Raw genomic sequence first — 72,089 nt, forward strand, 5'->3', positions numbered from 1 at the left:
TCATATACAGAGTGTCCTAAAAGTTGCCCCTAAAATTGCCATACATATGGGAAAATGAGAAATTGTTGCTAAATGTGCCTTCATTTACAAAATATTCATTATAAGATTTTATAAAATATCCTCTGAAAGTTGTCCACTGCTTTGTAAAGATTTGCAATGAATATTTTATAATTAAAGGTAAATTTAGCTACAATTTCTAGTTTGTCTATGTATGGTGATCTTAGGGACAACTTTGCCCCTGAAGTCTCTCTGGAGAACCCTGACTAAAACCGATTCCTGGAAATAAAACAACTAAGTCAGATAACTAGTCTGAAGGCTACTGAGACACACTGGCAAGCTGATTTCTTGAAAAGTTGGATCATTTTATAATTCTGCAAACCACAAGTAAGAATGCCACAACCTGGCAAGCATTGCAAATTATTTTATATGTTGAATTAAGAAGCTGTAGAGTCTCCAGGTTTTAATTACATTTCTTTTGTAATGAGTAATTTTATTTTCAAATACATTTCTTGGTCAGGTAAATTTCTTCTCTGGTGAATTTATTTCTTGATTTATCTTCCCCCTTTTTTCTATAAAGAATTATGGCTTGTTTTCTTCTTGATTACTGAGATACTGTTAAGGACATTTTTCCTGTCATGTTTGCAGTTAATGCTTTTTTAAAACGAATTTTCCATTTCTTTCAAGTTTGATCTTGATGCTCAAAAATATGAAATATATGTACAAATATTTTATTACTGCATTGCTTTTTTGATTTTTAAATTCCTTGTTAATGCTAAGATTCATTAAATATTTTGTCAGTGGTGAAGGTATCTCATCTTAGCCTTTAATCTACCCTAGATTTGGCTAGACTCTCAAATACCAAAACAGCAAGGAATCATTCACCCAAACCCGAGAACAGTATAGTGGAGTCCAGCACCAGGAGGGGTGCAAAAAGCTTCTCCTGAACTTGAGTTCCTTTCTTCCCAGGACTGACTTCCACAGATAGGAGCTCCACTTCCCTTATCAGCCCCTGACCTGACTCTGACTTCTAAGCATCACTTGATCTATAGTCCATAAGCATATTTGGCGGAAGGGCAGCAGCACATGCATTGTGGTTTGACCCAAAATTCTCCAACTTGAATTTGCAACTGAAGCTTGTGATAATACACAGCTCTTCTCTAAGCTCCATCATCCAAATATTTGACAAAGTACCTTCACCTGATTTCGTTAGGGATAAGTATTTCATTTGATTTGCTATTTCATTAATTAATGGGAACTCCAGGGACTTTCACTTCATACTCACTCTCTTGTATGTACTAACATGTTACTCTGAATGTCAGAGAAACAGAGATAGGGATTCTGCCAGATGCTGAAAAAAATATATTCCTACCACACATGAGGGAAGTGTCGAAACAAGACACAGAATAGCTTTATACCTTAGCTCCATCAACCTCCCTATGAGATACACCTGAATTCCGTAAGCCTGCACTCTAAAGGACACGGCACAGGTAGCTTTCTAAGTTCACAGCAAATAGCTCCAAACCAGTGCTCCATAATCCCGCAATATTCTGGGTATTTCCTCGTCCGGTACTAACCCTAGTACATTCTGATCCTGGAAGTGGTTGCAGATCCTGTTTGGAAAAACCAGGTGGAGGATTTACTCAAATATGTCAGTTGACAGAGGTCGAGAGATATAATTCAAGTTATAGCAACCCAAGTCAGGCCTTGGTTCATCAGACTTGGACTTCTTTTGGTTATGCATACTAATTTAGACCGTGAAAGGCCATCCATCTATTTCAGGCTTGATGATCACTTATCCACAAAAAAAAAAAAACGAAAAAAAACAAACAAGCAAACACACACAAAAAAAACCCCTCAAGCCTGCCGTCTAGTGGAGCAACCATGTCCACCTTGACTCCAGGGTTAAGTGTTAATTCCTGGCTTCTGCTCCCCCCATCCCATCATTTCTGCCGGAGACAAGGACCGTATTTCCATGGCAGCATTTCCCTTCATTCTAACCTCAGAAAACACTGCTATAACTCCTGTCTAATCTAAGGCACCTGTCCGTAGCTTATGGAAGGATTGTCTTCTAAGGCTTCTCAAGATTGGAGGGCAAACTGGTTATATATGATAAATCCACACCATCATCTTTATTCTTAAAATTTCTAAACATTTTCATTTTGTCCTTTGTATTAAGGCAAATAATATCTGGTATCTCAAGTATATTCAGCTTAAGCCACTGATGAGTCCAGTTTTGGTTTACCAACCACACAAACCAATGAAAACAATTTTCATCCCCTCAAACTAAAACACTAAATCCAAATTCTTAAGAAGGACAACCATACTAATAAAGTCTAAAATTATGTTTCACCCTGTCTGGTATAGAATCTTCAGAAGCCATTCACCCATGCTCCTGAGGCCTTCTCTAAAATAAGTTAGAAAAGTATTAGAATCTTTTGGACTGTAAGCCGCTTCCTCCCAGATTTGTTTACATGTGGCCCTTTGGAATATGTCACAATCTAGCACTCACTGTTGAACTGAAGATACCAAGGCCAATAAAGTTATGCGGAAACTTGGGATCCTTTTCCAAGCTACCTGTCTTGACTGATATCATAGCAGAGCTCTAAGCAAGACAAAACCAGCCTCCCAAACAGAGGCTGCCTTTAATGATGTAAAAATCACAGCAGGGTTTAGGGATGCTGGAGTACTCTGTGTTATCTAAATGCTTTAAATTTGGCCATTTGAAATCTCAGTATTTCATTTTTTCAACCAAATCCTTTATTTTTTATATGAGACACAACAAGGCTATCACACATAGACCAACCTTGTAATTTCATCGACCATAGGACTAGACTCTGATTTACAGTTATATCAGCTCTGTTGCTAAAAGAAGGAACAGTCAGGCCAAGTACCATGTCTCATGTCTGTAACCCCAGCAATTGGGAGGCCGAAGTGGGTGGGTTGCCTGAGCTGCAGGTTCGAGACCAGCTTAAGCTAGAGCGAGACCCTGTCTCTAAAAATAGCTGGGTGTTGTGGTAGGTGCCTGTAGTCCCAGCTGCTTGGGAGCCTGAGGCAAGAGAATTGCTTGAATCCAAGAGTTTGAGGTTACTGTGAGCTAACACGCCAAGCACTCTCTCTACCAAGGGTGATCAAGTGAGACTCTGTCTTAAATAAAAATAAATGAATAAATAAAAGATACAATCTTATTTAGGGTTAATGTAAAAAGTCCCTAGTATTTTTTTTTAACTTTATCTTTTGTTCAGAATTTAAAGCCCTCAATCATTCTTTTTTCCTGAAGAACTCCAGTGCAATTATAAGTGAATTTAAAAGATAATTGTAGTTACAATTATGCTCTTGCACCAAAATTTCAGTATGATATTCTATTGTTCTATAGGATTTTTTTTCTTTTGGTCCGAGTAGTTTATTTTTTTCTTTTTCCCTTCATTCTTTGATTATGCAAATAAGGGAAAATCTATCTAGACTTGGAATTTGTCTGCAGATAGAGCATATGAATTTACCCTTAGTGTTTAGTTGATGAACTCCACTTCTCAGATTTATAGTTGAAGCAAATGAAAAGGATAACTCCCAGTTTACTTCCCATCGAATAGAGCTCTTCGCGCAGCCAGTGCTTATCCCGTCACCCCGCCTTGTTCCATAACATGTTGCAGTGACGCTGTGAACGACAAACCGCCCTTTTATCATATTCACTGCTGTTAGCACTCTTCCCTTGCTACCCCCCTGCTATGGACTTCCCGATGCGGCAAGCCGTTACGGGTTCATCACCACCCACCCCTATTCCTCACCCAGTTTCTGTGTATTTTCTGAGACCAAGTCACTACATGGGTAAATAAAGGTAGGCAGGAGGAAAAAACAGTACCCTGGCCACATCAAACAGAAATTCCACCAAGCTGGTCAGTCTTACTACTAGCACAGGCTGTGGCTCTACGACTCACGACCTACACCAGCACTGTGGAGTCACACATGCAAGCCACATAGGTAACTTGAAATTTTTTAGTAGCCACATTTAAAAAGTGCCGAAGAGTCACCTATAACCAGTGGCTACAATGTTAGACAGTGCAGGTCCCTACAGTCAAGGAGTGCTAAGAAAGTCTCCACACGCGTGTTTATCTACAGGTAATTCTTTCTGAGGGTTGAAGGGTAGGTAAGCTGCCACCTGTTTTCCCTAATCTTGTGCCTTTTCCCCTATGATTATTAACATTTCTGCTCATCTGATGGAATGGGTTTATTATTAATTTTATTTTTCAGTGGTGATACAATGTTTTATCTTTTTCTCTAGATAGTCATAAGCGTTTTGTTGAAAATTGGGAGATTTCTACCTAGACATCAGTTTAAACTCTTAAGTCAGGTTAAGTTAATTTTTAACTTTTAAAATTTGTATATCAAACGCTGACATTGCTGAGCAAAATCTACTTTGTAAAATAAATTCTAAGTCTCATGAATGATAATGATTCAGAGTAATAAGAAATATCTTTCATAATTTTTGTGCTTATAACAAATATGCTTGCGCACATTTTAAAGTAGTTGCTCTCATTTATATTTTCTGTTTGTAGAGAGGAGGTGCAGTCATGCATCTAAAGGTTTTGCAGGAAGCTGGAACAATGTTCCCATTCTCTGCATGTGTTTACCAAACATGCGGCTTCACAGAAAACTAAACAATCCTGAAGTTTCTGTTTCAAAAGTGGCTACTTACCAAGAATGTGACTAGCTTAGAAAGACAATCCTATTCTTCTGAATGTTCAAGACTACTTACCCCTTTTCTACATCCCTTTTCTACATAAAGTGGACAAAATTCATCCTCAAAATTTCTATTTTACTTGAAACTGACATCTTCCTTTTAAAGGGACAATCTCAAAAATTTTTCTCCTGCTATAAAAATTTCTATTAAAAGGACTAAATTCTCAAAATGCAGAGGACTTGTAAATATAATAGAAATGTGAAAACCTGATATGCTTGCAATGTAAAAAATTTATTAATTTCTAACATTGTAATTATTATAACAAATCCAAACTACAGAATTCTTATAGTTTAAATAATAGTCTTACTATGAATCAACTAAAAATTATTACCAACCAAATGCATATTTGATATTTTAATAACTGAGTTCAGTGTTCTTTTGAAGAATAGATTTAATTGATTAAACATGGTTAACTGAATCTGACTACATTTTGGTAGCATATGTATTAATTGACATAGATCTTATATATATAAAATGCTAATAGTGATTTTTAAAATCAAAAAACATAAATGCTTTAAAATTACAGTAATTTTGTATGCTTGGTTTATCCATGATATAGAGCCAAAAGGATCTTAAACATTTAAACATTTTGGGGGAAAGAAAAGTTTGGAAAAATTTATTTGTCTTATAGGTTCTTAGTATCACCACTCTAAATCTTCAGATGGGACACAGATGCAGAATTCAGTATGTCTTTTATTAATTCAGTGATACTAGAATCTAATTTTGTAGAAAATTAGACATGTAAACAAAAAAAAAATGTTACCTACAATTTAAAATCTTCTAGGACTAGCCAGCATTTACTGAGGACGTGTGAGTTACAAGGAAGCATTCCAGATGGTTTACTTACATGTATTGATTTCTCAATAACTCTATTTTAGGCATACTTATTATTCCCATTTTACAGAGGAGAAAACTGAGAGTTTATATAATAAAAAAAAACCTAGGTGAAATGAAATCTTCTGCATTGAATGAAACTATCTTCTCTGTTAAATAATATTTAATCGAAAATGATTATTGTAAATAACCCATAACTAGAGAGAAAAATATAGGCTCTCATGAGTAGATAGAGATATAGTTAAATGGAGACTGCAGTTAATTCTGGTAAGTCCATCCAGCAATGATAAACCAGGTGAATCTTAGGGTAGACCTATGGATAGATTTGCAGGAGAGCACAGTTCTGTCTTTAATTCTGGAGAGTTGAAAGTCAATGGGAAATATCTGGAACCAAATGGAAGATCTAATCCTGGCTGATGCTGATCTTCATGTGGAAGATCTGTTGTGTATAGAGGTAGCCAGGAAGAACTTAAGATTTTCCCACTGAAGAAATAGTCCATGGTTTTCTTTTATTCTTTTCCCTTTATACCTACACTACACGAGTATTTGGAGAAATAAACTTAAGTTACAGGTATAGGTGCATTTGTTATAGTTATTATAATACACTTGTCTGCATGTCACTGTAGTAAAAATTATATATATTTTTTACTTAGTATGTTTTGAGTACCCTTTGAATGAATGAATTAACCAACTTAATGAAAGTAAATGACAGAACAATCTTTATTTTCACCTTTTAAAGCTATATAAGGATGAGAAGAATGGGAAGAAATCAACGCCTTTCCTAAGTGTTCCTTCAGCACTTGACTTTGTTGTGAATGTGGGCATGTCTAGTCTATCATATTGTTTGTTTTAAATTGCTCCAATTGTTGTATATTGTTTACTTTGAACTTCTTGGAATTCCAAATATGTAAATTGCATTTCAACCAAACAACAATATATCATTCATGGAGTCAAATCCCTACATGAAGAATGAGATTAACTCATTTTAGTGAGAGATAAGTTCATTAGGATCCTTTGAAGGTTGGTAGAATGTCTGGAGTTGAAGTTCTTCTCAAATACTTTGAGTTTAATAATTTAATTTAAATTAAGGCCATGCACATTTAGTGAATGCCTCTCAGGAACAAGACACTCTGGGGATACATAGAGATACATGTTGCTGCCATGAAGAAACTCATAACTCTATAAAGTAGATGTTTCCATGATTGACTATAACAGAAGGAAGACTGTAGTTAGCTCTCCCAGGGGACTGGGAAGAATTCATGCCTGTAACCACAGCAGTTATTTTGTGACTAAAGAGACATTACTGACACATGGCGCATACAGAGCAGAAAGGTGGCAAGAGCCTATGGATAGTTGATGACATTACTGAGCTGCTAACTGACCCAGCAACTGCCTAACTCTGGACTTCTTGATTAGGAAGATAAAAATTTAATTAAGATAATGCGACTTTCAGCCTATCATTCAGTTCTCACAGCTGAAGTCTCCCTACCCTTGGTGTTAGAGACCAGCAACTCAGAGCTTTGAGCTCTAAGAAGGGGTTGAGCAGAGCATAAAGGTTGCACTGAAAATAGAAAGGTGGGATCAAATGCAAAAGGGTAAGATAGAGAGGACTCTGCATTTCTGGACATGATGGTTGGAGAGGAGGAGCCAAAGATGTTTGAGCTTTACGATCTGATTGATTGCATGCGTGACTGCTATCAATCTCAACAGAATATGAGAGAAGGAATGGTTTGGGGGAGCAGAAAAAAAGATTTAATTTTGATGTTGAGATAAAGAACACAGGAAAAAAATCTAATGTTAATCTTGCTGAATACTTTTTAAACAACTTTTACCCTGGTTTATGAAGAAATAAGCGTGACAATATTCCCAATGAGATTGAGCATGCCTTGTTCACTCCACACTGAATGACATTTATCCAAAGTTGAGTTTAATATTGCAAAGAAAACACTGGCCTACTTACACTTTGAAAAAACATATTAATCTCTGTCTTCTTCAGAAACATGATTAAATTGAGGACCAAGAGAATGGATGACCTTTCTCAAAAGGATACTGGAGCATGTTTACCACTATAGTGAGGGCATTGCTCAAGAGGATGCCATAGGATTCTGGAGTCAGGGCAACTGGCACGGGGAAGACGGGAAGGAAATTCTGAGGATGATGATGTTGTCTTAAGGAGCAACAGCTGGCACTGCCCAAGGGTGGCAAGCAGGAGGAATATCTCCGGGGGCAAAAAGTCTCTTAAAAAGTGCAGCTTTATCTGCTCTCTCACGTTTTCTGCTTGCATAAATAAGTCTGTCTTGGTCCTACTCTAACTCCCAAGAAGGATGGGGGTCTCCTCCTTCTCTTGTACCCAGGAGGAAGAAAAGTAACATGGTGAGGACCAGCAGCCTCTGCTGGTTTCCAAAGCCAAATAATAACATCATAGCCTTAGAAACTTAAGTGGGAATATGGAAGTAGCTAGTAGGAAAATAAACCAGGAGTTGAAGGTGATTGGCCTGGGGTGCTGGAATAAGCAGCAGGGAAAAGGGGACCAGGAATGGCTGTACAATTCATTGTACTAGCCTTCCAGAGTGGTTTAATATTTTAAACTAAATTTATATATATTTACATGCTTTATATATTTACACACTTATAAAACTTCGATGAAAATAAAAATTTAAAGAAAATAAAATGTAAAAGTAAAGAACCCATTCAGAGAACTAGCTCAGATTAATTAGTTACCTTCCCCTGCTAAAACCTTTATTCTATAAAGTTTATCTCTCCACTCACCTGCTGGTTGGTTTAGTGATTTAGTTTAAATGCTGATCTCCCCTTCCTAGGCTAAATTTTACTAGAGCAGATTAACAATGGAGAACACCAACTGCAGGGATACAGGAAGGATTCGCTTTCTGAAAACTGCTCAGCCACAGTTTCCTATGCTGTGGGAGACCAAAAACAAAAACCGCAAGCACTTTAAATCTCTATTCAAACTTATCACTTGCACATTCTATCAAAGTATTCAGCTGATGTAAATAATTCTGAAAGCAAATGTGAGCTAGTTTGAGCTGGATGAGACTCTCCTAAGTCACTGCTAAATTCTTAGAAATATATGAAAACCCAATTGTACACAATTAAATGTTAAATTCCACATAAAAAGAGTCTGTTTGACTTTTTTTTTTTTTATTGTTGGGGATTCATTGAGGGTACAATAAGCCAGGTTACACTGATTGCAATTGTTAGGTAAAGTTGTTTGACTTTTTAAAAGAATAAAATAACGCTTGGAAAGTTATCTTTCTTCCAGGAAGCGATGTCAAGGAAAAAGGAAAGATTTCAAACATAAACATTGCCCACTGATAACTATTTTTCCAAATAGAAATTTAAAGTGACAGGGGAGGAATGGACTTTAATAGTCTCTCAGTCCAGCCCTCTTGATTTATACATATAGAAGCAAAAGCCCGGTGAGGAAAAGTGACTTGCTTGGAACACAAAACTATGGAAAAGCAGGGAATGGAACCCAAGGTACCTGACTATTGTCCGTCCACATTAAGAGCTGGCTTCAATTGCCACAACCTGCATGCTCTTGCTGAGCTGGAGAATAAGGCTCCTGGCAAAAAGGGCTCCCAAGGATGGAAATTTCAACCATGCAGAGGGTAAGTGCAGGACAAGCACTGAGTTAATGCACCAGACACAATGCGACTCAGACTTGTGTGTCAGGAGAAACTTCACAGCATTTTTGAAAGAGAGTAAAGTGCTTGGGAGCTTGTTTTAAAGGGTCAGAAAGCTTCTGCCTCTTTTCTGTTCCTTTCATGCACACAGTAAAACAGCAGAGGTATTCTATTTCCACTGTAGGTTTTTGAGTGTGAGAGTTTTTGAGTGTGAGACCAAGAAAGCTTTTGATGCAAAACTGTTATTTAGTGACAGAACTTCAACAAGGCATCCCCAGTGCAACCCAGGACTGTGGCCATTTGCTCCTCCTTTATAAGTATCTGACATCAGCTTCAAGAAAGGCTCTCCCAAGACGTTGAGTTTCAAATGTTGGGTGTAAACATGTTCCAATGAAGGAAATCAACAGGTGTGATTTACCCATTATTTCACACTCCTTTCTCAACACCCTCTTCAGCCCTAACTCTAGAAAATCCTGTCTTTCCCCCACCCTCTGGGTCCCAAAGTTCATTGCCCCCATTTACCAATTTGTCTTTCATTCAATAAATTCATGTTCTGATATTGCTGTAAATTCCTTGGTTCTTGAGAATATTTTACTGTTAAGGGTTTTCTTTCACCTCCAACGTAAATGAGCTTACCATAGTCCATTAAGATTGTCATTTTGTCTGAGGATCATGGGCAAAGTCTGACAGCTAGTGTTTCACTCTTATCTCTGTCTGATCAGAAGAGGAAGTCTTGCTAAGTCTCTCTTTAGTTTGAAGCTGATTATTGGCCTTACAATTACACAAAAGGAGACGCAGTTCTTTCCACACCTGAAGGCATTTGAGGTGCAATTTGCCTGGTACTTACAGACCCTGCTAAAAGGAATGGCTGATTATTTTCCTAATCTATCTGTTTGCATTTGTAGGCATTAAGAATGCACAGTAAACAAGCTAAAGTGCAGAAGCTTTCACAGGTTTACGTTGGGAAAAAACAACTATGGTAACAAAGAGGAGAAAACTCTGTTCACAAATCTGTACTTCAGGGGCCCATACAGGCTCAAGGATATTTTGGGATAGACTTCCTAAAACAGTCAGAGCTTGCCATTTCCGCAAGCTGAAATGAAAGTATCTGGAAACTTACTTTTTCCATCTTCCAATTTCAAATATTGTTTGCTCATTTGAAAACATATAATGTAGTAAACAAATATAAGGTGCTAATCCTAAAGTGACTGATGGACAGTGAGGGAGATTGTATAATAGGCTTCTGGATTTCTAAAAGGGAGTTTTACCTCTGTGCTGGCTTAGTTGGTTATTTTACTTGAGATAAATTACAATTGATTGAAGCTCCCCTCAGCACTAAGATTTTATTATTGTTCACATTTTTGTTTTAGATGAATGCTTTAAATATAAAAATTTGTGGAATCTTTACTTAGAATCTCATCAGATAAGGCCAGACAATCAATGCATAGTGACTGTGATGCATAGCTTCTGAACACGCCAGAGTCCATGAGTGGTATGTGCCATGCCCTTGACCAGGCGTCCTCAAACTTTTTAAACAGGGGGCCAATTCACTGTCCCTCAGACCGTTGGAGGGCTGGACTATAGTTTAAACAAAAAAACTATGAACAAATTCCTATGCACACTGCACATATCTTATTTTGAAGTAAAAAACAAAACGGGAGCAAATACAATTCACACTGCTTCATGTGGCCCACGGGCCGCAGTTTGAGGATGCCTGCCCTTGACAGTTTGAGGACGCCTGCCCAGAGATGGTTAAGTGCTTGCAAGAAAAGTGTTCTGCTGTTCACTGAGTATATATCAACAGCTTTTGGATTCTAGGGGAAAAGAAGGCCTTAATTAAGACTAGAAGCAAGTCCTGAGTTGGCTCTATCCTCGATTAGAGTAAGGTAATTTACACCTACATTAACTGTCTGCCATTAATTAAACAAAATTCTTTATGGAGGAAAATAATAATCAGTAATTCTAGAATTTTATATGTACAATGTCTGGGGTTTAATAAAAAAATTACCAGGCAAACCAAGAAGCCGGAGCAAAATAAGAAAGAAAAAAAAAGACAATAGAAATAGATTCACAGCTGATTCAAATACGAGAAAATGTTTTATCTATGATCAGTATGTTCAAAAGAATAAGAGAGATTGGTGTGAAAAATAGTAAGCCAAAATCTTTCTACACATAGTGAAAGTCATAAATTAGGGAAGTTCAGTGAACTCCAAGTAGGATAAATATAAAGAAAACCACAAGTAGCAACTAGGGCGATTATAGTCAAACTGTCAAAGATAAAGACATAATTCTTGAAAGTAACTAAGAGAAAAACCACATTACATGTAGGAGAACTACAATTTAAATTGCTGCTATCTTCAGAAGCTATGGAGAACAGAAGAGAGGAGACATCTTCTAAGTGAAGAAAAATAGAGACTTGGAACCAAGAATTTTATATGCAGTAAAAATATCCTTTGAGAATAAGGGCAAAATAAATAAATAAATAAGTAAGAAAACTCATTGCCAGAAGACCTGTCATATAATAAAGTATGTTCTTTACTTTGAGGGGAGTTACCAGATCATTTCTTCAGGTAGGAGTGAAACATTAAAGAGAAACATTAAGGGAATTTAAAAATGCCGTTTTCTTTTCATTTCTTTAAAAAACATAGGACTGTTTAAAATAAAAATTAAAACATTTTCTCATGGATTTATAATGTATGTAAACTTAAATACATGACACCTAGAGCGTAAAAGTTAAGAGTAGATAAATGAACCTATATTGTTGCAGGTTCTACATTTTAAGTAAAATAGTACATGTTAACTGTAAGTAGACTGAGAAGAGTTAAGAATATATGAGGCCTGACAAATGAGTTCACTAACTCATCCTAGTAAAAGTCCTACATACCTCATTGCTGAATATCACAACCTCACCTTGAAATACTCCCCTTGGGAAGCTATGCACCATTGCCAGTGCCAATTCCACCCTAGAAAGCAATTTGGGAACTCTTTTTCTGGAATGGCCATCAGAGCTGTGGTTGTGGGCACACAAAACATGCAACAACAGTAATGAGTGCCACTCAGCAAGACACTGCCACACTTCAATGTGAACATAGCCATGAGACACGGATATACAAATGTTATGAAACCTGAGTTGTTTGTTTAGTGTTGCCAACATAAGCACACAGTGACCAGTTTGCACTTAATTATCGAACTTCACATGATGGTCATTCCAGAAAAAGAGCTCCAAAATTGCTTTCAAGGTTGGAGTAGGCACTGGCATGAGTGCCTGGCTTCGAATACTTCAAAGGTGATCATAGTGATACTCAGCAACAAGGTTGTAGCACTTTTGCTATTGTGAATTCACAAACTTAAATGTCAGACCTCATGTATTCTAATCCCTAGAGCAACCAATAAAATAATGCAAACAGCTTAAAAGTCAATACATAAATTGAAGTGAAATTCTAAAACTTCTTCAAATAATTCAAAAGAAGGATAGAAAGAAGAAATTGGAATAGTCTCCCCAAAAAACCAACCAGGAAATCAAATATAAATAATACAGTGATAGACCTAAATCCAGTCATACCACCAATTGTAATAAATGTAAGTGGACTTAATGCCCCAATTAAAAGGCAGAGATTATCAGAATAGACTTTTAAAAAAAGAAACCACTATATGCTATCTACATGAGAAAGACTTTAAATATAATAACACAGATAGATTGAAAGCTTATAGACAGAAAAAGATATGCACTAGAAAGCTAGAGTAACCATATTAATATTGGGTAAAATAGACCTCAAACAAAGAGTATTACCAACAACAAAAAGGGATATTTCACAGTAATTGAAGCCTCAACTTATCAGGAAGCTATAATAATAATAAATATGTAGGTGTTCAAAAACAAAATTCAAAATACATGAAGCAAAGTGATGGAATTAAAGGGTGAAATAAATAAATAAATAATTCCACAATCATAAGTTGGAGACTTTAATATTCCCTGTATTGGCAATTGATGAATAACTAAGATTGAAAAAAAAAACAGGTCATACATAGTCTGATCAATAGTATTAAATAACTTAGCCTGAGTAATATTTATAGATTACAATACCCAATCACCTAAAGTGCTAGTAATGATTTATTTCCTGATTTTAGTATTGATAAGTGTGTTCGCTTTGCTAAAAATCATTGAGTCGTACAGTTATCATTTGCACTTGCATACGTGTTATAATTTGATTTTTTAAAACTCTGTACATTGGCAGCAATGCACAGAACTAATTAGTAGAAAATAACACAGAGGGCAGGAAGACCAGGAGGAATTTTATTCCAGCAAGTCATGTGAAGGATGAGGGAGTCAGATCTGCGCAGATACCCGAAGGGGTAAGGACTGACGATATGTTTTAACTCATTAAATGTGGGCGGTATGAGCAAGTACAGAACCAAAGATGGCCTTGGATAGTCGAGGGAGCTGTGCAAGATTTAATTCAGCGGATGCAAGAGGAAGAGCAGAATAAGCAGTGATATGGGTTGCTTATAAAAGTCATTTTATAATAAGAATAAAAAATAAGCAACGAAATAAAATTTAAAAAAAAGCCAAAAATAAAAAAAATAATAAAATAAAATAAAAAAGTCATTTATTAACTCTATTCACGCTTTAGTTTCATTGTCATCAGGCCCACTCTGCTATTTATAACACTTTTCTGCCAAGTTTTTAGACATTGAATACAGAATAAAAGATTAAAATGCATTTCGGGGTTGAATGACAATGTGTGAGAGAATCTGACTATCAGATTCTTATAGAATTCTTACTATCATTTATTAATTAATACTTGTCCATGTCTTTCACGATACTTTAATATAACTTATTTCTACTAGTCATGCAACAATTAAAGATTTACTTATGAGCAATATGGATACAAAGAAAGTGAGAAGAAAATGTAAATGCAAAAAAAAAATTTTATATCTTTAGATTCTTTCCTAAATCATAGAACTAAAAATGCATTCAAAGGATGATTTCTTGGATATGGCTAGTAGAGTGAATAATTTATTTTTTTAAATATAAGTAGAAAAACAACAACAAATGGAGCTTAAGAATAAAATTTATAGTTTTAAGTCACTTTCTGGTTCTTAAATTCCATCTTTCTAATAGAAAATGTATGGAAAGATTATCATCCCATAAGCATGAATCATCTGAAATATGTAAAATAATAAATAAGTAGAAACTATTATAGTAATGAAAGCCTTGGGTTTAGGGTTGTTCTTCATTCTATAAAATAGTTTAAGAATCTTTTCTCCCAGTAGTGAGTGCCATGTTTGTTTGAATGTAATGATTTTAATAAATTATTGGTAATCTATTTTTTAGAACACTTACCATCTTATCCCAAAGACATAATTTCTTAAACTCTGAAAATAGCTTATAACAATTCACATAAACGTAGACCCCTGGGACAAAGTGTAAAAATATATTAGCGAGAACTACAAGGACATTCCCAGCAGATAGTGCTTTTGAATAGAGAAACAGAAGCTTTCTTCACAAAGAACTAAGGGGATCTATTTGTGGTTTCATATACACATTTTGAAAGCCCCCAATTGTGGTTTCAGTATCAAAATAATGAAGTGTCAATGGCATTTCTCCTCACAGTAAAGAATTAATTAAACAAGCTCTATAGTGATCTGGCTTTTAATAGTGCTATTTCTGACATGAGACCCTTTTACCTTGGTTCTGAATTACATGAATCCTTATGAATGCTTTGTTACAAATACTCATCTTGCTTCCTCATGTGTGATATGAGTTTCTGCGTTCATAGGATTACAATTATCATCTTTTCTCCTTTCAGAGAATTTGTATAGCCTCTTTGATAAGGGAAGCTCAAAGCATTTTGCAAATACACCATTTACCCCAGCCAATATGAATCACTGCCCTTATTTTAGATTAGAAGAATAGCAATACCACCTTTCAAACAAATTGTCAGGCAGAGGAAACTATTAAATCATACATAAGGACAAGCTACAAGGACATCAAGAGGGCTAAATTCTTCTAATCAAATAATCAACACGAGTAATTTTTCCATTATCAAATATACCTTGCTTTATACAATGAATGAGTTACTTTAAAGATTCTTATGAGTAAGTTGTTTTCGAGTCTAATCAAACGTTAATGCATTCTAAAGGCTGAGTTCATAGCAATGAATCCTTTTGATTACAGCCATTGAATTTTCAAAAAGTAGAATAAAATATTTGCTACATGTTTCAGGGAAAATAACTTTGAATATGCCAGAGAAGACCTGCATTTGTAATTTATCTGAAATGTTGAGCAAGAGTCACCATATCTACCATGTTTCCCCAAACATAAAACATCCTTCGAAAATAAGACCTACTTACAGGTTTCCTTCTGGGTGAAATATAAGGCATCCCCCCGAAAATAAGCCTCTCCCCCAACCTCTCTGTCTCGGAATGAAAATTAATTTACCATAAACTGGTTGCTAGGGCCGCCCCGACTGGCGTCTAGCAACCAATGACGTAGGCGGAGTCCTGACGTCACTGCTGTGTGGAGGCAGAGCGGAGGTCAGAGTGAGTGGTGAGCACGGGGTGGGAGAGAGGAGGAGACTTTCGCAGATGCATGTAGAAGAGCAGGAGGATCAGAGCGGATGGGATGCGGCGAAGGTGGTGAGTGCTGGTCTGTCTCTGGTGACACTGCCTGATGCTCGTGGCCACCCTCATGATGACTGAAGGTAGGATTCACAGTTTGTCTGGTTTGTGTTGACAACTACCATACTACCGTACCGTATACAGGTAATAAATTTCCTTTATTTTCATTTAACAATAAATGTGTACTGTATTCTTCTTCATGGAAAAATAAGACATCCCCTGAAAATAAGACCTAGTGCATCTTTGGGAACAAAAATTAATATAAGACACTGTCTTATTTTCGGGGAAACAGGGTAATAGTTATAGGGCCAGGCAGGAAACATAGAATGAGGCTGGGTGTAGGACAATAAAAGCAATGGGGGGCTGTGGGGACAAACATGGAAAGGCTTGTCCCAACTAAAAGGACAACTAACTGCTGCTCAGCTCTCAAACAGTCTGTACATAATATTTGAGAAGACAAGCCCATTTCCCCATATCTTCTGAGTTTTCAAGGCATGATGGAAACCCACTAGTTTATGTAAAATTTCTTGATATTGTAATTAAAAATCTTCTAAAATCACTGCACAGACCAAATAGGCAAAGCATGCTGACAAGATTTAAACTGTAGGACATCAAATTTTGATCTCCATATACTAACATAGTCTGAAAAAATGCAGCCACTCAGGTCACCCTTAAGATCATGACGCTAACAGGAAATTCCAAGATATTATTGGCCCCAATCTTCTATTCAAGAAGGTCTACATCAAAACTTACTTGTTCAATGAACATTTACTGTAATAATCAATGTATGCCAGACATGATGATAGATGTTAGTGGTATGACACTCAAAAGGATTCAATTCTTTTGAGGAAATTCGAGAACAGGAATCATCCTATCCCACAGCTTTTGTTTCCAAGTGGAATGGTGGGGGCTCTCTTAGCATAATACTTTTAGTTTCTCCTTCATTCCCTCACACTTCCCTCTTGGGGGAATAGGAGTGACTTCCTTGGTTGGAGAGTTTTGTAGATACATGACTTGGAAGTGTGTAAGTTAGTGCTATGACCTGAATGTTTATGTCCCCCCAAAATTCATGTGTTGAAACCTAATCCCCAATATGATCATATGTGGACATGAGGTCTAGGAAAGTGATTAGGCCGCGAGTGTGGAGACCTCATGAAGGGGATTTGTGCTGTAATAAGAGAGGCTCCAAGAGAAGCCTTGCCCCTTCCTCTATAAAAAGACAATGGGAGATGGTGCTATCAATGAATCAGGAAGCAAATCTGCTGGAGCCTTGATCTTGGGATTCCCAACCTCCAGAACTGTGAAAAATAAATTTCTGTTGTGAGCCACCAGTCCATGGTATTTTGTTTTAGCAGCCCATGCAGGTTTAGAAAGTGAGTTCCTCCTCCTTCTCCATATGTGGGGCTTCAACTGCTCTGTCATCATCTGCTCTTGGATAAATCATCCATGACATTTTGAAAGATAATTTCAATTCTAGGAAGAGTTTGTTCTATTCGTCCTCACCTAAGCCATACCCTTCAATGTAGCTTTAAGGATTAAAAATTGAGAACAGAAAAGTTTAACTCCATTGTCTTCTCTTCTCTGTGGTTCTTAGCTGAGGTGAAATAGAAGGATGTTAGTTTCTGAGTTTTATCAGAATCTCAACAATTTTTCTAGAATATAAATGATAGTGGCAATGCTGATTATTGTGGTAAGGGAAGTATATTATGTTACAAGCACACACAGGAGAGGGATTTTAACTAGAACTCAGAGAGTCAGAAAAGGGTTGTTGCAAGAACCAGCAAGTTCTAAAGAGTCCTGTAAACCATATGAAAGCATCTGGCTTTGTGAAGAAGATAAAAGACATTTCTGAAGAGTTTTAGTTGAAAAGTCACATGATCTAATTTGTAGTTTGTCTTGTCTGTTTGAGTTGTTATAACAAAATTGCTGTAAACCAAGTGGCTCATAAGTTCATCCTCACACAGTGGAAGGGGCAAACAAGATCCCTCAGGCTTTACTTATTTTCTTTTGGAGTAATATAAGGACACATATGATTAGGTTACATTGTTTACATCTGTTAGGTAAAGTCTGAATTGTAGTTGAGCCCTTCCCCCAGGAGGTGTGCCATATACTCCTACATGGTGCCTGTTAGGTGAGAGTTTACCCAATCCTTTGTCCCCCCACCTTTGAATTTACTTGGTTTTTTGCCTATATGGGCCCATAGTTGTTCATCTACTAGTTTTGTGTTAGTATGGAGTACATTAGATACTTGCTTTTCCATTCTTGTGATACTTTATATGGAGAATATTCTCCAAATCCATCCCTCGGGTTTCTTTTATGGGAAATGAATCCTATTCACAGGGACTTTGGCTCATAACTTAATCACCTCCTGAAGGCTGCAGGCCTTCATTCTTTTGCACCGAGGAGTGGATTTCAATATGTGATTTGGGGGGCAGGTCACAAGCGTTCAGATCATAGCATATTTTTAAAGATTAGTCTAAGGGAAAGGAATGCTCACTCTGTCCACTGTGTTATTATATGTATAAGTAGGTTGCAAGCAGCAAGCCTGGAGTGGACTAATTATTGTTATAGGAATGCGGGCGTTAAGTGAAGGCTCCTATTCCAGGCATAAAGAAGAGAGATTCGAGAGATAAGTAGAAGAAATAATTGTCAGGTCTTAGGCAAACTTACAACTTCAGAATGAAAGGGGCCTCAAATCCAGGCAATGTCCCCACGCTCCCTAAACTCCCTGCAGCCAGCGTTCCATTGGCCTCTATTGCTGAGGCCAGCAGCTAGTATAAGTCAAAATCTGACCCCTCTCACTTTGGTCAGAGCTGGTAACACACCTGGATTGACAGCTTTCCTCAGAGTTCTCAGAGCCTCCAGCAGGCCCTCCTCAGGCATCTGAGACTGGCAGTCCACGCCAGCCTCTGCTGTGGGTCTGATTAGCTTCACCTTGAAAAACCAAGTGGCTCCCAACTTAACTCCTCCTCAGTCCAGGGACAGAGTGTGGGCTGTAGTGGCAGAAAGTTTTAGGTCCCACCCACACCACCCAAGAAGCCACAGTGGCCAAAAAGTGAGGTTCACAGCCTCATTCTCCATCTTACTTACCTAACACTTCTTCAGTTTGGAAATCTGAACACACCTCCCACTGCATCAGTATTCTTCTTTGATAGGACTGGGATTCTTTCTCTTCTTCTTCCTGGCCTCCTTTATATATAAACTCTGGGATCTGGTTCACCAAATCTGGTTTTCAAAGTAAAAGTGTCAAGCACCTAATCTCAATGGCCAGGATTTCAGAAAGACCGCAGGGGGAACAAGTTTTAAGGGGGAAAATCAATTATTCAATCATAATAATAGCTATCATCTATAGAATACCTCCCCTAAGCCTGGTGAATACTATTCTAAGTGCTTTTAGACTAAATATCTTTAATCACCACAATAATGCTAACATATTCCTCATGGAAGAAGAAATTGAAGGGCTAAAGGTTTATAAAATTTGCCTACAACTACATAGCTTCTAAAGCAGGGATTTAAAGCCAGGAATTCTAGATCCAAGGCTGATGGTCTTGGCAGAAAAAAAAAAATCCTTTTAGTGAGATATAATTTAAGCTAAGGGAAAAATTATTTTGATAATGTTAGATGGATGGTTTCTGTTTCAAATGCTGCTAATTGGTCAAACTAAATAAAGACTGTAAAGGGCCATTTGATGTGGCAGAAAAAAGTCACCACTGACCTTGGTGTTTGCAAGTATGGAGGAGAATGAGACCAGTTACAGGTCAAAGATAAGCGAGAACTGAGAAATGAAAGCAGAGGCTCCGTTATTCCTCATGGGGAGTAGTTATAGGTATACACAGGGTGGGTTTTGTTTTTTTTTTTACTTGGAAGAAACTTGGGCACACAAATACTGAGAGGAAGAGAAGCAGTATAGAGGAAGGTGACCCAAAGTTAGAAGGAATGACAAGAAACCTCTCCGTACCTCATTAGATACAGCCCCATTGATCTCAAGAGAGGCTCTCTTTGTTAGTGTTGGGCCTGAGATGAGCAAACAGTAGGACATGAACATGAAGATACGAAGGTCAATCCCAACTTTAATGGTGGCCTCTTTTCAAACTGGTTAGCTGAGAGCCAGTAGTACATCATGAGAACTGTACAACGTGAGTTGTTTTTAAAGAAAATAATAACAAAAAACCCCATGTGTTTAGCAGACCAGCATCCTCTTTTTTCCTTCAAGACATAGAAGCTAAGAGGATTCAGAAATACACATAAGAGTTTCCATTTGGTAAAATACTAAGTTCAAGGCAGCCTGTGCTTTGAAAAGTTGTTTTCATGCTATAAAAGATCTAAGGCTATTAAACCTGGTGGCAATAGGCAAGAGGAAGGAAACCACTTAAATACTGCTATGATTCTACTAATGGAAGCATTGTTCAAAGCAAGTGCAATGATAGTGCTCCTTGATTTTTCTCCCAAAGTGGCATTTACTAGAGGAAAAAAAATATGATCTTTTTCTCATGTTGGGCAAATGTTAGGTTGCATTTTAGCAAGACCTTATTTAAAATTTCTCTAGTTTTCTCATGACATGTTGTTTGTCACTATTTGTCTATTTTAACTGTATGGTGATTTTAAAACACTATCAATGTATTATAATGACACACTACAGGCATAATATTACGTTTAGCATGGATGGTCTTGGTAGCTAGATACTTATATAGTTTTCTGAAAAGTATTTCTTTGTATGTCCTACCCCATCCACATTTTACGTTTAGTAGAAGTGTAACTATGTTAGTGAATAAATTACCGATTTTTAAAAAAATCCTTGCTTTTTAGAAATTACTAATAAAATTAGTTTTTTCCCCCTTTAATTTATAATGTCAAGGGAAAAGTATTAACCAGGAAGGAAAAGAGTTTTCTAGTAGATTCCACAAAATTTCACAATTTTCTCTGCCAAATACTACTCTTATTCTAAGATTGTGTCCATGTGTGCCTATTCATATAATTGTAATTTTGCCGTGTCTTTCCCAACTTGTAGTCTTTGAATTTAGTATCAGGTATATTCCTAGGTATTTCATCTTCTTTGAAGATGCTGTGAAGGAAATTATGACTTTTATTAGTTTCTCAACTTGGCTGTTATTAGCACAAAGGCTGCTGATTTGTGGAGATTGATTTTATACCCTGAGACATTACTCTATTTCTCGATCACTTCCAGTAGTCTTGTGGTTGAGTCTCTGGGGTTCTCTAAGTATAAGATCAAATCTTTGGCTAACAGCAAGATTTTGACCTCCTCTGTACTCATTTGGATGCCCTTTATATCCTTCTCTTGCCTGACTGCATTGGCTAGAACTTCCAGCACTAAGCTCTCTTAGTAGTGGTGATAGAGGACATCTTTATCTGTTACCAGTTCTAAGTGGAAAATCTTTCAATTTTACTCCATTCAGTATGATATTAGCTCTACAAAGAGAATTATGAAACCCTAAGAAAAGAAATAGCAGAAGATATTAACAAAAGGAAGACCTCCTGGCTGGGAAGAATAAACATCATTAAAATGTCGAGGTGGGTAGGGCCTTGGTGTGTGTCACACTTTATGGGGGCAAGACATGATTGTAAGAGGGACTTTACCTAACAATTGCAATCAGTGTAACCTGGCTTATTGTACCCTCAATGAATCCCCAACAATAAAAAAAAAAAAAATGTCTATACTACTAAAAGCAATCTACAGATGCAATGCAATCCCCATTAAAACACCAATATCATACTTTGAAGAATTGGAAAAAACAGTTCTTCATTTTGTATGGAACCAAAAAACAAAAACAAAAAAAACTGTATAGCCAAGGCAATTGATAGTGATAAAAACAAAGCTGGAGGCATCACTACCAGACTTTAGGCTATATGACAAGTCCACAGTGATCAAAACAGCATGGTATTGGCACCAAAAATAAAGCCATGGACATTTGGAACTGAATAGAAAACCAAAAAATGAAACCAATATCATACATCCATCTTATCTTTGATAGACGAAACAAAAGCATACACTGGGGAAAAGAGTCCCTATTCAATAAATGGTACTGGGAAAACTAGACAAGCACATGTAAAAGACTGAAACTGGACCTATCACCACTTACAAAAATTGACACAAGATGGTAAAAGACTTAAATCTAAGATATGAAATGATAAAAATCCTAGAAGTGCGGGAAAAAATCTTGAGGATGTCAGTCTGGGAAAAGATTTTATGAAAAAGACTTCTGTGGCAACTGCAGCAACAACAAAAGTAAACACATGGGACTTACTTAAACTTAAAATCTTCTACACAGCCAAGGACACAACGATCAAAGCAAATAGACAACCTAGTGCATGAAATGGGTGGTTGGAAAACTCTCAGCTTTGGGAGGTCCCAGAACAAACAAAAGAAGTATCTCCAAAACAGTCCCAGAACAAACAAAAGAAGTATCTCCAAAACAGTCCAACATGATGGAAGCAGCCTCTCTGTGTCTTGACCTTTATAACTCATTTTGTCTAATTTTGCTCTAATGGGGCAAACCATGATGATATATAGTGCTAGTGACAAGACCTAGACTTTATTTTTTTTTTATTGTTAAATCATAGCTGTGTACATTAGTGCAATCAAGGGGTACAATGTGCTGATTTCATATACAATCTGAAATATTCTCATCAAACTGTTCAACGTAGCCTTCATGGCATTTTCTTAGTTATTGCATGTAGATATTTGTATTCTGCCTTTAGTAAGTTTCGCCTGTACCCATTCTAAGATGCACCCCAGACTTTAAAGCAAAGCTATACACCTCCTAAAAAAAATGTGTGTGTGTTCTTTGGCTCTGTGTTGGACCAATCACTCATCATGGATACATCAAAGAAACAAACAATAACTAAGAAAATGCCAGGAAGGCTATGTTAACCAGTGTGATGAAAATGTGTCAAACGGTCTATGAAACTAGTGTATGGTGCCCCATGATCACATTAATGTACACAGCTATGATTTAATAAAAAAAAAAAAGAAAGAAACAAAGCCACCAGAAACTCAGATGTGCCCAGAAACAATTTATCATCAAGTAGAAGTAGCAAATAAAAGGCCAGGTAAAAGATCTGCCAACCCCCACAAATTGCCTATTCCTACTATATTACCACTCTTTTCTCAAGCTATAGCTTTGGCCTTTTAGGACAGTTTTTTATGTCCAGTAAATTAAAGAGGGGCCGGGCATGGTCCCTCATGCCTATAATCCTAGCACTCTGGGAGGCTGAAGCAAGAGGATCACTTGAGCTTGGGAGTTTGAGAAAATTGAAGAAGATTAAGATGTCTAGAGATGTCTTTACATGCATCTGAGTAAAATATGCTCAATTCAGCCAAACTGGACTTCTACGACATTAAAGCCCTCCTTCAGGAAAGAAGTGAAGGTGTTGAAGGACAGAAAAGAAGGAAAGTTATCTTTTAGGCAGAACTTCAAGAATAAACCTCTTATCTATATTAACAGGCAAGAAATGTGGCCAGAAATAAGAATCTACATTCAATTTATCAACCCAAGATAGTGGTTTGGCCAGATGGTTACAGAACTAAAAGAAAAGCAACATGGAGACTTGAATAAAATATATGTGCATCGATCTTTTGGAACAGGTCCAAGATGTGAGGATATATTTGACCCCTGTAAATACTCACTAAAGAAATTTTCTGTTAAGGAGGAATTTAATGAGCATCAGTTTAGCATGTCAGGTCGAATGACTTTCTCTGTACATGTGAATTAGCATCTTCCATTTTCCATCTTCCATTTTGATGCTTGCTCAATAGGCTCATACATATACTGGCCATGAGCCCAATCATATGGACTTACCTGTCCCAAGGATAATCTTGGTATTACCCTGTTGATTGCTCAGTTTCCAGCAGTAAGCCTTCCCATTGTAACGTCAGACTAAAGAAGAACATTGAGCTCCCTGGTAGAAATTTGAGTACATTTTACTATCGACAATCACTGCTTGTGTTTTATTTTCTACCCCTACCTGACTCTTCTCAAAGGTATCAGATTGTTCTTAATGGAATATACATGTACTCAGAATCTGGATTTTCATTCCCAACTCATCATTTTCTGTTAGTGATACCATCTGTTTACTTCCAGAATGCCTATATATATCAACATGGCAACCCATCCTATAATGCTTTCATAGTGAAAGCAGTGTAGATGTAGTGTGACATCTGTGGGATTTACTTACCTTATTATCTACCATGTCACTCAGAAGCAGCTACTTCTACAAAAAGAAGTAATGATTTATTAGTTATTTTGCCTGATGGAAGATAGCATCTTGTGAGACGGTGGGTGTCCTATATGATACAGGATTGGCTAAGAATTGTATTGGCTATTCAGGGGTTTTTCTGGTTCCCTGAAAAATGAAAAGTACTATTTTTTCAAGTTTCACATTTCATCTTCCCTGAGGTGGCCCCAGGCAAAAATACCCTCCTCAGATGGTTTATGCTACAGCAAAATGTATGAGTCTGTTTCTTTCATAATCAGAATACATCATTCCAAGTATCAAGGTTAGAGGTAGAAATAACTTCCAGGATTAGACCTAATGATCAACCTCCCCAAAATCCATGCTAACCTATCTCCATATCCACAGCCTTTGGTAGTTTAAAGAAATAAAGGCTTCCACCAAGATATCAAAAAAAAAAAAAAAAAAAAAACTAATAATGCCACTGAACTAGACGATTAGATTTCCAGCTAGTTTTTTTTTTTTTTCTATCTCCTCATGGCACTGGGCAAACAGGCAAAACAAACAAAAAATGGGAGGAGGAGGTTTTAATGTAGACAAGTGATTACACCAAGAAATAAGGTTGCTCTTTTCTGAATGGAACCTAGTAATGGTGGGTTACAAACTCACATGAAGAGAATCCAGGGTTCAGATGCTTTAGTTATTATTCCACAGATAATCAACTCCAACTGTCTGAAACTTAAGCTGAAGGAAAAAAATCTGAGTGGTAATAGATAAAGTTTAGTTTTAAGCCTATGTTCTTACTAGTACTACAGCTTATACCTACGTGTCTTTGCTGTGCATTTATGTATTTTTATTTATATAATGTAATGAATTTCTCTTTCCATTCTTTATTTCTCCTTTCTTGTTTTTGGAAGTTTTTGCAGGTTGTTGGGTTTACATTTTATTTTCTGATTCGCATAATATTAATACATGATAAACTGTGTTCATGACTGAGAAGAATTAACATCATTAAAATGTCCATACTACCCAAAGCAACCTGCAGATTTAATGCAATCCCCATCAAAGCACCAATGTCATACTTTGAAGAACTTGAAAAAATAGTACGTCTTTTCATATGGAACCAGAAAAACTCCTGAATAGCCAATACAAGTCTTAGAAATAAGAATAAATCTGGAAGCATCACATTACCAGATTTCAGGTTATACAACAAGTCTATACTGATCAAAACAGCATGGTACTGGCACAAAAATAGAGACATAGATATATGGAATAGAATAGAGAATCTAGAGATGAATTCAGCCACATATGACCATTTGATCTTTGATAAACCTAACAACATCATGCAGTAGGGAAAGGAATCCCTATTTAATAATTGGTGCTGGGAGAACTGGTTAGCCACATGTAGAAAACTGAAACTGGACCCACACCTCTCACCATTGACAAAAATTGATTCTTGCTGATAAAAGATTTAAGACACAAAACAATAAAAGTTCTAGAAGAGAGTGTGTGTAAAACACTTGAAAATTAGCCTGGGAAAAGATTTTCTGAGGAAGACCCCTGTGGCAGTTGCAGCAACACCAAAAATAAATAAATGGGAGTTGATCAAGCTAAAAAGCTGCTCTACTAAGGGTACCACAAACAAAGCAAACAGACAGCCTTTGGAATGGGAGATTTTTGTCTGTCACAAATATGGCAAAGGCCTGATAACTAGAAACTACAGAGAATTCAAATTAATCAACAAGAAGAAAGGGGAAAAAAACCCTCTATAAGTGGGAAAGAGACTGAGAAAGAAACTTCTCTGAAGATGACAGATGAATGGCCAACAAACACATGAAAAAATTCTCATCTTCTTTAATCATCAGAGAAATGCAAATCAAAAGCTCTCTGAGATATCACCTAATTCCAGTAAGATTAGCCCACATCACAAACTACCAAATCTGCAGATGCTGGGGAGGATGTGGAGAAACGGAAACATATCTACACTGTTGGTAGGATTGCAAACTGATACAATCACTATAAAAAGAAGTATGAAAAATTCTTAAAAAACTAAAAGTCGACCTTCCATTTGAGCCCTCAGTTGCATACTGTTATCTACTCAAAAGAACAAAAATCATTTTAACACAAGGACATTGGCACAAGAATGTTTAATGGAGCTCAATTCATAATTGCCAAGTCGTGGAAGAAACCCAAATGCCTATCAACCCAAGAACGGATTAACAAACTATGGCCCATGTACACCATGTAGTATTATTCAACCATAAGAAAAGATGGAGACTTTACATCTTTTGTGTTTACCTGGATAGAGTTGAAACACATTCTGCTTAGTAAAGTATCTCAAGAATAGAAAAAAAAAAAATCCAATGTACTCAATACAGATAAGAAACCAGTATGTAAACAATTACATGCCCACATGAATGATAAAACACAAATATAGCCTAACAAAGGAAAGGGAGAGGAGGGAAATAGGAGGTGTAGGGGGAGGGCAACTGGCAGAAGGAGGGAGAGCAATTGATGGGATCTCACCTAATGTGCACAATGTGAGAGTGTTCAGCACACAGACTGGATGAAGGGCAAGACTACAACTTGAACTTTACCTTGGAAGTGAGAACAATGTAAGCTAAAAATTTGTACCCTCACATTAATTTGAAATTTAAAAAAGTAAAACAGGATGAAATAAAACTCAAAAAGTGGACATCACCCCAAGATCTTGAATTTGCAGTAAAGCATGTACTTTGGGGTTATAATACTTCAGGGAGGAAGTACATTTCAGTGGACTATTCCACTACTAGACCATGGGAGACCATTTAGTAGAGAATTTTATTTATGGAAATAAAAATATAGTCAGGAGAACAAATGTGTATTTCATATCATCATGGTAGTGATCTTTTGTGATTTTATTTTTTTTTACTTGCCACACATTCAAACTACTTTCTTATCTGGAGGAATCTCTCACTGTATGAGTCGTCATGGACAGTGAAGGACAAAGAGGTAGATTTGCTTCTTTTCTGTTCTCTGACAGTCACGTAGTAGGCACAAAATCGAGACTTGACCAATCAGACACTTGTGCATTAGACTTTGAATTTTCAGGGAGCTGGCTGACCCTGGTGTCAGAGCTGTGGGATGTGGCATGGCAGCTGGGCACAGCACATGCACGGACTGTGTGGCTGCTGGAACACCCCTGGTAGGTGCCCCACTTGCATCTCCTCCTTCGGTTCTGACTTGAGTGTCCCTGTAAGCTTGTTAAATTTCTTTCTTTACAAAGGATGGAAAGAATTTCTTCTGCAGGTTATCAGGAAACCAGCTCTACCTTCAAAATGCAAACTTCAAAAACAGAAGACTGATTGTTTAATGACACCCACATTGCCATGCTTTTTTTTTTTTTACAAAAATCAGGTTGTTCTAATTGACATTTATGGACATTTATTTTGTTATCCAACAAAAGCAGAATACCCAATTGTCTCAAGCTCCCATGGCATATCCGTGAAGATAGCCCATCAAATACACAGTAATAAATTTATTTATTTATTTATTGAGAGAGTCTCAAGCTGTCACCCTGGGTAGAGTGCTGTGGTGTCATAGCTCACAGCAACCTCAAACTCATGGGCTTACGCAATTCTCTTGCCTCAGCCTCTTAAATATCTGGGAATACAGGCGCCCACGGCAACGCCCGGCTATAATATTAATATATTTAAAAGAATACCTCATACAAATACATTATAAGATAATAATAGAATTTAACTAGAACTCAGTAACAGAAAGATAGCTGGAAAATTCCAAAGCACTAGGAGATTAAACAACACACTTCTAATAGCCAAAGATGAAAAAATTCCCAAGAAATTAAAAAATATTTTTATATCAATAAAAATAGAAATACAGTTTATTGAGTTTTTGAGAAGCAGTGCAGAGGTGGGATTTTTCTTGATTCTTTTCTGTGAGAACCTGGTGGGATCCCTGAATTAACCCCCCCAGCCCCCTGTGTAAGTGTGTGATCCCCTAAGACTTCAGCTGCCACAACTGAAGAATTCTCTTCCTGAGAATTAGCTCTGATACTTTATTCCTGATTATTTTCTTTGTCTTGAAGTCTCTTATTCTGAAATTAATACAGCTTTCTTATCACACAGTTTCACACTCAGCCTCTAGCAAGTCATCAATATCTCCATTTAAAGTCTTTCTACTCATTTTGGCCCCGTCATCTTGTGCCCCAGGTAAGGTAACTACGGCTGTGATTTACTTGTCTCTCCAGATTTGGAGATGACACAGTTTACCCTGAGATACTAATTTTCTGTTGATCTGAGGGAAGTAAAATACTTTTGGTTTGTTCATCTTCTTCTTTCTTAGAATTACAGTAGGAGTGATGACTACCAGGCTCTTATGTCACAGCTGAACTAAGAATAATTTTTGAATAAGTAGTTTTCTTACATGGCTTAAAATTCACAAGTTAGACAAGAGCATCCAGAGATAAATGGGTCTTCTCTATTTTGTCCTTAGTTACCAGTTTTCCTCCCTGAAGTCTTACCAGTCTAGTTTCTATCTGTGTACCTTTTCAGAGATGTTCTAAACACATAAACAAATAGCTTCCCCCATACACAAATTATAGCAAATTCTACATACTTTGTTCTTTGTTTTTTTAAATTAATACATTTCAGAGGCAATTTCATATCAATCCCAAGCCAATAATATTTTAAAGAATGTGTGGTATCCCATTACATTCGCCTAAATGAGGGATACTTAGGTTATATCTAATATTGGCTATTCCAAAAAATGTTGTAAAGGTGACTACTCTTAATACGTCTTTGTATGATTCATGAGGCTATCTGAAGTACACATTCTGAAAAGTGGACTTGCTGAGTCAATATTATGTTACACTGTTAATTCTGATATGTGCCACTGAATTATTCTCTGTAAAAAATTGCACCCATTTATAAGAGCATTAGAAACATACATCACTAGGTAAAACATTCTTGTTGTCTAATACTTGCCAACACTAGGTAAAAAATGGAATCTATGGTTGTCATTTGCATTTCTCTTATGAATCAGATTGGACTTCCTTTCATATACTAATGAATCATTTTCTATTTCAGTCCTTTGCTCATTTTCCTATTAGTTTGTGTCATTTCTTATTGACAGAGTTTGTATGTTTGCCCCCACAAGTCTCATATTGAAATTCATTCTCTGATGTTGAAGGTGGGGCTGAGCGGGAGTTGTTTGGGTCATGAGGGAAAATCCCCATGGTAATGACTGAGTTCTCACTTTATTAGTTCACCTGAGAGCTGATTGTTTGTCGCAGTCCCTGTGGCCCTGGTCTTGATCGCCGCAGGCATGATGCAGATTAGAAGTACAAGCTTGCAGGAGGCGGGCTAACCTTGATTGCAGGGTAGCCCCAGCAACCTCCGCAGTAGCCTTTTATTGAGACAGCACAAGACAGGTGAGGGGAGTATTAGATAATGACTGCATACCTAAGGATCACCTGCGGACGAATCACCCGCGGGTCCAACCCCCAGCTGTAAATCATCTTGCTCAGCGGTCACCTGGCTCTTGGCTTCCTCTACAGTTCCCCTCTCTAGTGTATTAAAGGCATTTCTGGATAGGCAAGGGAGAAACTCTGTCATTGGTTATTTCAGCTATTCTCCTCACTGAGGAGCTTTCCTTCCTGCTAAGTAAAAGAAACAAAAGGGCATGTAAGTATAACACAATTATACTAACAGAACTAATCCCAGTATAAGGGAAACTATTTTAGCCAAACTAGGCATAGGGGAAAACATGTCCCCTTTGTGCTAATCACCATCCAACTACATGCTACGGGCTGACCCATAGAGCCCATGACGCTTCCATGGGAAGTATTAACCACCACCCAAAGTTATGTTAGGTGGGGAAAGGGCTGTACTAAACTCAGACCCTTTCCAAAGAGCAGTATAGCTCTTTGGAAGGTGCCCAATTGAAACAGATACAAATCCAAAAAGTGAAATTCTCTTACCTTAGCCCATACCAGTATAACGGTTACCTTGAAGCCTGCTGTTTGAGGTCTTTGTTGTCATAACCTTCAAAGGTCTAGAAGATGCATACTAAGCTTGCCTGGGTCTTATTATTCAGCCCCAAATAATAAAATCCTGTATCAATCTTCCTACTCTGCATAGAAGCTCCAACTGCCTCTTAAGTAAATAGGACGCTGACCACTCTTAACTGCTTCCTGCTGAAGAAGGACGGTGATATGGGAGAAGCAGCGAGAGTTCCCATAGAGGAGATTGATCTAGGGTTTCTCTATTATGAAATTATCTAGGCTCTAAAAATCAGGGTCCTGTGAATAAAAGAAAAGTTAGGGAAAACTAACTTGTTAAGGTGCTGGCAAGGTTTTTTTTTTTTTTTCTTAATTTTTTTATTAAATCATAACTGTATACAATGATATGATTATGGGGCATCATACACTCACTTCATAAACCATTTGACACATTTTTATCACAGTGGTTAACATAGCCTTTCCGGCGTTATCTCAGTTACTGTGCCAAAACATTTACATTCTACATTTACCAAGTTTCCCAAATACCCCTGTAATATGCACCACAGGTGTGATCCCACCGATTCCCCTCCCTCTACCCACCCCCCCCTTTCCCACTTCCCCCTATTGTTAAGTTGTAGCTGGGTTATAGCTTTCATGTGAGAGTCCCAAATTAGTTTCATAGTAGGGCTGTGTACATTGGGTATTTTTTCTTCCATTCTTGGGATACTTTACTAAGAAGAATATGTTCCAGCTCCATCCATGTAAACATGAAAGAGGTAAAGTCTCCATCTTTCTTTAAGGCTGCATAGTATTCCATGGTATACATATACCACAATTTATTAATCCATTCGTGGATCGATGGGCACTTGGGCTTTTTCCATGACTTAGCTATTATGAATTGGGCTGCAATAAACATTCTGGTACAAATATCTTTGTTATGTTGTGATTTTTGGTCTTCTGGGTATATGCCCAGCAGAGGAATTGCAGGATTGAATGGCAGATCCATTTTTAGATCTCTGAGTGTTCTCCATATATCTTTCCAAAAGGAATGTATTAATTTGCATTCCCACCAGCAGTGCAGAAGTGTTCCCTTTTCTCCGCATCCACGCCAACATCTCTGGTCTTGAGATTTTGTGATATAGGCTAGTCTCATTGGAGTTAGATGATATCTCAAAGTAGTTTTGATTTGCATTTCTCTGATGATTAAAGATGATGAGCATTTTTTCATATGTCTGAAGGCCGTGCGCCTGTCTTCTTCAGAGAAGTTTCTCTTCAAATCCCTTGCCCAGCCTGCGATGGGATCCCTTGTTTTTTTCTTGCTGATGCGTTTGAGTTCTCTGTGGATTCTGGTTATTAAACCTTTGTCAGAGTTATACCCTGCAAATATCTTCTCCCATTCTGAGGGCTGTCTGCTTGCTCTGCTTACTGTGTTCTTAGCTGTGCAGAAGCTTTTTAGTTTGATCAAGTCCCAGTAGTGTATTTTTGAAGCTGCTTCAATTGCCCGGGGGGTTCTCCTCATGAAATACTCACCCAGACCAATTTCTTCAAGGGTTTTCCCTGCATTCTCCTCTAGTATTTTTATAGTTTCATGTCTTAAGTTTAAATCTTTAATCCAATGAGAGTCTATCTTAGTTAATGGTGAAAGGTGTGGGTCCAATTTCAGTCTTCTGCAGGTTGCCAGCCAGTTCACCCAGCACCATTTGTTAAATAGGGAATCTTTTCCCCACTGAATGTTTTTAATTGGCTTGTCAAAAATCAAATAGCGGTAAGTAGCTGGATTCATCTCTTGGTTCTCTATTCTGTTCCAGATATCTACTTCTCTGTTTTTGTGCCAATACCATGCTGTTTTGATCACTATCGATTTGTAGTAAAGTCTGAGGTCTGGTAGTGTGATTCCTCCTGTTTTGTTTTTATTTCTGAGTAATGTCTTGGCTATTCGAGGTTTTTTCTGATTCCATATAAAACGAAGTAATGTTTTTTCAAGATCTTTAAAATATGACAGTGGAGCTTTAATAGGGAGTGCGTTGAAATTATATATTGCTTTGGGTAGTATGGACATTTTGATAATGTTGATTCTTCCTAGCCATGAGCATGGTATGTTTTTCCATTTGTTAACATTTTCAGCTATTTCTTTTCTTACAGTTTCATAGTTCTCTTTATAGAGATCTTTCACGTCTTTTGTTAGGTAAATTCCCAAATATTTCATCTTCTTTGGCACTACTGTGAATGGGATAGAGTCCTTAACTGCTTTTTCAATTTGACTGTTGTTGGTGTATATAAAGGCTACCGATTTATGAATGTTGATTTTGTAACCTGAGACGTTGCTGTATTCCTTGATCACTTCTAGGAGTTTTGTAGTAGAGTCCCTAGTGTTTTCCAGATACACAATCATATCATCTGCGAAGAGCGAGAGTTTGATCTCTTCTGACCCTATATGGATACCCTTGATCGCCTTTTCTTCCCTAATTGCGGTGGCTAAAACTTCCATTACAATGTTGAAAAGCAATGGAGACAATGGGCAGCCTTGTCTGGTTCCTGATCTGAGTGGAAATGATTCCAATTTAACTCCATTCAATATGATATTGGCTGTGGGTTTGCTGTAGATATCCTCTATCAGTTTAAGAAAAGTCCCTTCTAGACCAATTTTCTTGAGTGTTCTGATCATGAAGGGATGCTGGATATTATCAAAAGCTTTTTCTGCATCAATTGAGAGAATCATATGGTCTTTGTTTTTTAATTTGTTTATGTGCTGAATTACATTTATAGATTTACGTATATTGAACCAGCCTTGAGACCCTGGGATAAAACCAACTTGGTCATGATGTATAATTTGTTTGATGTGTTGTTGGATTCTGTTTGTTAGGATCTTGTTGAATATTTTTGCATCTATATTCATTAGTGATATTGGTCTATAATTTTCTTTTCTTGTTGGGTCTTTTCCTGGTTTGGGGATCAGGGTGATATTTGCTTCATAGAACGTGTTGGGTAGTCTTCCTTCTTTTTCTACCTTTTGGAACAGGTTGAGTAATATAGGTACTAATTCCTCTTTAAAGGTTTGGTAGAATTCTGACGTGAAACCATCTGGTCCCGGGCTTTTCTTTTTAGGGAGGTTTTGTATAGTTGATGCTATTTCTGAACTTGATATGGGTCTGTTCAACATTTCCACTTGATTCTGGTTAAGTCTTGGAAGGTGGCGTGCTTCCAAGTATTGGTCTATTTCCTTCAGATTTTCATATTTCTGAGAATAAAGTTTCTTGTAATATTCATTAAGGATTTTTTGGATTTCTGATGAGTCTGTGGTTATTTCGTCTTTGTTGTTTCTGATTGATGATATTAGAGATTTTACTCTTTTTTTCCTGATTAGGTTGGCCAGAGGTTTATCTATTTTATTGACCTTTTCAAAAAACCAGCTTTTTGATTTATTGATCTGTTGTATTATTCTTTTGTTTTCAATTTCATTTCATTCTGCTCTAATTTTGGTTATTTCTTTTCTTCTACTGGGTTTGGGGTTGGAATGTTCTTCCTTTTCCAGTTGCGTGAGATGTCTCATTAAGTTGTTAACTTCCTCTCTTTCCGTTCTCTTGAGGAAGGCTTGCAGTGCTATAAATTTCCCTCTTAGAACTGCCTTTGCAGTGTCCCAGAGGTTCTGATAGCTTGTGTCTTCATTGTCATTTTGTTCCAAAAAATTGGTGATTTCTCTCTTAATCTCATCTCTGACCCAGCTATCATTCAGCATAAGGTTATTTAACTTCCATGTTTTTGTATGGGTATGCAGATTCCTGTTGTTACTCAATTCAAGTTTTATTCCATGATGGTCCGAGAAGATGCATGGAATAATTTCTATTCCTTTAAATTTACTGAGGTTAGACTTGTGACCTAAAATGTGATCAATTTTGGAGTAAGTTCCGTGGGCTGATGAGAAGTATGTGTATTCAGTTTTGTTGGGATGAAATGTTCTGTAGATGTCTGCTAAATCTAAATATTGGATGGTTAGGTTTAAATCTAAGATTTCTTTGCTCAGCTTCTTTCTGGAGGATCGATCCAACACTGCCAAGGGAGTGTTGAAATCTCCAACGATTATGGAGCTGGAGGAAATCAAGTTACTCATGTCTGTTAGAGTTTCTCTTATAAATTGAGGTGCATTCTGGTTGGGTGCATAGATATTAATAATTGAGATCTCGTCATATTGAGTATTACCCTTAACAAATATGAAGTGACCATTCTTGTCCTTCCTTACTTTTGATGGTTTAAAGCCTACTGTATCTGCAAATAAAATTGCAACACCTGCTTTTTTCTGATTACCATTTGCCTGAAATATGGATGACCATCCTTTCACCCTGAGTCTGTATTTGTCTTTTAAGTTGAGATGTGACTCTTGTATTCAACAAATATCTGGCTTGAGTTTTTGTATCCAGTCAGCTAACCTATGCCTCTTTAGAGGACAGTTTAAGCCATTCGCATTGATGGAGAGTATTGATAAGTCTGGTGGAATTTTGGGTATCGAGTTTTTCAAAGGTCCAGTGGACATTTTTAATCCTTTCGCCAGTGTGGAAGTTGGAGTTTGATCCGAAGTTTCTGAGTGAGTTTACTTTTGTGGTATAGGATTGGGTTGGTCATTGTGGAGGATAGGTCTGAGAACATCCTGAAGAGCTGGTTTACTTATGGCAAATTTTTTCAACATATGAATGTCATTGAAGTATTTAATTTCTCCATCATAGATGAAACTCAGTTTAGCTGGATACAAGATCCTGGGTTGAAAGTTTTTTTGCTTTAGGAGATTAAAAGTTGATGACCAGCCTCTTCTGGCTTGAAAAGTTTCAGCAGAGAGATCTGCAGTTATTCTAATATTCTTACCTTTGTACGTTATAGTTTTCTTTCGCTGGGCTGCTTTGAGAATCTTCTCTTTCATGTTAACTTTAGTGAAGCTAATTATGATATGTCTGGGAGATGGCTTATTGGGGTTGAATCGTGCTGGGGTTCTGAAGCTGTCTGCTATCTGAATTTCAGATTCTCTAGGCATGTCTGGAAAATTTTCTTTCATAATTTCATGTAGAAGGGCCTCTGTGTCCTTGGCAGCCGCTTCATCATTCTCCGAAATTCCTATAACCGTTATGTTGTTTTTTTTCGAATTATCTGAGAGCTCTCTGAGTGAGTGATCCGTTTTTGCTCTCCATTTCTCTTCCTCTTTGAGAGATTGGGAGCGTTCGAAGACTTTATCTTCAATGTCAGAAATCCTTTCTTCTGCTTGCTCCATTCTGTTACTGAGGGATTCTACTGTATTTTTCATATCTTTGAGGGCTGTAAGTTCTTGTTTCAGTGTGTCTAAGTCTTTGGTGGTTTTGTCTTTAAATTCGTTAAATTCTTGAGACAATTTTTGAATTTCTCCTCGAATTCCTAATTCCATTTTATTAATCTTGTCTGCAAACCAAATTCTGAATTCGACTTCTGAATTCTCAGCCAGTTGTTTATGAATGGGATCTTCAATCACATCTGCCGTATCTTTTCTTGGGGGGTTGATCTATTCTGGTTATTCATGTTACCAGAGTTTTTCCGCTGATTCCGCCCCATGGTTTACTCCCTTTGGTTTTTCCCCTGGGGTTTTATCGAGGGCCCGTACAGTGTTGTGGCCTGAGAAACTGGAGCCCTGTCTGGTGTGGTGGAGCAAAGTGGTTCTGTCTTGTTTTCAGCTGGTTTCTGTTCGATCCTATTGCAACTTCTACTCTGGCTTGAAGTCTCAGCTGTGTTGAAAAATCAGCAATTAAGTCACCCCGCCTGCCCACCTCTGGCCCCAGTTGGAAAAGGAGAATCAAATCTTCCTACAATCGCACACCCAGGGCACTGCCTGAAGAGTCCTCAGTCTATTAGCCCAGTTCAAAAGGTCCGAATCAACTGTCTCAATCGGCACTTGTCTCGGGTGGAAGGGTTCAAGAGGTCTCTCGGAACTGGATCACAGGGGCCTGGTGACTCCTCTGAGACAGCTCACCCCAGTGCAGCGTGGAGTCAGGAGGAGCCACCCAGCAAGCAGAGCAGTCTGGGAAGGTTGACGTCTCCTTCCCCACTTTGCCCCTCCGTCGGACCCAGTCACTGGTATCTCTGCAGATGGCTAACCCAGTTGCCTGCAGTGAACAGACACTCCAGGGGTTTGCACCTGCCTGAATCGCAAGGAAGTCTGCCAGGCCCCCGCAGACTGCCGGTATCTAGCAGGAGGAGATGGGGCCTGACATCTTTGAGTGTTTGATGCAGGTAATGGGAAGGAGGTGTTCACTCAGGCTTAGCCCCGTCTCTGATGGATGCTGCTAACAGAACAGAACAGAACAGACAACTTTGTGAGGTTCTGTCTCTGTTCCTGTCGTCGCCTACAGGAGACGGGCTGTTTTGAGTTCAAACGTCTTTGCTGCTGGAGAATTGCGTCTGAACACCTCTCTGGGTCGGCCCCGCCCTGGAGGCTTCCGGGTTTGTGAGCCGTGTCACAGGTGGCCTCCTCTGGTTGCCCAGGGAGACAGGGGGTGTGGCCTCAGAATATCCAGAAGTGAGCGTTCTGCCGTTAAAGAAAAAACGACTGTTGATCTACCTCCAGGGAACTGCTGCTCTGGTGTGGGCACTCAGGCGACCCTTTTCTCCTCTGTCCCGTGCCTCAGAGTCAGCACTGAGCGGCCGCAGTTTGTGCTGGGTCCACACCCCTTAAGAGATCCCCCAAGAATCAGAACTCTTGGGGGATAGGCCCCCAGACCCCGATTGGGAGTGGGGCGGGGGGAAGCTAGAGTTTCATTCAGTTTCACGCAATACTACGGTTTGGGAGGGCTCCTGCACTGCACCGCAGGGAAGTGCCGCCAAGGCTTGATTTCCCCTCAGCAGAGTGCCCTCTCCTCGCTCACGTGTCCCAGAGTCAGCGCTGACCTAACGCAGCTCAGGCACTGTGCACTCCCCTTGAGAAATCACCCAAGGAGCCGAACTCCTGGGGGATAGGCCCTCAGACCCCGAGTGAGAGTAGGGGTTCTCAGCTCTCAGCGGGGAGGCCAGAGTCTGATTCAGTCTTGGGCCCCGTATGCCTGGGGAGGGTTGCTGCACTGCACCGCAGGGAAGTGCCGCGAGGCGTGACTCCCCCTCAGCCTGGTGCCCTCTCTTCGCTCGGTGTGCCTCAGAGTCAATGCTGACCAGTCGCAACTCGGGGACTGTCCACTCCCCTTGAGAAATCACCCAAGGATCCGAAGTCCTGGGGGACATGCCTCCAGACCTCAGTGGGCGGGAGTGGAGCGCCGGGGATTCAGGGTTGCCGGCAAAGGATTCCCAAAGTTTTATTCAGCCCTGTGTCCGGCAGGAGAATGCCACGGCACCCCAGTAGGGGAGGTAGGTCCAGTTTTTAGAAGGTCTCTCCCGTGGAGTGTAGTGGGAGGGCCTTTAATTTCTGCCCGCTTGTTCAATTGTGGGGCTCTAGAGCCGGTCTCATGGGGGAGGGGGACTCCCGTCTGCTTGGTGGTGGATTTTGTACCTTTTGTTTGCGTCCACAACTTGCCTCAGCGGTGTTGATGTGCGTTCTTCAGCCTTCTCTCTTGGTGAGGCTCAAGTCCACCAGGATACTTACTAAATTCCTGTCCCTTAACTCTCCTTCTGGACGGGAGCCTTTGTTGAAAGCTGGCTTCAGTCCGCCATCTTGTCTCCCCCCCCGGCAAGGTTTTTTGCTCGTGTCGAGGCTTAATCCAGTGGGCTGGTAATGACTGCTTCTCTTGATATTCTGTAATAATATGGGCAAAACTCAACCCCCAATGCAGTACATAACCAGGCTTCCACTCTGACAGGTCAGGTTTTCTATAAAAAATAGGTTGATGTATTGGAGAGGATGGTGGATGAATGAGAGATACCCAGTGGCGTTCTGCAGCTGTCTTTCCGTTGTTGCTGAGATTCAGAAAATTAAGAGTGAAAAGAGCTCTAGTGAGCATATGCTTAGGACTATTATTCAAGGGGAGGATATCCTCTCCCCCTCTGTTTGTCTAACATATCTTTCAATGTTTTATAATGTCGCTCAATAATGGCTTGTCCTTGAGAATTGTAAGGAATGCCATGAGATAAGTGAATATTCCAAAAAGATAGGAAGGTATTTGTTAGTAGAATAAGAAGGTGGATTATCAGTTTTTTTAATCATTACTATATTTTATTTTATTTTTTATTTATCTTTTTGCAGTTTTTGGCCAGGGCTGGGTTTGAACCCACCACCTCTGGCATATGGGGCCGGCGCCCCACCCCTTTGAGCCACAGGTGCTGCCCACGCATTATCAGTTTTAATAGATGTAAAAGATTTAGAGATATCTCCGGGAGCCTGAACCCTTTCCCAGGTCCTAAGACAACAGAGCCTTGTCTGGACTATGGCTGTATCATTGTACTGAAGTTGATTGGAAATCCCCAGCCACTGGCCAGAACCAGTGAGCTGTTCTGATGTTATAGGGACTCCTCTCTGCTGGTTCGGCTACTAATCAGGTCAGCCTCCTTCTTCCACCACATTTTCAACTGTAAATACTGTCCAGACTCAAGAACAGTTCTGGCTATCATGTCCCAGTCATAAGGAATGAGCCGCTGCTCTCGTGCAAGCCCCTGTAACAGACCTCTAGAAAACGGGGATTGCATACCATACTGTGCTAGGGCCCATTTAAAATCTTTCATAATCGCAAGTTAGATCATATGGTGATCAAAACATTGACCCCTTTGAGTGTGTTGCAGATCGGGAGGAATATCAGTGACCGTAACCAGAAAAAGCCCCAAAGTGTCTTCCCACTTAAGAGTCAACAGTTTTACACCCTTACAGAAGTCACAGGTGGTTCATCTAATAGGGAGGTGCTGAGGGCAATATTGGGTGCTCTAAGTAAGCATTTCTGACCATTAGACTATTTACCCGGTCTTCCAGTTGTCTGATCTGAGCAGCCATAATGGCCATAGAGGTAATTCCTCGTTTATTTGTGTCTGTATCATATGCTCTTCATTCCCAGTTCTCCTTAGGCCCAGCTTCCCTCTGAACCTCACTATTCTCCTCACTTTCAAATTCTTTTGGAACATCACTTTCTTCCTCAGTTTCTAATTCTCATGACTCCCCAAATAGGAAGCTACCCATTGTTTTCTCTAAAGGTCTTTGCTTATTTACCAAAAACCTCACTTATTCCAAGCGAGTTTCCCTAGATTCTAGATTGGCCAAGGGTCCCACCAGTGGAGTTTCCCTTTGGACTTCCTCCCACTGACTGCCAAAGGCCTCACTTACTTCTGAGTGTCACTTTCCCCTTTGGTCCATGTCTCTGGTGTCCTTTTGTGTCCTGCTGAATCCTGCCTACTATGCCAGATGTCACAGCCCCTGTGGCCCTGGTCTCCATCCCTGCAGGAAGGAACCAGGTGTGATGTGGATTAGAAGTACAAGCTTGCAGGAGGTGGGCTAACCTTGATTGCAAGATAGCTCCAAGCAACCTCCACAGCAGCCTTTTATTGAGACAGTACAAGACAGGTAGACAATGACTGCATGCCTAAGGATTGCCATGGGCTCGGGCTCTTTCTGTGTAAGGAGCACCTACAGATGAATCACCTGAGGGTCTGCCTCCCAGCTGCAAATCATCTTGCTCAGAGGTCACCTGGCTCCTGGGTCCTCTACAGTTGTTTAAAAGAGCTTGAACACCTCCTCATCTCTCTTGCTTTGTCTTTCGCAATGTGACATACCTGCTCCCCCTTCACCTTCTGTCATGAGTAGAGGGTTCCTGAGGCCCTCATCAGATGCACATGCTGGTGCTGTGCTTCGCATACAGCCTGCAGAACTGGGAGCCACATAAACTTTTCTTCATAGATTACCCAGCCTCACATGTTCCTTTATTGTAGCACAAAACAGATTAATACACTTATTTATATAATGAAGCTCTTTCAATATTAAGAAAACATGATAAACATCACACGTTAGCCCTTGGCACTTTCATGTTGATAGTATATTATACCCTCCATATGATGCAATGATAATGGTATTTTACCTCCCATAAACCAGAGCCCTAGTTTAATCAAGAGAAAAAAAAAATCAGGAAAATTCCAATAGAGGTGCATCCTACACAACACCCAGCTGGTACTCCTCGAAACTGTAAAGATCGTAAAAACGAGAAAGGTCGGAGAAACTACCAAAGCCAAAAATAGCCTAGGAAACATGACTACAAAACATAATGTATCTTGGATGAGATCCTGGAACAGACAAAAAGACAATTGGAAAAAATCTAAGGAAAATCAAATTGAGTATGAAGTTTAGTTCACAGTAAGGCGTCAGTACTGTTACAGTAATTGTAACAAATGTATCATACTTATGTAAGATGGAAAATGTTTAAAATAATTTAAAATGCATGCCATCACTGGGCGGTGCCTTTGGCTCAAAGGAGTAGGGCGCCAGCCCCATATGCCAAAACCCAGCCCCAGCCCAAAACTGCAAAAATTAATTAATTAATTAATTAATTAAAATAAACGCTGGGCATTATTATAAAATGTATGCCATCAGAATTTGACTACTTTGTTGTCATACTCAGTTACTCTCCCTTATTTAATTTGACTGAAATATCCGACTTAGTGACTTCCATTATCAGTGACTTCTACATCCAGGTGGATAATCCCTGCAACATTCTGCTCTAGGTCTTTTGTCCTGCATAGATACTTCCTTCCCTCTACTGCAGCCATCCACTCTCGAGTCATACCTTTACTTCACTATCACCAATGACAGCACAGTCTCCAAAAGGTCCATTTCAAATGTCCCATTTGATATAGTCCCCCAGCTTGTCCTTCTCTCTCATCTATTTTAGAATGCCTACTCAAACAATGCTTTGCTCTCATGTGGACCTCCAATCCTCTAAATCTACTATTCTTTCAGTAGGCATTACCACTTTATGGCCCTCTTACCCGGCTTAGATTCTATCTCTCCCATGACAAAACCCTTAATTCTCTCACATGCTCCTCTTCCATCAGGGTAATGCGCCAAAAGGCTCAGCACATGTAACCCTATCCACCCATCTCTTGCCTGCATCAATGGCTGAGCATTGCTGGCAAAAAAAATACTCAATTCTTTTCACTTACTTTAAATCCATGAGCTCTATATTAAATGAGCTCTCAATGCTACCTATATTAATTCTACCACATTTGACCAGAATTTTTAAATTTTCTACTCACAAAATTATCTCTCCCTCAAAAACCTTCCACATTTCCTATTCCTGTGTACCTCTGAATATCATATTCTATATTCTTTGTCACTTCCATTAAGGTCTAGACACACTAGCCTTTTTTCTGCTGTTTGAACATACTAAATCCATTTCAGCCTTAAGGCTTTATATGAGCTACTCTCTCTGCCTAGAACAATTTTGTCTTTATCTCCAGTTGGCTGAGTCCTGGATATGCAGGTCTCAGCTTTGATGGTACTTCTTAGAGAGGGCTTTGAAAGTAGCCATTCAATCACTGTCACATCGTACCATTTTAAATTCCCTACAACGATCACATGATGGTCCTTTTATTCTTTATCAGTTTATTTGCTAGTTTTCTATCTCTTGCTCTTTAGAATACAAGCACCATGAAAGCTGTGATTTGTTTCCCAGTATGAACCTAAAACAGAACTGGGATGTATTAGGCACTCAGTAAATATTTTTGAATGAATGAATGAATGCAGTCACCATGTATATTTGGAATGACATGTTATAGATCAGATTCCTCAAGAAGCAGATGATGAGATGGCAATTAACATTTTATTCAAGTGTTCTTTTAGAATTAAGATCTGTGAAGGAAAAGAAGGAATCAGGACTTACCAGAGGTAAAAGTTGGTTGTAATGTAGCCACAACAGAGATGTTGTTCAGAACCACAGAGAGCTCTGAACCTCAATGACCCTTTAGAGTTGTCACAAATTGAGCCAGAGGAACCAGGGTTTTGTATCCCTTCTCCCTCCTGGATCAACAAATTACTGGATGCAGTCCCCAGGAAGAGGATGTAACGTGAGCCAAATGGCTCTTTTGAGTCAAGGCAGTTTCCAGGGAAGGCTAATGGAAATGGGTTAGAAAGCATTCTTTGGAAGCTGTAAGGGGTAGGTTCTTCATTCCTGTGTGGGAGCTTATACCCCTTATTTCTGTTTATTCCCATAAGTCCTGAGAGCAGCTCCTCCAGAATTCTGGAGAGCTCTTTTACCAAAGGAAACTTACAAGAGAAAGGTTAGTAGGGCAATATAACTTATTCTGAGGCAGTTGTTCACAGGGCTCATTATTTTCTTGGCCTAATATCCATTCTAGATCCTCACTGTCAGTAGTACCTCTTGACATTGTTGGCTTATCTAGAGTAATTAATCAAACCTTCAGATTTCAGGTATCTGAGTCCCTGGTCCCCATCTTGTACTCAAAGGTTGTTGCATTTGTCCATTTACTGTCAAAATTTGGCAAAGAGTACCCAAAGACACCCATGTGGGTCCCAGGAAGCAACTACAATATTTCCTGCCATCATAGTGCAGCAGCAGCAGCCTTAACCTCTGATAAATTACCAGGGTAAATTATGCCTACCAGGATGGTGACTCCTCTTCTTGTTCTGCTGGGCATTGGCAATAGGAACCCAAAATGCCTAGGAAGCAGCCACAGCTTAAAATTCAATGGGATTTTTGCCAAGTACTCTGTTGGGTGATCTCCCACTTTGTAAACAGGGATCCTAAATCCACAGAATCCAGAGATGTGGGAGCACAAATCTACAAGGCTTTGGGAATGATAGTAAACAAGGCCATTCTACTTTCATCTCATGGCTCCAGACTGATGTATGCAACTTATTGAAGTCACAGCAATGTATGATGGCTGTTGGTTGTGTGTTGCATAGAGTCCTAGCATGTAAACAGTGTCACGTGAAGCATGCTGGGCCATCCTCACAAGGCATCATCTTTGAGCTGGTGCCTCAGCTGTAATATCAACAGGCTGTTTCATCAGTTTCAGACTGGGAGGTGTGGTAAGTCACAAACCCAGTAAACTCATCATGGTCATGTGCCCACTGCCTCGTCTGCTTTATGCTGAAGTGCATTCCTCACTCTGGATCAAACATGCGGTAAATCCTCAGATAGTGGTGCTGGCATTTTGGTCGGCTTTAGCTTCTATAACAAATTACCAAATACTCTTGGAACCGCAATATTTGTTTCTCATAGTCTGGAAACTGAGAAGTCTAAGAACAAGGTTCCAGAAGATCCAGGGATATTGAGGGCCCATTTCCTAGTTTACAGAAGGCAGAAGACCTCTTCGTGTTGTATTCCAAAAGCAGAAAGCAGGAAGCAAGGTCTTATGTCTCTTCTTATAAGGATACTGACACAATTTCACAAGAGTTCCCCGCCTTCATGACCGGATTACCTCTTGAAAGTTCTACCTCCTAAAACTGTCACATTAGGGGTTAGCATTTCAACATAGAAATGCTGGGGGGACACAAATATTCAGTTCATACACTGGCTAATGTCTTGAAGTTAAGAAGGACAAACCTACCTGCAATGACTGTCAATTCCGATGGAAATGAATTTGTACCTTTTCCAGGAAGAAAAAGTCCAAAGAAATAAACTTATCCCCAAGTGGCTGGATGGTGTTCTGATGGGGACACATTGGGGGTTCAATGTTGGTCTCTGTAATTGGACATTTGGCAGCAACAGTAGTTAGATTAGCCTTGGTGAGGGAGAGGCTTTGCTGTCGAATCTATCCATAACTGTTCGAATTGATACAGGACAAGTGGCATCCCAGCCAGCTTGTGGAGCTGGGGAGCAAACGGGCTGCCTCCACCTTGGTGCTGTTGATGTGGTGGCACCAAGCAGAGGAACCACAGGCTGGACGGCAGGCAGTGAGGGTAGGGCACAGGAGGCTCTAGTAGCTGGAGGGGCCAGACAACTGTTGGGGAGACACCAGCACCTTAGGTTTCCCTTCCCTTGCACTTACTGCTGAACAGGGAACCCCCATTTTCTAGGCCTGGTCAATTTCATGTAAATGTCCTAGGCCTGGGCATGAAAGGGATTGTAGCCATTCATTTGGGTCCCAGACACACAAAATGTAACCACAGAGGGTTCCAGACACACTAAATATAACTACCGAGGGCCCCTTGTGACTATATGTACCACTAAACAAAGAGCCCCGAGAGGGACAGAGAGAGAGAGAGAGAGAGAGAGAGAGAGAGAGAGAGAGAGCGCGCATGTGTGTGCGCGTGTGAGAGAGAGAGAGCGTTTTTCTTTCCCGACTTGGATTTTCTCTCCCTGCCGGGAGCTTTGGTGTTTTTGAATTCTTTTCTGTAAATATATCCTGTCTTATCACTGATCTATGGTCCGTGGATTCATTCTTCAAATCACTGAGACCAAGAACCTACTCAAGACGAAATTCCGGTGTCAGAATCATGAGCTCATTGTGCTAGCACCAGGGCAGCTGATAACAAGGACTAATGTCAACACAAGTCATTGAGTCTACTTACTTGTTTAGCTCACTGCCAGCCTGATGTTTTCCAGTGACCATTAACATGAAAGATGAAGATCTTCACACATCATGTCTACTCACCAACATCTACTCAAATGCTGGTACCCCAGAATTCCTTGCTCCCAGTATGGTCTTTTGATCCTGACAAACTAGCCAAACTGCTTACCACCGCCTATACATATTCTAACCACACAAAGGGGAAAATACTGCCAATTGAGAGGGCTTATCCTCACTTTGTCCCATCAAGGTCACCTCTGAGTGAGGCTGAAATGCAGCCACTGCTCATCTTTGGCCCACATGTCATGCCAATCCTTCTGTTAATCAATCCTTTGATTCTCCCCATCTGGCAGTAATAATGAATGCCACACCCATGACCTATGAGGTCACAGATGGGAGTTGAGGAACAGTTGCAGGTGAATAACACGCATCTCTAGGTCACCTGCTGATGCCACTTTCTTATGATCCCCAGTCCTGCTTTTACTTGGCTCCAGATAGACCACCTTTATCTTATGATGGATTGCTGTAGTCAAGGTCGTTTCAAGCCACAGGGTCACCATTGCCACAACTGTGCTGTGCTTTATGCACCATGTGGCACATTTGCTCATATTACAGTGTTGATCTTCTTTAAAGCCATTTCCTGCTAGACCCCACTCAAAATGGAGCTGGCAGCTATTCATGTCAACCAAGTGGGAGCAGTATTCCTAGATGTGAAGTATTATTTTCAAAAGCCAAAGGTGGAAAAATACAGGTTTGTGCTTCCCTCTTTGTGGAAGCAATGGGAGATGAAAACATTTCCCTTTTCCTTGGAGAGGATGTTCCAACTTTCCCAGACCACTGGACTCCCATCAATCTCCATGACGATGTTCCATATTCCTGAACTTTTATAGGATGTCTCCCAAACTCATATGTCTTACTAAACAATCCAAATATCCAAATTATTTATCACTTTTTGCTTATTGGGTCTAATTAGCTATGATATCATTATATAGCAGATAATCTAGGTTTCTTTAGACTACAGGATGACAGAAGAAAGGAGAATTAACATAGTTCTTGGGCAAGCACCTACTTACTATTATACATTCTAAGTGAATATGGTCTATTTCTGATCTTCATCTTTGATAAGAATAGAAGAGAACACTTTTGACATATCAATGACATATCATTTCAGGTTCTCAGGACACATTCATTTTCTCAGAGATACTACATCTGACCCAGTAGATGCAATTGGAGCTACTAGTGTGAGTTTGGGATAGTTATCCTCCAGGATTTGTTTGCCTTCTGAAATATAATGGAAGGCAGTGCTCCTTTATTCCTTAGGTGTTTAAGGTAGCCCTTTTCTCTATCACGACATTCAGGATGTGGCATTGTTTTGGGGTTACTATATTGGCTGGATATGGGCTGTTTAAAAGGCTTCCACTTAGCCTTTCCTGCTATAATGGCTCAAAACACCACAGAGGACAACCAGTGTGGGGACAGTGCCCATTGCCAACTATGCACATTCTAATATACATGTGGGGACTTGGAAAATCACCATTATGGACAAGGACCCACATGTGACCCTCTTCTAATTTGGAGAGTTACAAAGACTCCTAACCCTAAGTACGAACCCTGAGTATCAAAGTAAGGTCAGACTCTGAGTCTAATAACCCTTGAAATGTTTGTGTATTCCTCTTCTCAATGTATAGACTCTAAGTACATGACCCTAAGTGCTTTTGCAAAGGACTGGGAGAATCACCACCCTATGCAACTGTTGTGATGTTGCAGGGTCTTTCCTCATTGGGATTCGCCTCTTTTTCTTTCTTTCTTTTTTATTTTTTTTTTGAGACAGAGTCCCACTATGTCGTCTTCAGTAGAGTGTTGTGGCATCACAGCTCACAGCAACCTCAAACTCTTGGGCTTAAGTGATTCTCTTCCCTCAGCCTCCCAAGTAGCTGGGACTACAGGCACCCATCACAACGCCTGGCTATTTTTTGTTGCAGTTGTCATTATTTTCAGTTGGCCTAGGCTGGGTTTGAACCCACCAGCCTCGGTGTGTGTGGCTGATGCCGTAACCACTGTGCTACAGGCGCCAAGCTGGAATTCGCCTCTCTTGTCATGAGTGGATTCTGGATCTGAAAACTGGCTCAGGTTCAGAGTAATGAATTGTTATTCTTTTATCTGGGCAGCTGCCCTCGGTCTCCTCATCATCTATTCTTGATTTCTTTTGGTGTTTGTTTATTCATTTATCTTTCCCCCCAGGGATATCATGGTCTATCAACCATCTCTGAAGCTTGGTTGTTTTCACTTCAAGTCCCTCTAGCACTTGTTATATGCCATAGCTACCTGGCTATGCTGGTTGTATGTGGGCCTCAACATTCATAAGCCTTAACCCACAATGTGACTCTTTCAGGGGATAAGGCCTTTAGGGTTTTTAAATTAAAGTTAAATTACTTCATATAAGTGAGGCTCTAATCCAATAGGACTGGTGTCCTTATAAATGAGGTGGTCAGAGCTGGCAGGGGGTGAGTCAGGGAGGAGCCAGGATGCAGACTTGAAGGAGGAGCTCACTCTCAGGGTCTGTGAGTGCGAACCCTGCAATTGTAGGACTATAATATGAGGGCCTCCTTAAGTGCAGAGACCAAGAGGTTTCCTGCATGTAAACATAAAAATGTGGTCAAAAGTATTGCGAGAGAGAGGGAGGGAGAATAAGAGAAGCCGAAAAGAAGCCCTTTATTTTAGTAGTGAGAAAAATGAGTCCAGGCAAGTCTTCCTGAAAGAAGGAAAATTTACACAATCAAGTAGAAAAGAAGCAACTTTCTGTGATGCAGAACCTGAAGAGTTAATTTAGGGGACAACAAGCAACTTAAAAGAAAAGATTAAAGTCAAAGATTGAGCAGCTTTAAGAGGTAAGTCTTAAAAAGTAGGTGTTACCTGGGGTAGAGTGCTTTTGAATGTCATGCTTATATTACTCTTGACTTAATGCATATTTTTGTAAATAAAATTTTGTTGGAACACATCCATACTCAACTTGTCTAGGTGAGATCGATGGGTGTTTTCAAGCTATCACAACAGAGTCCGGTAGTTTCACCAGAGACATATATGGCCCCTAAAACCATTTACAAAAAGAGTTTACTGCCTAAGCCTTAAGTAACTAAAGATATTGGCAGATTTCTTATTTGCAGAAAAACATATAATAATGTCAGAAACTTGTGCTCAAAGCTTTTTGAATTAGGAATAACAAATTAAAGTCAAGACCCAAGACAACAAATGTTAAGGTTTTTTAATTTAGAAGAGCATAATTTTCTTACTTTCCTTGTATGTCTTGCAGAAGTCTGCCTTCTTTTTGTCTAGAGTATTTGCCATGGAAAGTGGATTCACTTTAAGTGAAAAATAAATGCTGCACACAGAACATCAGTCCTAGAGGAATGGAATTATCCTCAAGATCTGGGGCGGTTGCCTTGCTTTGTACTGAAAGCAGAAGAACTTTAAGAATATGTTGCCTAACCTTAATCCTTTCTCCCCTGCTTCTAAAAGTCACCCTTCTTGTTAGCTTGAATTAGGTCATAGTAACAAAAACAAAGGCTTTTTCTTGAAGTTCTATAGGTAAAGCAGAGCTGAGTTATGTGACAAGGCTAACCAGATAATACTGTGTTTTGTCTACCAAGGTTTCCTCTGAATCAGGGTGCAATTGACTCAAAGGAAAGATGTGATTGACAGGGATTAAATTTCTTTTCTAAATACAAAATGTATTTATTTAAAAAATGAATAAAACTTTCAAAGTTGGTTTAGGTTTTGTTTCATTTAAATCCTCAAGCCATAATTGCAAACAAACACAAAAGAGAATCTCATCAAAAGAAAAAGCTCTCAACAGGGTCAACACAGTGGAATTTATATTTTTCCCTCATTTTTAGGTTGTCACAAAGATAAACTTATGCTTTCCTAAAAGCCCTAATAATTGTAACAAATTAAAACTAATGTGCTCTAAAATCAGACTATAAAAGGATAAAGCATAGGAAATCTACTTTTCAAAAGAAATTGAATATAAACAGGTGCTAAAGAAAATAGAAAGATAATAATGGAATTGTTTTTAAAAATAAATTTGGAGGGCGGCGCCTGTGGCTCAGTGGGTAAGGCACCAGCCCCATATACCGAGGGTGGTAGGTTCGAACCCAGTCCCAGCTAAACGGCAACAAAAAAATAGCTGGGCGTTGTGGTGGGCACCTGTAGTCCCAGCTACTTGGGAGACCGAGGCAAAAGAATTGCCTAAACCCAGGAGTTGGAGGTTGCTGTGAGCCATGTGATGCCACAGCACTCTACTGAGGGCGATAAAGTGAGACTCTGTCTCTAAAAAAAATAAAAAATAAATAAATTTTGGTAGATTTTTTTTCTTATTACAAAATATTATGTGTTCATTACGAGAATTTAAAGTATGGATAAACAAAAAGAAAAAATAAAATTTCACACTTTAAATTCAAAATTCATGGATAACCCCACTTGACACTGTGCCTTTCACTGAGCAGATTCTGAGATAAAGAATTGTAGGAAAATCTGAGAAAGGAAGATTCTGGTTCATGGTTTCTGATTCATGGTTTCTGACATGGAAACTATCTCGTGTCAAACTGTAGGAATGAAATTTAATATGATACACCTGTAGTGTGGAAATTTATGCCTACGTTGTAGCTGTCTTTTTAAGAAATATTTAATGATATTGGCAAATGTTTATGATATAAAATCAATTTTAAAATCTGACATACATTTGCATATATAGTGCTCTGGGCTGAATGTCTCCTAACCCCTCAGGGCCCAGAATGTGACCTTATTTGGAAATAGAATTTTTGTACATGTAATTGTCAAGATGACATCATAATGGACTAGGGTGGATGCTAATCCTATATAAATAGTTCACTTACAAAAAGGGGAAATTTTGAGACCAATATCACACAAGGAAACCTCTATGTGTTATATTCGTCTATGATTACAATGATCATATCTGTAAATCATTTGAAAACCCACAAACAAATATACTGTGGGCTCTCTATCCAGAGGAAATCATATTTTGACATTATAATTTCTTTCCTTTTAATTTGGTGTATTTTTCATTCAATTATTTGTTTACTGAATATATATGGGGTGTCCAGCTCTGTCACGTTGCACTGCTCTAAATACAGGAAAACAGCAGAGAATAAAAAGACAAAAATTCTTGCCTTCCTGGAAATTACAGTCAATGGGAAAAAAGCAATGGAAAATACAAATTTGTAAAATACATAGTATATTGGATGTTGACAATTTCAAGTAGATAATCTAAAGCAAGAAAATATATATGTTGAGAGTTGCAATTTTACATAGAATCACCATAGACAAAATGAGTAGAAAAGGATCCTCGAGAAGAGTCATACACACACACGTAATTTAATAGTAAAATCTATTGACATCATATGAATTAGTTTTTTAGAGCTGCAGTAACAATCTCACAAACTGAGTGGCTTAAACAACTATGAGAAGTTTATTGTTTCCCAGTTCTGGAGGTTAGCAGTGCAAAAGCAAGGTGTCAGTAAGGTTCCCTGGAGAGGGCTGAGAGGGAGAATGTGTTCCAGGTCTCTCTCCCACCTTCTGGTGCTTTGTTGGCTGTCTTTGTACCCCTTGGCTTATAGAATCATCATCCCCATCTCTGTCTTAGTTCATTAAATAGGAAATTTCCAATTTCAACCCTAAAGTCTAGTTCTTTATGTCTCAAACAAGGAGCAGTACAATTATGAAAGTATTCACCTAAACTATCAAAATAGTTTTGCCTTCTTAATGGTAGCTAGCTTATGACAGCAGAGAGGAAGCCTACAGAGCCAGTGGCAATGAAATTGTGAAAGATGTTTTCCATAGCTTTTTGAGAATTGAATATTTTTCCTTGGAAGACACAGGCCAAAGCCTGGAGGAAGCGGTGGTCAGTTACAGTGCAAGGTCTCTTGAATACAGTGGATGACAGAGAGTTTCTGAGTCCAGCATCTGCAGTTGGAGCAGCATTGTTTGTGTGACGGCATTGTCTTGTAAGAGGACTGGCTTTTCTCTATTGAACAGTCTCAGCTACTTAATCACAAGCATCCTCATCCCTGTGTCCAATTGGTTGCAGTAGACACCTGAAACTGTAATGGATAATACCAGCTCTGGACCATCAAGCAACCTCTGCAAAGCTGTAAGAAAGGAATACCTACAGAGTGTAATGTGATTTGAGAGGAAGAGAAATTGTTATAGGACAACTCAAAGTAAAAGGAAGCTGCAGAATCTAAAGCTGGAGAATGTAATGCCAGGAAGGATGGTTTGACGATTTTAGAAAGAGATTTGGCTTTAAAAATGTCAAAATAACAAGAGAAGCTGCTTCTGCCAAGAGGCAGCAGAAGAGTTCCTAGATGCCATTAAGAAAGGCACTGAGGAGAAGGAATGTCTGCCTGAACAGGTTTGCAATGCAGACGAAGAGGCCTCCCCCCATTCGGGAGGAAAATGACACAAAGTATATTTATTAATAAGGAGGGAAAGCAAGCAACAGTATTTAAGGCAGGAAAAAATAGGCTAACTCCACTGTTTTGTGCAAATGCAGTTGGGTTTATGATCAGGACTACCCTCATCTATGAAGCTGCTAATCCCCAATCCAGAAAGGGAAAAGGTAAACACCACCTGCCAGTCTCTCGGTTATACAGTGAGAATACAGGGACGATGAGAACCCGCTTGATACTTTGTCCCTGAAGTCAGGTAGTGCCTTGCCAGGAACTCACTTACCAAGTTCTTTTATTATTGTACAATGCCCCTGGCCACCCTGAAGCCCCCGAATTCAACACTAAAGGTATCAAAGTGGTCTACTTGCCCCTAAATACAACATTTTTTTTAAAAAAACAAGAGTTTCACTACGTCGCTCTCGGTAGAATGCAGTGGTGTTACAGCTCACAGCAACCTCAAACTCTTGGCTTAAGCAATTCTCTTGCCTTAGCCTCCCAAGTAGCTGGGACTACGGAACCTGCCACCACACCTGGCTATTTTTTGTTGCAGTTGTCATTGTTGTTTAGCTGGCCTGGGCTGGGTTCGAGCCCACCAGCCTCAGTGGATGTGGCCGACGCCGTAACCACTGTGCTACGGGTGCCAAGCCTCAATACAACATGTTTAATTCAGCCTCTAGATCAAGGGATCATTAGGACCTTTAAGACTTATAACACACAGTACTCTAAGGAAAGGATCTCAATGCTATGAAAGAGAACCCCGATCGAGAAGACATCATGAAAGCCTAAAAGGACTGCGTTATTGAAGATACATTTTTGTGAGGGAGGAGACAAGATGGCTGACTGAAGCCAGCTTTCCACAGAGGCTCCCGTTCAGAAGGAGAGTTAAAGGACAAAAATTCAGCAAGTAACCTGGTGGATTTGAGCTGCACTAAGAGAGAAGGTTGTAGAACGCACGTCAACCCCGCTGAGGTGAGCTGCGACCACAAGGATACAAACAAAAGGTACAAAATCCATCACCAAGCGGACGGGAGTCCCCTCCCCCATGAGAATGGCTCAGAGCGCCCCACAAACAACTGGGCAGAGTTCAAAGGTCCTCCCACTACACTCCATGGGAGAGACCCTCTAAAAACTGGACCTACCTCCCCTACTGGGGTGCCACGGCGTCCTCCTGCCAGGCATAAAACTGTATAAACTGTATATGGTCTCTACCTGGAATTCTGAGCTCCCAGTGCTCTCCTTCGTTCACACTGGGGTCTGGAGGCCAGTCCCGGTCAGTTGGCGGAGAGGGGACTGCACCAGAGTGGCAGTTCCCTGAGGCACAGTGCGACAGCCGTCTTTTGGTGATAATACGGCCAGGCATAAAACTGTGTAAAGCTGTGTGTGTTCTCTGCCCACAACCCCAGGCTTCCAGCGCTCCCCGCGCTCCCCTCTGCTCTCGCTCCAAGGTCTGGAGGCCTGTCCCCCAGGGGTCCAGACTCTTGGGCGATTGCTCGAGGGGTGTAGACAGTGCTGGGCTGCAGCCTGTTGGTGCAGACTCTGGGGTACGGAGCGGAGAGAGGACGATTGGCCGGAGGGGACCTACACCGGAGCAAGGTTGCCTGAGCCATAAGGCAGCAGCCCTCTTTTGCTAGCAATAGGGCTCACTACAGAATATTCTGAAGCCACACCCCCTGTCTCCCTGGGCAACCAGAGACTCTGAATTTGCCTGAGGCAACATAAACTTGCAAACCAGGGAAACTCCCGGGACGGGGCTGACCCAGAGGTCCCCTTTACTAAACCTAAGACGCACCTGGCCCTCAGGGGATCGTCAGCCTATAGACAATACAAGAGCAAAGACAAGCTGATTTGGAACTCAATTCAGCTTCTCTTCTGCAGGGGAAACGCAGATTTGTTCTGTTCTGTTCTATCAGTAACATTAATCAGGGGTGAGACTGGACCTGAGTGAAAACCCCTCAACCTTCATCTAGCGCCCGAGGTTGTCAGGCCTCACCTCCTCCTGCTGGAGAGAGGCAGAGCACAGCGGCCTGGCAGACTTCCTTGTGATTCAGGCAGGTAAAAACTCCTGGAGTACCGATTCACTACAGGCAACTGGGTCAGCCAACTGTAGGGCTATCAGTGACTGGGTGTGAAGTGGTGCAAGGTGGGGAAGGAGGCAGCAACCTTCCCAGACTGATTTATAGGCTGGGTGGCTTCTCCTGACTCCACACAGCACTGGAGCAAGCCACACCAGAGTAGTCACCAGACCCCTGTGATCCAGTTCCCAGAGACCTCTTAAACTCTCTCACCTGAGACAGGTGCAGACTGAGACAATTGATTTGGACATTTTTGAACTGAACCAATCACCTGAGGACAAATCAGGTGGTGCCCTAGGTGCATGGTGGGAGGAAGGTTTGATTTTTCTTTTCCAATTGATTGCCGGTGGGGGGCAGGGTGACTTAATTGCTGATATTTCTCCACAGCTGAGACTTTAATCCAAAGTATCTGTTTCACTAGGGTGGAACAGAAACCAGCTGAAAACAAGGCAGAACCATTTAGCCCCACCACACCAGACAGGGCCCCAGTTTCTCAGGCCACAACACTGTACGGGCCCTCAACAAAGCCCCAGGGGAAAAAATCAGAGGGAGTAAAACAACCATGGGGCGGAATCAGCGGAAAAACTCTGGTAACATGAATAACCAGAATAGATCAACCCCCCCAAGGAAAGATATGGCAGATGCAATTGAAGATCCCATTCATAAACAACTGGCTGAGATGTCAGAAATCGAATTCAGAATTTGGATTGCAGACAAGATTAACAAAGTGGAATTAGAAATTCGAGGAGAAATTCAAAAGTTGTCTCAAGAATTTAATGAATTTAAAGACAAAACAACCAAAGATTTAGACACACTGAAGCAAGAATTTGCAGCCCTCAAAGATATGAAAAATACAGTAGAATCCCTCAGTAACAGAATGGAGCAAGCAGAAGAAAGGATTTCTGACATCGAAGATAAAGCCTTTGAACGCTCCCAAACTCTCAAAGAGGAAGAGAAATGGAGAGCAAAAACAGATCACTCACTCAGAGAGCTCTGGGACAATTCGAAGAAGGTGAATATCTGAATCATAGGAGTTCCAGAAACAGATGAAGTGGCCTCGCTGGGCACAGAGGCCCTTCTGCATGAAATTATGAAAAAGAATTTTCCAGACATGCCTAGAGATTCTGAAATTCAGATAGCGGACAGCTTCAGAACCCCAGCACGACTCAACCCCAATAAGACATCCCCAAGGCATAGCATAATTAACTTCACTAAAGTTAATATGAAGGAGAAAATCCTCAAAGCTGCCAGGAGAAAGAAAACAATTACCTTCAAAGGGAAGAATATTAGAATGACTGCAGATCTCTCTGATGAAACTATTCAAGCCAGAAGAGGGTGGTCACCGACTTTTAATCTCCTAAAGCAAAATAACTTTCAACCCCGGATCTTGTATCCAGCTAAACTGAGTTTCATTTATGATGGAGAAATTAAATACTTTAATGACATTCATATGTTGAAGAAATTTGCCATAACCAAACCAGCTCTCCAGGATATTCTCAGACCTATCCTCCATAATGACCAACCCAGTCCTATACCACAAAAGTAAACTCACTCAGAAACTTCGGATCAAACTCCAATTTCCACACTGGCGAAAGGATTAAAAATGGCCACTAGACTTTTGAAAAACTCGATACCCAAAACTTCACCAGACTTATCAATATTCTCCATTAATGTGAACGGCTTAAATTGTCCTCTAAAGAGGCATAGGTTAGCTGACTGGATACAAAAACTCAGGCCAGATATCTGTTGCATACAAGAGTCACATCTTAACTTAAAAGACAAATACAGACTCAGGGTGAAAGGATGGTCGTCCACATTTCAGGCAAATGGTAATCAGAAAAAAGCAGGTGTTGCAATTTTATTTGCAGATACAATAGGCTTTAAACCAACAAAAGTAAGGAAGGACAAGAATGGTCACTTCATATTTGTTAAGGGTAATACTCAATATGATGAGATCTCAATTATTAATATCTATGCACCCAACCAGAATGCACCTCAATTTATAAGAGAAACTCTAACAGACATGAGCAACTTGATTTCCTCCAGCTCCATAATCGTTGGAGATTTCAACACTCCTTTGGCAGTGTTGGATCGATCCTCCAACAAGAAGCTGAGCAAAGAAATCTTAGATTTAAACTTAACCATCCAACATTTGGATTTAGCAGACATCTACAGAACATTTCATCCCAACAAAACTGAATACACATACTTCTCATCAGCCCATGGAACTTACTCCAAAATCGATCACATCTTAGGTCACAAGTCTAAACTCAGTAAATTTAAACAAATAGAAATTATTCCATGCATCTTCTCGGACCACCATGGAATAAAACTTGAGCTGAGTAACAACAGGAATCTGCATACTCATACAAAAACCTGGAAGTTAAATAACCTTATGCTGAATGATAGCTGAGTCAGAGATGAGATTAAGAAAGAAATCACCAATTTTTTGGAACAAAACAACAATGAAGACACGAACTATCAGAACCTCTAGGACACCGCAAAGGCAGTTCTAAGAGGGAAATTTATAGCACTGCAAGCCTTCCTCAAGGGAACGGAAAGAGAGGAAGTTAACAACTTAATGGGACATCTCAACCAACTGGAAAAGGAAGAATATTCCAACCCCAAACCCAGTAGAAGAAAAGAAATAACCAAAATTAGAGCAGAATTAAATGAAATTGAAAACAAAAGAATAATACAACAGATCAATAAATCAAAAAGCTGGTTTTTCAAAAAGGTCAATAAAATAGATAAACCTCTGGCCAACCTAATCAGGAAAAAAAGAGTAAAATCTCTAATCTCATCAATCAGAAACAACAAAGACGAAATAACAACAGACTCCTCAGAAATCAAAAAAATCCTTAATGAATATTACAAGAAACTTTATTCTCAGAAATATGAAAATCTGAAGGAAATTGACCAATACTTGGAAGCACGTCACCTTCCAAGACTTAGCCAGAATCAAGTGGAAATGTTGAACAGGCACATATCAAGTTCGGAAATAGAATCAACCATACAAAACCTCCCTAAAAAGAAAAGCCCAGGACCAGATGGTTTCACGTTTGAATTCTACCAAACCTTTAAAGAGGAATTAGTACCTATATTACTTAACCTGTTCCAAAAGGTAGAAAAAGAAGGAAGACTACCCAACACGTTCTATGAAGCAAACATCACCCTGATCCCCAAACCAGGGAAAGACCCAACAAGAAAAGAAAATTATAGACCAATATCACTAATGAATATAGATGCAAAAATATTCAACAAGATCCTAACAAACAGAATCCAGCAACACATCAAACAAATTATACATCATGACCAAGTCGGTTTTATCCCAGGATCTCAAGGCTGGTTCAATATACGTAAATCTATAAATGTAATCCAGCACATAAACAAATTAAAAAACAAAGACCATATGATTCTCTCAATCGATGCAGAAAAAGCTTTTGATAATATCCAGCATCCCTTCATGATCAGAACACTTAAGAAAATCAGTATAGAAGGGACATTTCTTAAACTGATAGAGACCATCTACAGCAAACCCGCAGCCAATATCGTATTGAATGGAGTTAAATTGGAATCATTCCCACTCAGATCAGGAACCAGACAAGGCTGCCCATTGTCTCCATTGCTTTTTAACATTGTAATGGAAGTTTTAGCCACTGCAATTAGGGAAGAAAAGGCGATCAAGGGTATCCACATAGGGTCAGAAGAGATCAAACTTTCACTCTTCGCGGATGATATGATAGTATATCTGGAAAACACTAGGGTCTCTACTGCAAAACTCTTAGAAGTGATGAAGGAATACAGCAGCGTCTCAGGTTACAAAATCAACATTCATAAATCGGTAGCCTTTATATATACCAACACCAGTCAAGATGAAAAAACAGTTAAGGACTCTATCCCATTTACAGTAGTGCCAAAGAAGATGAAATATTTGGGAATTTATCTAAGAAAGGACATGAAAGATCTCTGTAAAGAGAAGTATGAAACTGTAAGAAAAGAAATAGCTGAAAATATTAACAAATGGAAAAACATACCATGCTCATGGCTGGGAAGAATCAACATAGTTAAAATGTCTATACTACCCAAAGCAATATATAATTTCAATGCAATCCCTATTAAAGCTCCACTGTCATACTTTAAAGATCTGGAAAAAAGAATACTTCGTTTTATATGGAATCAGAAAAAACCTCGAATAGCCAAGACATTACTCAGAAATAAAAACAAAGCAGGAGGAATTACGCTACCAGACCTCAAACTATACTACAAATCAATAGTGATCAAAACAGCATGGTATTGGCACAAAAACAGAGAAGTAGATGTCTGGAATAGAATAGAGAATCAAGAGATGAATCCAGCTACTTACCGTTATTTAATCTTTGACAAGCCAATTAAAAACATTCAGTGGGGAAAAGATTCCCTATTTAACAAATGGTGCTCTGTGAACTGGCTGGCAATTTGTAAAAGACTGAAAGTGGACCCACACCTTTCACCATTAACTAAGATAGACTCTCACTGGATCAAAGATTTAAACTTAAGACATGAAACTATAAAAATACTAGAGGAGTGTGCAGGGAAAACCCTTGAAGAGATTGGGATGGGCGAGTGTTTTATGAGGAGGACCCCCCTGGGCAATTGAAGCAGCTTCAAAAATACACTACTGGGATTTGATCAAACTAAAAAGCTTCTGCACAGCCAAGAACACAGTAAGTAAAGCAAGCAAACAGCCCTCAGAATGGGAGAAGATATTTGCAGGTTATGTCTCCGACAAAGGTTTAATAACCAGAATCCACAGAGAACTCAAACGCATTAGCAAGAATAGAACAAGGGATCCCATCACAGGCTGGGCAAGGGATTTGAAGAGAAACTTCTCTGAAGAAGACAAGCATGCGGCCTTCAGACATATGAAAAAATGCTCATCATCTTTAATCATCAGCGAAATGCAAATCAAAACTACTTTGAGATACCATCTAACTCCAGTGAGACTAGCCTATATCACAAAATCCCAAGACCAGAGATGTTGGCGCGGATGTGGAGAAAAGGGAACACTTTTGCGCTGCTGGTGGGAATGCAAATTATTACATTCCTTTTGGAAAGAGATATGGAGAACACTTAGAGATCTAAAAATAGATCTGCCATTCAATCCTGTACTCCCTCTACTGGGCATATACCCAGAAGACCAAAAATCATGTCATAACAAAGATATTTGTACCAGAATGTTTATTGCAGCCCAATTCATAATTGCTAAGTCATGGAAGAAGCCCAGGTGCCCATCGATCCACGAATGGATTAATAAATTGTGGTATATGTACACTATGGAATATTATGCAGCCTTAAAGAAAGATGGAGACTTTACCTCTTTCATGTTTACATGGATGGAGCTGGAACATATTCTTCTTAGTAAAGTATCTCAAGAATGGAAGAGAAAGTACCCAAAGTACTCAGCCCTACTATGAGACTAATTTAGGGTTTTCACATGAAAGCTATAACCCAGTTACAACCTAAGAATAGGCGGAAGGGGGAAAGGGAGGGGAGGGAGGGGGGAGGTGGGTAGAGGGAAGGGGATTGGTGGGATTACACCAGTGGTGCATCTTACAAGGGTATATGTGAAACTTGGTAAACGGTCTGTGAAGCTAGTGAATGATGCCCCATGATCATATCAATGTACACAGCTATTATTTAATAAAAAAAAAAAGAAGATACATTTTTGTTATTTAAAAGCGATGAAAGATATCAAAGTCCCCTGCTAGAGAAAACTGTGTATAGATGTGCATGACTTTGTAGGATTAATGACAGAGACAGGGAAATCATGAAAGAGACTGGGGCTATGGCCAAAAAAGGAAAAAGGTGAAGGGTTTCAAAATGTGAATCTTAGAGAAATTCAAGAGCTGATGGACACACCAGAGGAATTAATAGAAGACAACTTGATGAAGGCAAGGGCTTCTGAACTAGTGCCAGACAATGAGGAAGAAGACAGAAAAAGCAGTGCTAGGAAAATGGAATGATATTCCACAACTGGCCAGAAAGGTCTGATTGTTTTAACTGCTTTTATAACCTGGACCCCTTGATGCTATGGGCACTGACAATGAAGTGAATGGTGAATGGTGAAGTGAAGAAGGATTAGTACCACATGGGAACATTTTCAGATAAATGAGAAAGCAAGAAAAGGCAGACAGAAATTACAATGTGTTTTCATCGAGGTACACTAAGGGTGCCGGCCTCTCCTGTCTTCCCTTCCATCTCCTATTTCTTGTCTGCCTCTGCCACCCCCAAGACAGCAAAACCAACCCTTCTTCTTCCTCTTCCTCAACATGAAGACAATGAAGATGAAAAGATTCGTGATGATTCACTTCCACTTAATAGTACATATATTTTCTCTTCCTTGCAATTTTCTTAATAACATTTGTTTTTCTCTAGCTTACTTTATGCTAAGAATACTGTATATAATAAAGGGTGTCCATAAACTTCATGTACAATTCACTACGTTAAATTATTTTAAATTGCACATGAACTTGATAGACACCCTCTATGTATAATATACAAAATATATGTGAATTTATATTAATGGTAATAGCTTCTATATGTAATTAAGGTTTGGGGAGTCAAACACTATAAGTGGATTTTCAAGTATGTGGGAGGCTAGCACCTCATTCCCTGTGTTGTTCAAGGGTCTGCTGTAGCTGTATTCTGCCAATGACCTGAATGAACATGGAAGCAGATTCTTACTCAGAGCCTCCAGAGGAGAACTTACCTGCTCAACACTTTTATTTCAGCCTTTTCATAGTTGAGCTGATAACACAACTATCCTTACCCAACTTTTGAAATATAGAGTTGCTTTAAGATGGTGATATTTTTATACAGCAGTAGAAAACTAATGCAGAAATACTATACAGTTTGAAGATCGTATTACCAAAGGAGATTGGTTCCAGCATGTGGTGAACAAGTGTGTTTGTTTGCCTCCATTGATTCTCCTTTTTTTAATGATTACTATGGAACACTGGCCCCTCCCCCTCTCTTAGTGTGATCAGTATGGGGCTGACCCCAACCTTCACCTCCACAAGTGAGCACATGACCCAATTCTGGCCAAAAGGATTCCATTTTGAAATGTCCTTCAGAAGTGTTAGGAAAGAGAAAATCATTCAAGGAGAAAGTCCTCCAAGAATGAAACTATGGCAGGAAAGTGGCAACTAAGAGATGGAGAGAGTACTGATCTTGATGATATGGGTGGCCCAATACCCAACCGTAAGCGGAAGCAGAGGCCCAGTACTATTTAGTTACCTAGGTCAAAATATTTCTCTTTTTGCTTGAGTCAATTTTGAGACATCACTTGCAAACAAAATAAGCCTAGAAAAAAAGCACAGCACATAACCTTATCGTAGCTTTAAAAAAAACCCAAGAACTCAAACCCTACGTTTTCTAATGTACAAGTATCTGAAAGAACTGTGTAAACCACAGTTCAAAACTGAGGCTAAGGGTGTGTGACTTCTGTTATGTGAAAAACCATGATATTTAAACACGACTTCCTCGGGGAAGTCTGCTGATACCTCCCATTGGATCAGACACACCTTTATATACTATCTGGGCATTTGAATCTCTTCTTCTATAGCACTTCACAGTTACAATCATATATTGTTGATATAATTGCCCACTTGATGTCTGCCTTCCTTCTGCAGTTTGAAGTTCCACCAGGACAAGCACCGTGTCTTGTTTATCACTCCATCCCTGGGGTTGCCACAAGATAGGTGCCCAGTTGGATTACCAATTAAATAAATGATTAAGAGGACTCTGGCATAATTGACATTCATACAGGAAAACTGTCTTTTTACCTATCAGAGGGAATTCATGTATCACGTGTGTGTTTGAAGTAAATATCAATTGCTTTTATTACAAGTGAATTTTGTTTCATCACCATTCTTGAAATAATCTAACACAAATTAGCTTCAGGTTTTCCACCATAAATTAAACTGAAAGTAAGAGTTAATATGTGTAAACCATTTTACCAATTTGAACATGGTTTTCATACACATTGGCTTCCTTAGCCCTTACGAAATTCCCAGGACTGAGGAATCAGGGCTCAAAAAGATGCCCAGGGTCACATGCACTTGGTGAGGTGGAGTCAGAACATAAACTCCAGTTGTTAAACTCCAAATCCAATGTATTTATCCTAAAGATAATGAGCATATGAGTCCACACAATTTTCTTCTCTTTCTTAAACAAGGCATTAGTCGTTTCCATGTTATTTAAAGCTGTCTCTGTGTGTGTATTGTCAGATATAACAAATAGCTGAGAAAAGGGGAAGACACTGGAATTCAGTGGATATCCTTTATCCCAAAGGATAAAACTTTATATTTTTATAATTATTAAACTTTATATTTTAGCCAGATGGCTAAAGCAAATATGCACCCAGGTGTGGGTGTGGGTGTGTGTTTTGCCTTAAAGTGGGAGAAAAAGTCTACTGGTTAAGAATTTCCCCGTCACATCCAGTTTAGCCCCAGTAAAAAGATGAAAAGTTTGTTTTTGTTTTGCTTTTATAAAAACTAATATGTTTACCATTTATATTATGAGAAAAGTAAAGTATCCTATAGGAAGGAATTACTTTTGGGTAACAAGCCATTTCTTCCTTAAGTATGCATGGTCAAAAAAATCTTTGTGGGGGGTGGGGCCTGTTTTCTTCCTTTTATAATTGTTATAATCTACCAGAAATAATACATAATTCCACGTAACTCTACGGCTGTCTCACAGATGGATGGGATAATATGTCTCTGTTTCCCCAAGTCTAACCCCAATCCCCTACTTCTGTTTCTCCATTCACTCAAAGTCCCTGTAATTGTCACTTGGTAATGTATATGAGCATGCAGGGACAAAGGGGTAACAGGGCATGCTCACGTTCTAGGGCCAATGATGTGCATCGCCTTATGTCATAAATAGTAAATCCTTTCTGCTGAGAGCCTGTTCATTTTCACACCATTCGCTTATTCACTAACAGTTGTCCAGATTTTTAAATTCGGCCTCTTACACTAATCCTGCAACTGCTGGTCCTAGACAGGTGCAGGGATCAGACTGGCTCAGTTAAGTAAAACATCTGGCCTGAAAATGATAATAGGCTCTTTTTACTGCCTCAAGTCCAAGGAGGAATGTGAAGTTTTTCAATGTTAAATCACACAATTAGGCATTAATATTCACTTAAACATATACATCCCAACCCCCACCACCACACATGCACAGACACACATATACACATATTATGAAAAGCAATTTTCCACTATTTCATTTGAGAAACAAGGCCTCTAAAGGGGAAGACCCAAGGAAACATGAGGATCTGACTCTGTCCACATTTTGTTTTGGGGTTTCAACAGGTATTGGCGGTGCTGCCCTCAAGTGCCTAAAGATAACTTCTTGCAGGAGGCACAGCTCCAGTTTGGATGACATTCTCAGGTTTTATGACTTTATAAGTTGAAAGAAAATCATAGCTGATTCAAGATGAGAAAGATGATACTTTAGGATGGAGTTGTTTGATGGAAGGCCTTTTCCCTCACCAGCCCCACTTCGAGTGTAGTGATAGACAGGGACTGGGTATGGTGAACTACTAACACTTACGAGCCCTCCCAGCCCTAAAAATGTGGTGATTTCATGATCCCACTATGCGTGGTAGCACACATGCTGTCCAATTCTCAGTATGAAAATATGGTATCACAAGGATTCCTGATTTTCAGCTAAGTTGAGAAATTCTCTAGGACACCTATGATGTGACATTTCCTAGTCAGCTTTCAGAAATAAGGCTATTTTTGCATTCATGGCCAGTGCCACCAACTGGAATTTTCCCACCATGATTGCCTAGTGAAGAGCATTGCTTTTATGAACCCAGCTTTGCTCACTGTGATAAGGCTCAACCATCAGGGAAAGGTTGGAAAAGGCTCTTAAATGAAAGTTCAAACCAGAGTCATCATGAGGGCAGTAAAAGCTGAAAAAGTAAGTTTGCATGGGGCTCCCCTTCTAGTGAGGCCCAGCTCAAAATGAAAATACACTCTTGTTGAAAAATTATTAAGAATTTCAAGATGGCAGCAGCAGAATGTTAAACCATGCTTTGGGCTGTTCTAGAAACTGGCCCTGAATGACTGCACAGGTGACATGACTAGAAGCCAGACCTTTTGCCACTCATATGACATATCCACCAGACTGCAGGTGCCTGGAGGCAATGAGGGCGATTTGTTCTTTCCTGGATCCTCAGTATTGCTGAGCACAATGCCTGTCCCACTCTTATTCACTATGAATAAGGGATGGATTAGAAATTGGTAATCTAGTGCACAGTGACTCTGGAGGGTATGTGGAAACTTTTTGTAATAGTCTAGGTCAGCAGAACTCAAAGTGGATCTCTGAACCAGAAACCTGGGGATCGCCTAAGAATGTGATAGAAATATAAATTAACTAGCCCCACTCACACCTACAGAATTAGAAACTCTGGGGATGAGACCCAAGAATCTTTTTTATATTTTATTTTTTTTGGCTGGAGCCAGGTTTGAACCCACCACCTCCAGTATATGGGGCCAGCACCCTACTCCTTGAACCACAGGCACCACCCCCAAGAATCTTTTTTAATAAACACCTGATGTGAGTTCAAGACCAGTCTGAGCAATAGTGAGACCCTACTTCTAAAAAAATAACCGGGCATTGTGGCGGGCACCTATGGTCTCAGATACTCAGGAGGCTGAGGCAAGAGAATTGCTTAAGCCCAAGAGTTGGAGGTTGTTGTGAGCTATGATGCCACAGCACTCTACCCAGTGTGACAAAGTGAGACTCTGTCTCAAAAACAAACAAAAAAAAAATCACTTGAGATCATTTGGATCATGCTGAAGTTTGAGAACCACTGGATCAGGGAATAGATAAATGTGATTATAAATAGGACAATGAGAAAGGGCTGGAGAGGAGATAAAAGATGTAGACATGCTTATAAGGCATGATTGGCAGATGTGGGAATGAAACATTTGTGAGAAAAGAAGAGTCTAGGATAATTCCCAGTTTATTGGCTGCAGTGACGATTTCATTATGATACCACATAGAGAAAAATGGAGAAGGGTCAGGTCTCAGGAAAAAAGGAAGAAAGTAGTTGCGTTATAAATAAAGCCACAGATGAAGTCCCCCAACTGTCCAGTCACATCATTTTCCTACCTTCACATGTTTAGGGTCATTTGATAATAAATTATTAAAATATTTTGTGAGTATTTGTATTTTTTCTGAAATAATCATTTGGATATTTAAAAGATCGATGCTACCACAACCTACATATACACACCCTCCTTACTTTTGGGACACTTAATCCACCAATCACAAATGTAAATGAAAAAAACTGATGGTTAGTGGAAAAGGCTGGTTGGAAATCATCTGTAACTAGAGGAATAAAAATAGATAAAGGAAGAATGGGCTGGGGTATGAGTGAAGAGGAAACAAGAACTCTCTAAGCTGTTTCTATTATATTATGTTATTAATGGATATTGTATACCTTATATAATATGCTTAAAAATAGAAAATAAAAAATGAAATAATAGACTGAGAGAAAATACTTGCAAATGTATATTATATAAACAGTTTGCATCTAAGATATATAAAGGATTTTTAAAACAAAATAATAAGATAAGCAACCCAATTCAAAAAGTAGGCCAAGTTAAATAACCTTATGCTGAATGATAGTTGGGTCATAGATGAGATTAAAAAGGAAATTATCAAATTTTTGGAACAAAATGACAATGAAGACATGAATTACCAGAACCTCTGGGGTACTGCAAAGGCAGTTCTAAGAGGGAAATTTATAGCACTGCAAGCCTTCCTCAAGAGAACAGAAAGAGAGGAAGTTAACAACCTAATGGGAAATCTCAAGCAACTACAAAAGGAAGAACATTCCAACCCCAAACCCAGTAGAAGAAAAGAAATAACCAAAATTAGAGCAGAATTAAATGAAATTGAAAACAAAAAAATTATACAACAGATCAATAAATCAAAAAGTTGGTTTTTTGAAAAGGTCAATAAAATAGATAAACCTTTGACTAACCTAACCAGGAAAAAAAATGAGTAACTCTTTAATTTCATCAATCAGAAATGACAAAGACAAAATAACAACAAACTCCTCAGAAATTCAAAAAATCCTTAATGAATATTATAAGAAACTTTATTCTCAGAAATATGAAAATCTGAAGGAAATTGACTAATAATTGGAAGCACGTCACCTTCCGAGACTTAGCCAGAATCAAGTGGAAATGTTGAACAGGCCTATATCAAGTTCTGAAATACCATCGACCATACAAAATCTCCCTAAAAAGAAAAGCCCAGGACCAGATGGCTTCACGTCAGAATTCTACCAAACCTTTAAAGAGGAACTAGTACCTATATTACTCAACCTGTTCCAAAATGTAGAGAAAGAAGGAAGACTACCCAACACGTTCTATGAAGCAAACATCACCCTGATCCCCAAACCAGGAAAAGACCCAACAAGAAAAGAAAATTATAGACCAATATCACTAATGAATATAGATGCAAAAATATTCAACAAGATCCTAACAAACAGAATCCAGCAGCACATCAAACAAATTATACATCATGACCAAGTCGGTTTTATCCCAGGGTCTCAAGGCTGATTCAATATATGTAAATCTGTAAGTATAATTCAGCACATAAACAAATTAAAAAACAAAGACCCTATGATTCTCTCAATTGATGCAGAAAAAGCTTTTGATAATATCCAGCATCCCATCATGATCAGAACACTTAAGAAAATTGGTATAGAAGGGACATTTCTTAAACTGATAGAGGCCATCCACAGCAAACCCACATCCAATATCGTATTGAATGGAATTAAATTGAAATCATTTCCACTCAGATCAGGAACCAGGCAAGGTTTCCCATTGTCTCCACTGCTCTTTAACATTGTAATGGAAGTTTTAGCCATTGCAATTAGGGAAGAAAAGGCGATCAAGGGTATCCACATAAGGTCAGAAGAGATCAAACTTTCACTCTTTGCAGATGATATGATTGTATATCTGGAAAACACCAGGGATTCTACTACAAAACTCTTAGAAGTGATCAAGAAATACAGCACCATCTCAGGTTAAAAATCAACATTCATAAAGTGGTAGCCTTTATATATACCAACAATAGTCAAGCTAAAAAAGAAGTCAAGGACTCTATTCCATTCACAGTCGTGCCAAAGAAGATGAAATATTTGAGAGTTTATCTAACAAAGGACGTGAAAGATCTCTATAAAGAAAACTATGAAACTCTAAGAAAAGAAATAGCTGAAAATGTTTACAAATGGAAAAACATACCATGCTCATGGCTGGGAAGAATCAACGTCATTAAAATGTCTATACTACCCATACCAATATACAATTTTAATGCAATTTCTGTTAAAGCTCCACTGTCTTACTTTAAAGATCTTGAAAAAATAATACTTTGTTTTATATAGAATTAGAAAAAAACCTCGAATAGCCAAGACATTACTCAGAAATGAAAACAAAGCAGGAGGAATTACGCTACCAGACCTCAGACTATACTATAAATCGATAGTGATCAAAACAGCATGGTACTGCACAAAAACAGACAGGTAGATGTATGGAACAGAATAAAGAACCAGGAGATGAACCCAGTTTCTTACCGTTATTTGATCTTTGACAAGCCAAGTAAAAACATTCAGTGGGGAAAAGACTTCCTATTTAACAAATGGTGCTGGGTGAACTGGCTGGTGACCTGTAGAAGACTGAAACTGGACTCACATCTCTCACCATTAACTAAGATAGACTCTCACTGGATTAAAGATTTAAACTTAGGACACAAAACTATAAACATACTAGAAGAAAGTGCAGGGAAAACTCTTGAAGAAATCTGTCTGGGTGAATATTTTATGAAGAGGACCCCCCGGGCAATTGAAGCAGCTTCAAAAATACACTACTGGGACCTGATCAAACTAAAAAGCTTCTGCACAGCCAAGAACACAGTAAGTAAAGCAAGCAGACAGCCCTCAGAACGGGAGAAGATATTTGCAGGTTATGTCTCTGAAAAAGGTTTAATAACTAGAATATACAGAGAACTCAAACCTATTAGCAAGAAAAGAACAAGTGATCCCATCTCAGGCTGGGCAAGGGACTTGAAGAGAAAATTCTCTGAAGAAGACAGATGCATGGCCTACAGACATGAAAAAATGCTCATCATCCTTAATCATCAGAGAAATGCAAATCAAAACTACTTTGAGATACCATCTAACTCCAGTAAGATTAGCCCATATCACAAAATTCCAAGACCAGAGATGTTGGAGTGGATGTGGAGAAAAGGGAACACTTCTAAACTGCTGGTGGGAATGCATATTAATACATTCCTTTTGGAAAGATGTTTGGAGAACACTTAGGAATCTAAAAATAGACATGCCATTCAATCCTATAATTCCTCTACTAGGTCTATACCCAGAAGACAAAAAATCACATTATAACAAAGATATTTGTACCAGAATGTTTATTGCAGCCCAATTCATAATTGCTAAGTCATGGAAAAAGCCCATTGATCCATGAATGAATTAATAAATTGTGGTATATGTACACCATGGAATATTATGCAGTCTTAAAGAAAGATGGAGACTTCACCTCTTTCATGTTTACATGGATAGAGCTAGAACATATTCTTCTTAGTAAAGTATCTCAAGAATGGAAGAAAAAGTATCCAATGTACTCAGCCCCACTATGAAACTAATTTATGGCTTTCATATGAAAGCTATAATCCAGTTATAACCTAAGCATATGGGGAAGGGGGAGATAGAGGAGTGGGAGAGGGGAGGATAGGCAGAGGGAGGGTGATTGGTGGGATTACACCTACGGTGTATCTTACAAGGGTACATGTGAAACTTACTATATGTAGAATATAAATGTCTTAGCACAATAACTAAGAAAATGCCAGGAAGGCTATGTTAACCAGTGTGATGAAAATGTGTCAAATGGTATATAAAACCGCCCCGTGATTGCATTAATGTATTAATGTACACAGCTATGATTTAATAATAAAAAAAAGTGGGCCAAAAATGCCACTTTAAAGAGACATAGATGACATATAAGCACACAGCATTATTAATTGTTAGGAAAATGCAATTAAAATGCAATTAGATGGCTCTGCACAGCTATGAAAATGGCTGAAATAAGGAAAATTGATAATAATACCAGATGCTGCTGAAATAATATCAAATGCTGATGAAGAACAACTGAAACTCTCATAAATTGCTGGTGGAAATGAATATTTTTATAATGCATTTAGGTACGTCCTTAAGAATGTTTATTAGAGTTCAATTTACAATTGTCAAGTCTTGGAAACAACCCAAGTGTCCATCAACCCATGAATGGATTCACAAACTGTGGCATACACATACCATGGATATGGTATGGCATACACATACCAAAAGGCAATCAGTAGATGTCAACATCAAGATGATACATATGTTAGAATTATCTGGCAAAGATATTAAAGCAGCCATGATGAAAATGCTTCAACAAGCAATCATGAATAAGCTTAAAACAAATAAAAAAGTAGAAAGCCTCAGCAAAGAAATCATCTCAGCAAATAAATAGGAGGTATAAAGAAGAACCCAATGTAAATTTTATTTTTTTTATTTTCTATTTATGTAAATTTATGGGGTGCATGAGAAATTTTGTTACATGTCTATAATGCATAGTGATCGAGTCAAGGTATTCAGAATGATTATCAGTGAGTAATAATACATTTTTATCAAATATAGTCTTCTTACTCTGCTTCAAACACTGAATTTATTCCTTCTACCTTTTTCTATGTTTATGTCTTTTAACCCATTTTTCTTCATCCTTCTCCCTTCCCCCATGCACCCTTCCAAGTCTGTGTGATCTATTTTTCCACTATCTACTTTCACATCTTCAATTTTTTTAGCTCCCATATATAAGTGAGAACATGTGATATTTGTGCTTTTTGTGCATGGCTTGTATCCCTCAAGATAATGACCTTCAGTTCCATCCATGTTGCTGTAAATGAAATGATTTTATTCTTTTTTATAGCTGAATTGAGATATATATATTATATATATTATATATCACATTATATATATCACATTTTCTTTATGAGAAATATATCACATTTTATAGACATATATCACTTTTATATATATATATTCATCCTTTGATGGACACTGAGGCTGGTTCTATGTTTTTGCTATTGTCTATAATGTTGCAGTAAAAATGTGCAAGCACATGCAGGCATCCCTTTGATATATTGACATCTTTTCCTTTAGCTACATCCCCAGCAGTGGGATTGCTGGATCAAATGGACTATATTTAGTGTTTTGAGAAATCTCTATACTGTTTTCTATAGTGGTTTTATTAGTTGACATTGTCACCAACATTGTATAAGAGTACCTTCTTCACATCCTCAGCACCATCTGATATTTATTATGACAGGGTTGAGATGATGTTTCATTATAATTTTTATTTGCATTTCTCTGGTGACTAATGATGTTGAGCAGTTTTTCATATACTTGTTGCCATATGTATGTCTTATTTTAAGCAATGTCTATTGATGTCCTTTGCCCACTTTTTAATGGAATTATTTGCTTTTATCCTGAGTTAAGTTACAATAGAAATTTTTGAACTGAAAAATACAATAGCTGAAATAAAAAGCTTAGTGAACAGACTCAGTAGCAAAATGGAGGAGACAGAGGAGATAATCAGTGAACTAGAAGATAAAACAATATAAATTACCCAAACTGAATAGAGAGAAAATAGACTAAAAGAATGAATAGAGCCTTAGGGACATTCATGATTAAAGCAAAAGATCTAATGTTTAAGTCATTAGAGTTCTATGAGAAAAGGAGAAATAGAGTAGGGATGAAAAAATCCTTGAAGAAATAATGGCTGAAAACTTTGAAATTTAGAAAGAGACACACAGATTCCAGAGGCACAGAAAACCCAAACAGGAAAAAAAAAAAAAAAATCCCCTAAAAGCACATTCCAGGGCCTATCCCAATTAAACTTCTGAAAACTTAATACAAATTAAAGCAGCTACAAAAATCACCTTGCTTCTAGAAAAAAAACGATTAAAATGTCGGAAATTTCTCATTAGACATCATGGAAGCCAGAAGGAAGTGGCATCATATTTTTCAAGTGCTTAAAGAAAATAACAATTAGCACAGAATCAACCGTCTACCAACAAGATCTAATAGACATTTAAAGAAAATTCCACCCAATAACAGTGGAATACATATCTTTTCATGGGTTTACACAATATGTACCAAGATAGACTATATCCTGGGCCATAAAACAAATCTCCACAAATTTTTAAAAATTGAAATCATACCGAGTATCTTCTCTGATTACAATGAAGTCAAATTAGAATCAATAACAGAAAGATAACAGAAAACTCTCTGAATATTTCAAAATTAAGCGACACACTCCTAAATAATCCATGAATCCAAGAAGAGGTCTTGAGGAAAATTTAAAAAATGCACTGCACTAAATGAAAATGAAAATTCAACATTTCAAAATGTGTTAGCCACAGATAAAACAATGCCAAGAGGCAAATGTATAATACTAAATATATATGTTGAAGAGGAGATAACTTTCAGATAAATGATCTAAGCTCCTCTCTTAAGAACCTAAAATAAGAAAACTAAACCCAAAGGAAATAGAATAAAGTACATAATTTTTAAAAGAGCAGAAATTAATTACATGGAGAGCAGAAAAATAATAAAGAAAAGCTGGTTTTTTTAAAAGATTGATAAAATTGACAAACCAGTTAGGGGTGTCTCACTTTTTGGCTTATTTGTGCCATTTTCAAAGAAAGAGAGTTGTCTTTGCCCTCACATTAAATACACAGACACTAACAAAAGCTGATGAATAAAATGAAAAAGGTTCATGCATGATTTTCATGATATCCACCACCACAAATAAGCAAAAAGGTCCTCTCATAATCCACATAGGACCTTCAGGACCCAGGTTGGACACCTCTGCTCAGACAAATTGAGAATAAAAGAGAGAGACACAAATTACCATGGCAACACGCAGGAGGGATGTCACTGCAGACTCTGCAAGCATAAAAAGGATAATAAAGCAACACTGCGAACAACCTTACATACATTTGACGACATAGATAAAATGAAACAATTTCTAAAAAAAACACAAAATACCACAACTCATGCAGTATTAAATAGGTAACTTGAATAGCCCTAAAACTATTAAGGAAATTCATTCATAATTTTAAAACACAAAAGAGAAATTTATAGGCCCAGATAGTTTCACTAAAGAGTTCTACTAAACATTTAAAGAAGAATTAACACTAATTCTACAGAATCTGTTCCATGAAATAGAAAAGGAGGAAATACTTGCCAATTCATTTTATAAAGTTGATGTCAACCTGACACTGAAACCAGATAAAGGCAGTGCAAAAAAAGAAAATGACAAAATATTATCTCTCTTGAATATAGATCTAAATTGCCTTTTAAAAAAAATCAGCAAATAGAATTCAGAATTATGTACCACAACAAAGTGGGTTTTATTCCAGGAATGCAAGACTGGTTCCATATTTAAGAAATCAACCAATGTAATTGATCATATCAAAATGCTAAAGAAAAAAAGCACATAATCGATCAACACAGAACTTTCACCTTTCCTTCAGGATATGTTACATACTTTATATAAGATTGTATGTGTCCTTTTGTATGTTAAATATATGTAAGGCATATTCTTTCTTATTTTTAGGTAAAATATTAACATAAATCTAATACATTCTGTCTACATTTCATTGTATCATCTTAAGCACCTCCAGGGTACACATATCTCATTACAAAACAAGTAGGTTAAATCGTAAAAAAAAGTATGCTCTAAACACTCTATTATTTACTAGAACCTGAAGCAGTTTGAGTCTGATGAGGTTATATTTTAAAGGGGAGGGATTTTCCATCTATTTTTGCTTTTGAAAATTTATTCTTTGAACATTCTTCCATGAGAATCTTATGTGTCTGTGTAAATAGATTATGAGTCCTTAGAGCATCTCTTTCACTATTTAGTTGTATATATTTAAACTTACTACTTCTGCAGGCAGTAG

Source organism: Nycticebus coucang, chromosome 5 (genome assembly GCF_027406575.1).
Source record: "Nycticebus coucang isolate mNycCou1 chromosome 5, mNycCou1.pri, whole genome shotgun sequence".
Classification (NCBI taxonomy): domain Eukaryota; kingdom Metazoa; phylum Chordata; class Mammalia; order Primates; family Lorisidae; genus Nycticebus; species Nycticebus coucang.